The sequence below is a fragment of the Mustela nivalis genome, assembly GCF_964662115.1.
Source record: "Mustela nivalis genome assembly, chromosome: 14".
Lineage (NCBI taxonomy): Eukaryota > Metazoa > Chordata > Mammalia > Carnivora > Mustelidae > Mustela > Mustela nivalis.
Window position 1 is genome coordinate 69,109,515 of NC_139033.1, and position 72,089 is coordinate 69,181,603.

A 72,089-nucleotide genomic window follows, 5' to 3' on the forward strand; every position below is an offset into this window, starting at 1 on the left:
GCTCACTCTGTGTTAAGCCAAAGGGAAGAGTCTTTGGGAGAGCTTGGGTTCCCATATGGAACAAACTCTTTGTGTGATTCCAAGCATCTTGTGAATGCTGTGCCCCATCATCTCCTAGAGATAGGTGGTTTGGATGGCAGCTGTAACAGTTGGTGTACCAGAAACGTGTACAACCTCCTTCCAGGAAGAAGCTGGAGACTTGGTTTACTGTTTGAGTGAGCTGGTGGAGACAGGGAGGATTTGTCCTACCAGCTCTTTCAGGTTCCCAGAAGGATCATGGACAGTTTCTTTATGCAGGGTGATTTAACTTTGTAACCCTAGGCAGCAGTGGGAAAGTTGGCAGTCACATCTCTTCTGGGGAGAAACTGGGAGAGAGCATTTTTATCTGGATCCATTGGCACTGTGCTTACTGAGGACAGTTGTAGGAAGTGCCTCTGTGCCCATTGGAGAACTGCTTGCTTTATTTAATATGGTTCTGTGGGACTTATGAATGCTGAGCTTTTTCGGCTATCAGAGATAGGTTATTTTGAGGGCCCATCCCCTGAGTTGTAAAATTTAGGGGGCTAGATATCTGGAAGCTCCTTGCAGGGAGATATTGTGACTTGGGTTTTGTTTTTTTTATTTTTTTTTTTTTGGAGCAAGCCAGATGGAGAAGTCAGGAGAAGTGTCTGCTGGCTCTTTTGGGCTCTGCAAAGGATCATAGTCAGCACTTAGATACACCTAATTGGAAGCCAGACCCCCAATGGTAGCTGGTAAAAAATGTAGTTAAACCCCTTGGGAAAAACTAGAAGAAGAGCATATTTGTTGGTTCCTCTGCACTGAGCCTCGGTGTGATAGCCAAGGAACATGCCTGTGTGTCTTTTTAACAACTGCTAGTTTGTTGGCTATAGTCCTGTGAGACTCATGAATGCAAACTCTGTTGGTGTTCAGAGCTAGGTGATTTGGGGGCCTGTTTCTTGGGTGGCAGTCTTAAAAGTTGGGGTGCTATATGAGTCACCCAAACACTTCACTCCTCAGAACTGGGGAATTGGGAATTCTTTCCCAATTGTAATGTGCTGTGCCAAAGATGGAATTTATGGCAAGAGTTTGTCTCCACCTTTACTACCTATTTCTGTGTGAGTATTTTCTTGGTTGCCCATTGAGTATGAGTCAGTCAATTGTTTCTGAATTTCTCTCAGAAGGAATTGCTCCACATGTAGCTTTATATTCAGTGCATCTGTTGTAGGAGAGAAATTCTAGAGCCTCCTATGTTTCCATCTCAGTGATATCTTAGTCTAAAATACTTTCTTAATTTCTGGTTCCATAAGACTCTCCTAACCCTGGGAGAACACTGTGTGGTCATGAAGCCAGAGATTGGAGTGATGCTTCGACAAGCCAAGGAATGCCAGAGATACACTGTAAACCAGCAGAAGCTAAGTGACTGGAAAGTCATCAGATTTTTCCTTATAGCCCTGGGGAAAAAACCCAATCCTGGCGACCCCTTGATCTTGGTTTTCCAGCCTCCAGACCTGTGAGGCAGTAAACTCCTGTTGTTTAAGTGGTACTTTATTATGACAGTACTAATAAACTGATAAATAATCCAATATCAGGATAATAAGTGTGGTTGTTGCTACTGAGGTATCATTGCTCCTAAGCCCTAAGTGTACAGGTGAGAAAATGTATGCATGGATACTAACCCATGGGTACATGCACATCTGTGATTGTGTCGGTATCACTTTTGTTTTGTTTTTTAAATTTTTTCACTACCTTCTGATGTACCAATTTTTTTTAAAGATTTTTTATTTATTCATTTGACAGACAGAGATCACAAGTAGGCAGAGAGGCAGGCAGGGAGAGAGGAAGGGAAGCAGGCTCCCCGCCAAGCAGAGCCCGATGCAGGGCTTGATCCCAGAACCCTGGGATCCTGACCTGAGCCAAAGGCAGAGGCTTTAATCCACTGAGCCACCCAGGCGCCCCTCACCTTTGTTCTTGAAAGATATTTTCAGTGGGCAGGAACTGTATATTGACAGTTTTAGCACTTTCAAGATATGGCTTATTCTCTTCTGGCTTGTGTTGTTTTGGGGAAGAAATTGTTGTAATCTATATCTTTGTTTCTCTGTACATAATGTTTTTTCCCCCCACCGTGTTTAAGATTTTCTATTTATCACTGGTTTTAAGCAATTTGATCATGATGTGCCCTGGTATGCTTTTCTATTTTTTCTTTTGTAATTTTTGGTATTTGAGGTTTGTTGTGCTTTTATGGTTTTCATCAAATCTAGAAATGCCATTATTTAGCCATTATTCCTTCAAGTTTTTTCCCCTTTATACTTCTCTCCTTTTTCAGGGACTCCAGCTGTAAGTATATAAGACTACTTAAAGTTGTCTATTATTATATCTTCAAGTTGACTAATATTTTCTTTTGCAGTTTATTCTGCAGTTAATCCCATCCAAAATATTTTTTCATTTAATATACTTTAGTTTTCAGCTCTAGAAGCTTAATTTGGGTCTTTTAAGTATATTTATGTGTCTAATTCACACATGTGGTATTTCTTAGCTTTTTAGGCATAAAATAATTATCTTGATGTTCTTGTTTACTAATTCTATTACATTATTACTAATTATACTCTAGTGTAATATTATTCTATGTCATTTCTAGGTTGGTTTTAATGGTTAATTTAAAAAATTTCTCATTATAGATCATATTTGCTTTCTTCTTTGCATGCCCCATAGTTTTTGATTGGATACTACCTATTGTGAATTTGGATGTTGGATGTTTTTCTGTTCCTGTAAATACTTTTACACTTTGTTTTTGTATGCCATTAAATTCCTTCAAGGCAGTACCACAGTCATATTTCTGAATGTGGCTAGATGAAATCAGAGCAGTTAGTCTTGGTGTAAGTTTTCCCCACTATTTGAAGCAAAGTCCTTTGAAATTTTCTATCCAGTATCCTGTAAATGACTAGTTTTTTTTCTGACTTAGCTTATGGACAAGAGTTATTCCCAGTTCTGTGTGAGTTCTAGGTACTGTTACTTCTTATCCTTTCAGTTGGTTATTTCTCCTGCCTCAGATAGTTTCCATACATGCATGATCAGTACACAGCTGAAGGCTAGGAGAGGAACCTTCTTCAGAGAGGAGCCCTTGAAGATTTCTGGGGCTGCAATCCTGTTCAGTCTTCTCCTTCTCAATACTCTGACCTGCAAACTCTAGTCAATTTGTCCTCCCCAGACTTCCACCTCTATCCTCTTGGGTCTGAATGACTGCTGAGCTCTGCCTTGATTCCTCCTTTTGTGACATTCCTAGAAACTCTCCTCAGACAGTAATCTGGGGAATCTTAAAACTTCTCTCATTTCTTTCTTTCTTTCTTTTTTTTTTTTAAGATTTTATTTATTTATTTGACAGAGAGAGACACAGCTGGAGAAGGAGCACTGCAGATGGGGTGGGAGAGGGAGAAGCAGGCCCCCCGCAGAGCAAAGAGCCTGATGTGGGGCTCAATCCCAGGACTCTGGGATCATGACCTGAGCCGAAGGCAGACGCTTAACGACTGAGCCACCCAGGCATCCCCTCTCATTTGTTTCTTATCTCTCAAGAATCACTGTCTTTATCCTCATGTTTTGAAACCTTTGTTTCATATACTTTATCTATGCCCCCACATGGGAAGATAAATCTAGTCCTTCATCTTGCCCAGGAGTGAAAATTGATAGTCATTTTTGGTCTAATTTGCTACCCACAGAATCTCCTTTGCCCCTGTGGTCCAGAAGATTCTGTTGCTTTGGAACCATTTCTTCGCTGTGGTAACCAGACTCCAGGATAATCCTTAATGATTGCCACCTTCTGATATTCACACTTTTGTTAATTCACATTGTATTTCATTTGGTGATTTTGACCAGTAGCATATGATAGAGGGAGTAGTAAATGACTTCTAAGATCAAATTACAAAAGACTAAAGCTTCCATCCTGGGTGTTTTGTTGTTACCACTCTCCATTCCCAAAATCACTTAGCCATGTTGTGGGCAGTTCTGTGGTCATGCTGGCATGCAAAGAATTGTAGCCTCCTCCCAATAGCCACTTGAGTGAAAGTGAAAGGATAATCTCCAGCCACAGCTGAACCTTGAGATGAGTACAGTCCTAGCAGATAGCTGGGTTACAGCTACTTCAAAGATTTTGAGCGCTACCCACTTGGCTAAACTACTCCTGACTTCCTGATCCTAGGAAATTTTGTGAGATAATTGTTGTTTTAAGTATCAAAGGTTTGGGGCAATTAGTTACACAGCAATAGATAATTAATACATTGATTCAGCAAACACTTACTAATGATATGTACAGGTTGTTGGATGCTCACCATCCCTGTGGATAAAGTCTAATTTCTCAACCAAACCCCTAGAGTTCTTTATTATATGCCTCCTACCACTTTTCTTTCACTATGCTAGACCATCAGAGCTCTGGTTCACTCATCATAACTTGCTGTAATTCCTCAAATATTACGTAATTTTTGTGTTTGTATATGTTCTTTCCTTTATCTTTATTCATTTGTTTGCTAAACTCTTGTTCGTCCTTTAAGACTCAGATCAACATTACATCATTCTTGACCTTGCCCGGATGATTCACATCTTTTCCCACTGCTTAAGATTCCCATTTCAAGTCACTAAGCCTTAGTGTTCTTAACACTCTTAATATTTCAAGACATTATTTTTTAAAATTAATTAATCACTTAATTTTATTTAAAAAATTTTTAAAATTTTTAAATTAACATATAATGTATTATTAGACCCAGGGGTGCAGGTCTGTGAATTGCCAGGTTTATACACTTCACAGCCCTTACCATAGCACATACCTTCCCCAGTGTCCATAACCCAACCACCCTCTCCCTACCCCCGTTCCTCCAGAAACCCTTAGTTTGTTTTGTGAGATTAAGAGTCTCTTATGGTTTGTCTCCCTCCTGATCCCATCTTGTTTTATTTATTCCTTTCCTACCCCCCAAACACCCAACATTGCCTCTCAACTTCCTTATATCAGGGAGATCATATAATAATTGTCTTTCTCTGATTGACTTATTTTGCTCAGCACAATACCCTCTAGTTCCATCCATGTCATCACAAATGGCAAGATTTTATTTCTTTTTTTGGCTATATATAACACATTTTCTTTATCCATTCATCTGTTGATGGACATCTAGGTTCTTTCCATAGTTTGGCTATTGTGGACATTGCTTCTATAAACATTCGGGTGCATGTGCCCCTTCGGATCACTACATTTGTATCTTTAGGGTAAATACCCAGCACTGCGAAGCTGGGTCATAGGGTAGCTCTATTTTCAACTTTCTGAGGAAGCTCCATGCTGTTTTCCAGAATGGTTGCACCAGCTTGTATTCCCACCAACAGTGTAGGAGGGTTCCCCTTTCTCCACATCCTCACCAGCATCTGTCAAGACATTATTTTAAAGATGATTTATTTTATGAAACTTACTCCCTAGCCAAGGTACAGTTAGCCCCTCATTGCCCTGGATACTCACCATGCTTGACACATTCATTAAAGCATATATGACATATTTTATTTTTGTTTGTTTGCTACTTTTATGTCTCTCTCTCTTTTTTTTTTTTGTTTTTGTTTTTCAGAACCCTATATATTTTTTTTTTAAAATTTTAATTTTTTATTTTTTATAAACATATATTTTTATCCCCAGGGGTACAGGTCTGGGAATCACCAGGTTTACACACTTCACAGCACTCACCAAATCACATACCCTACCCATGTCCATAATCCCACCCCCTTCTCCCAAACCCCCTCCCCCCAGCAACCCTCAGTTTGTTTTGTGAGATTAAGAGTCACTTATGGTTTGTCTCCCTCCCAATCCCATCTTGTTTCATTGATTCTTCTCCTACCCACTTAAGCCCCCATGTTACATCACCACTTCCTCATATCAGGGAGATCATATGATAGTTGTCTTTCTCTGCTTGACTTATTTCGCTAAGCATGATACGCTCTAGTTCCATCCATGTTGTTGCAAATGGCAAGATTTGATTGCTTTTGATGGCTGCATAGTATTCCATTGTGTATATATACCACATCTTCTTGATCCATTCATCTGTTGATGGACATCTAGGTTCTTTCCATAGTTTGGCTATTGTGGACATTGCTGCTATAAACATTCGGGTGCATGTGCCCCTTTGGATCACTACATTTGTATCTTTAGGGTAAATACCCAATAGTGCAATTGCTGGGTCATAGGGCAGTTCTATTTTCAACATTTTGAGGAACCTCCATGCTGTTTTCCAGAGTGGCTGCACTAGCTTGCATTCCCACCAACAGTGTAGGAGGGTTCCCCTTTCTCCGCATCCTCGCCAGCATCTGTCATTTCCTGACTTGTTGATTTTAGCCATTCGGACTGGTGTGAGGTGATATCTCATTGTGGTTTTGATTTGTATTTCCCTGATGCCGAGTGATATGGAGCACTTTTTCATGTGTCTGTTGGCCATCTGGATGTCTTCTTTGCAGAAATGTCTGTTCATGTCCTCTGCCCATTTCTTGATTGGATTATTTGTTCTTTGGGTGTTGAGTTTGCTAAGTTCTTTATAGATTCTGGACACTAGTCCTTTATCTGATATGTCGTTTGCAAATATCTTCTCCCATTCTGTCAGTCGTCTTTTGACTTTGTTAACTGTTTCCTTTGCTGTGCAAAAGCTTTTGATCTTGATAAAATCCCAATAGTTCATTTTTTCCCTTGCTTCCCTTGCCTTTTGCGTTGTTCCTAGGAAGATTTTGCTGCGGCAGAGGTCGAAGAGGTTGCTGCCCGTGTTCTCCTCAAGGATTTTGATGGATACCTTTCGTACATTGAGGTCCTTCATCCATTTTGAGTCTGTTCTTGAGTGTGGTGTAAGGAAATGGTCCAATTTCATTTTTCTGCATGTGGCTGTCCAATTTTCCCAGCACCATTTATTGAAGAGGCTGTCTTTTTTCCATTGGACATTCTTTCCTACTTTGTCGAAGATTAGTTGACCATAGATTTGAGGGTCTATTTTTGGGCTCTCTATTCTGTTCCATTGATCTATGTGTCTGTTTTTGTGCCAGCACCATGCTGTCTTGATGATGACAGCTTTGTAATAGAGCTTGAAGTCCGGAATTGTGATGCCACCAACGTTGGCTTTCTTTTTCAATATCCCTTTGGCTATTCGAGGTCTTTTCTGGTTCCATATAAATTTTAGCATTATTTGTTCCATTTCTTTGAAAAAGATGGATGGTACTTTGATAGGAATTGCATTAAATGTGTAGATTGCTTTAGGTAGCATAGACATTTTCACAATATTTATTCTTCCAATCCAGGAGCATGGAACATTTTTCCATTTCTTTGTGTCTTCCTCAATTTCTTTCATGAGTACTTTATAGTTTTCTGAGTATAGATTCTGTGTCTCTTTGGTTAGGTTCATTCCTAGGTATCTTATGGTTTTGGATGCAATTGTAAATGGGATTGACTCCTTAATATCTCTTTCTTCTGTCTTGCTGTTGGTGTAGAGAAATGCAACTGATTTCTGTGCATTGATTTTATATCCTGACACTTTACTGAATTCCTGTATAAGTTCTAGCAGTTTTGGAGTGGAGTCTTTTGGGTTTTCCACATATAGTATCATATCATCTGCGAAGAGTGATAGTTTGACTTCTTCTTTGCCGATTTGGATGCCTTTAGTTTCCTTTTGTTGTCTGATTGCTGAGGCTAGGACCTCTAGTACTATGTTGAATAGCAGTGGTGATAATGGACATCCTTGCCGTGTTCCTGACCTTAGCGGAAAAGCTTTCAGTTTTTCTCCATTGAGAATGATATTTGCGGTGGGTTTTTCATAGATGGCTTTGATGATATTGAGGTATGTGCCCTCTATCCCTACACTTTGAAGAGTTTTGATCAGGAAGGGATGCTGTACTTTGTCAAATGCTTTTTCAGCATCTATTTAGAGTATCATATGGTTCTGGTTCTTTCTTTTATTGATGTGTTGTATCACATTGACTGATTTGCAGATGTTGAACCAACCTTGCAGCCCTGGAATAAATCCCACTTGGTCGTGGTGAATAATCTTTTTAATGTACTGTTGAATCCTATTGGCTAGTATTTTGTTGAGTATTTTCGCATCTGTGTTCATCAAGGATATCGGTCTATAGCTCTCTTTTTTGGTGGGATCCTTGTCTGGTTTTGGGATCAAGGTGATGCTGGCCTCATAAAATGAGTTTGGAAGTTTTCCTTCCATTTCTATTTTTTGGAACAGTTTCAGGAGAATAGGAATTAGTTCTTCTTTAAATGTTTGGTAGAATTCCCCCGGGAAGCCGTCTGGCCCTGGGCTTTTGTTTGTTTGGAGATTTTTAATGACTGTTTCAATCTCCTTAGTGGTTATGGGTCTGTTCAGGCTTTCTATTTCTTCCTGGTTCAGTTGTGGTAGTTTATATGTTTCTAGGAATGCATTCATTTCTTCCAGATTGTCAAATTTATTGCCGTAGAGTTGCTCATAGTATGTTCTTATAATAGTTTGTATTTCTTTGGTGTTAGTTGTGATCTCTCCTCTTTCATTCATGATTTTATTTATTTGGGTCCTTTCTCTTTTCTTTTTGATAAGTCGGGCCAGGGGTTTATCAATTTTATTAATTCTTTCAAAGAACCAGCTCCTAGTTTCGTTGATTTGTTCTATTGTTTTTTTGGTTTCTATTTCATTGATTTCTGCTCTGATCTTTATGATTTCTCTTCTCCTGCTGGGCTTAGGGTTTCTTTCTTGTTCTTTCTCCAGCTCCTTTAGATGTAGGGTTAGGTTGTGTACCTGAGACCTTTCTTGTTTCTTGAGAAAGGCTTGTACCGCTATATATTTTCCTCTCAGGACTGCCTTTGTTGTGTCCCACAGATTTTGAACCGTTGTATTTTCATTATCATTTGTTTCCATGATTTTTTTCAATTCTTCTTTAATTTCCCGGTTGACCCATTCATTCTTTAGAAGGATACTGTTTAGTCTCCATGTATTTGGGTTCTTTCCAAACTTCCTTTTGTGGTTGAGTTCTAGCTTTAGAGCATTGTGGTCTGAAAATATGCAGGGAATGATCCCAATCTTTTGATACCGGTTGAGTCCTGGTTTAGGACCGAGGATGTGATCTATTCTGGAGAATGTTCCATGTGCACTAGAGAAGAATGTGTATTCTGTTGCTTTGGGATGAAATTTTCTGAATATATCTGTGATGTCCATCTGGTCCAGTGTGTCATTTAAGGCCTTTATTTCCTTGCTGATCTTTTGCTTGGATGACCTGTTCATTTCAGTGAGGGGAGTGTTAAAGTCCCCTACTATTATTGTATTATTGTTGATGTGTTTCTTTGATTTTGTTATTAATTGGTTTATATAGTTGGCTGCTCCCACGTTGGGGGCATAGATATTTAAAATTGTTAAATCTTCTTGTTGGACAGACCCTTTGAGTATGATATAGTGTCCTTCCTCATCTCTTATTATAGTCTTTGGCTTAAAATCTAATTGATCTGATATAAGGATTGCCACTCCTGCTTTCTTCTGATGTCCATTAGCATGGTAAATTCTTTTCCACCCCCTCACTTTAAATCTGGAGGTGTCTTCGGGCTTAAAATGTGTTTCTTGGAGGCAACATATAGATGGGTTTTGTTTTTTTATCCATTCTGATACCCTGTGTCTTTTGACAGGGGCATTTAGCCCATTCACATTCAGGGTAACTATTGAGAGATATGAATTTAGTGCCATTGTATTGCCTGTAAGGTGACTGTTACTGTATATGGTCTCTGTTCCTTTCTGATCTACCACTTGTAGGCTCTCTCTTTGCTTAGATGACCCCTTTCAAGATTTCCTGTAGAGCTGGTTTGGTATTTGCAAATTCTTTCAGTTGTTGTTTGTCCTGGAAGCTTTTAATCTCTCCTTCTATTTTCAATGATAGCCTAGCTGGATATAGTATTCTTGGCTGCATGTTTTTCTCATTTAGTGCTCTGAAAATATCATGCCAGCTCTTTCTGGCCTGCCAGGTCTCTGTGGATAAGTCAGCTGCCAATCTAATATTTTTACCATTGTATGTTACAGACTTCTTTTCCCGGGCTGCTTTCAGGATTTTCTCTTTGTCACTGAGACTTGTAAATTTTACTATTAGGTGACGGGGTGTGGGCCTATTCTTATTGATTTTGAGGGGCGTTCTCTGAACCTCCTGAATTTTGATGCTCGTTCCCTTTGCCATATTGGGGAAATTCTCCCCAATAATTCTCTCCAGTATACCTTCTGCTCCCCTCTCTCTTTCTTCTTCTTCTGGAATCCCAATTATTCTAATGTTGTTTCGTCTTATGGTGTCACTTATCTCTCGAATTCTCCCCTCGTGGTCCAGTAGCTGTTTGTCCCTCTTTTGCTCAGCTTCTTTATTCTCTGTCATTTGGTCTTCTATATCACTAATTCTTTCTTCTGCCTCATTTATCCTAGCAGTTAGAGCCTCCATTTTTGATTGCACCTCATTAATAGCTTTTTTGATTTCAACTTGGTTAGATTTTAGTTCTTTTATTTCTCCAGAAAGGGCTTTTATATCTCTCGAGAGGGTTTCTCTAATATCTTCCATGCCTTTTTCGAGCCCGGCTAGAACCTTGAGAATTGTCATTCTGAACTCTAGATCTGACATATTACCGATGTCTGTATTGATTAGGTCCCTAGCCTTCGGTACTGCCTCTTGTTCTTTTTTTTGTGTTGAATTTTTACGTCTTGTCATTTTGTCCAGATAAGAGTAAATGAAGGGGCAAGTAAAATACTAAAAGGGTGGCAACAACCCCAAGAAAATATGCTTTAACCAAATTAGAAGAGATCCAAAATCGTGAGTGGGGAGAAAGGGGATAAAAAGAGGTTCAAAAAGGAAGAAAGAAAAAAAAAGCAAAAATAAAAGAAAAAAAAAAAAGAAAAAAAGAAAAGAAAAGAATTTTTAAAAAAAGAAAACACCTAAGAAAAATGTAAAAAGGAAAAAAAATATATATTAGATAAACTAGTAAAAAATCGTTAAAAAAGAAAAAGGTAACAGTTAAAAAAAAAATTTTACCCAAAGGCGAGAAAAAAAAAATGAAATAGAAAAAATTAAATTAACTGCAAGACTAAAAAAAAATCACAGGAAAAAAGCCATGAGTTCCGTGCTTGGCTTTCTCCTCCTCTGGAATTCTGCTGCTCTCCTTGGTATTGAAACCGCACTCCTTGGTATGTGAACTTGGTCTCGGCTGGATTTCTTGTTGATCTTCTGGGGGAGGGGCCTGTTGTAGTGATTCTCAAGTGTCTTTGCCCCAGGCGGAATTACACTGCCCTTACCCGGGCCCGGGGTGAGTAATCCGCTCGGGTTTGCTTTCAGGAGCTTTTGTTCCCTGAGCGCTTTCCGTAGAGTTCCGGAGGACGGGAATACAAATGGCGGCCTCCTGGTCTCCGGCCCGGAGGAGCCGAGAACCCAGGGCCCCACTCCTCAGTGCGCCCTCAGAGAACAGCGCCCAGTTACTCCTGTCTGCCTGACCTCCGGCCGCGCTCCGAGCTCACCGAGCCTGCGACCGGTTCAAGGTAACACCGAGCTGTGAGCTTCCTGTCGGTTCTGTCTCTGTAGCCGGCTTTCCCATTCCAATACCCGTAAGCTCTGCGACACTCAGACACCCCCGATCCTTCTGTGACCCTGCGGGACCTGAGGCCACGCTGACCCCGCGTGGGCTTCGCCCCGGTTTAGTCTCTGGAGCGATGTCCCTCAGCGAAACAGACTTTTAAAAGTCCTGATTTTGTGCGCCGTTGCTCCGCCGCTTGCCGGGAGCCGACCCCTCCCCCCGGGTCTATCTTCCTGTCGCTTTGGATTCACTTCTCTGCCGGTCCTACCTTTCAGAAAGTGGTTGTTTTTCTGTTTCCAGAATTGCTGTTCTTCTTCTCTTTGATCTGCCGATGGATTTTCAGGTGTTTGCTATCTTTAGATAAGCTATCTAGCTGATCTCCGGCTAGCTGAAGCAGTCTCAGCTTGCTACTTCTCCGCCATCTTGACTCCTCCCCTCTCTTTTTTATTAGACTTTAATTTTTATGAAAGTATTTCAGATATCTCATTCTTTGTGATTTCGAAGCATGGTGGGTGGTATATAGTAGTGGCCTAATGAATGTTGGTTGGATAAATTTAGTCTTCTTAGTTTTGTAATATTTCCTCTTGAATCAAATATTTATTTATTTTTTAATCAGATATTTATTAAATAAAATATAGTTTTGTTTTAAAAAAGTAATCAGTCTTTCACTTAAAACTTTCTTATTAATTTATAATTTAATTGCATTATTGTCAGAGTGTGTAGCCTATCTACTTTGCCCTCTTATAACTTTATTGAGTTTTTCTCTGAAGTTGACATGGGAATTTAAAACTTATAAATTTTCTGAAGTTTTCTACTACCATTTTTTAAAAACTAAACATTCTAGAGGACATTCAAAAGGATATTGTATTCTTTTTAGGAAATATAGCATGAATTTGTGTTTAAAACTTCATTAATTGTCCTCATATATACTCTTACTTATAATGCCATAGACTGAAAGGAGTGTCTCTCCCACTATACTTAAGGTTCTGTCAATATTTCCTTGTATTTATGTTAGGCTTTGTTTGATATATTTTAATGTGATGTTACTTAGTGCATGATGGTTCATGTTTTCTACTTTTTATCAATAGGAAATGACCTTTAGATCTTATTTATTTCTTAGTGTTTAGTTTTTTGGTTTTGGACTCATATTTTTATGTTAAAGTGATTGTTGAGTGCATTTAGGTAAAATTACTCCCTATACTTGGGTGGTAAGGAAAAGTTGCCTGAAGTTGGAAATAAAATTGGTTTATGAGTGTTACATTTTAAAAATACTCATAATAGTTCAAAGCAATGATACTGAATGTCAACTAAGAGAAAGACTTTTCTAACTAAAACATCCTTATTTTTGTATCTTTAATTCTGATTCATGTTTTTTTATTTTGAGTTATTAAACTCAAGTCAGAGTTTATTAAACAGTTACACGAGACAATAATTTGCACTGAAAAAATGTGTTTTAATTGTAGTAATGCCTTATGTATTTTTGCATTTTGTATACCATTTAGTTGCGTGTACACCAATTGCTTAGTAGAGAAACCTAGAGCAGAAATGTTAGAAGACAATTGATGATTCATTGGAAATGGAATTGAAGCATCTCTAAAATTATAACGAATATATTGGAAGAGATTTTGTGATGGCCACATAAATTACTTAATTACTTTTAGTATCTCATTGTCTTATATAGCAAGATACATTAGCATCTGATTTAATAAATGGGTTGATGTTTGCTTTGGTTGATTTTTTTTTTCACTTCCATGGTTCTGAACTAAAAATAAGTGCTCATAAAAATGTAGTAGTCTCCCCTTACATTACTTTGTAGTAATAGTTTAGAGTATTTTGAGTTGTAAAATGCTTTTGATTTAAGAGAATGGAATTATCTATTTCTTCTTATTGTCAGTAATCTAAGGCTGTAAAATGATGGAAATATCTTTATTTTCATTACCATTGGCCAGTAACTTTACTGAGCACTTTCAGGTAGGATAAATTTTAATATAGTAAATAGTTGTTTTGTGTTCACAGTGTTCTCCTGCTCCTTTAAAAATACTTCTGTGAAATCTTCCAATAATTTTTAGTTGTACTTTGAAGATCGATTGTTTTAAAAATATCAACACTTGCCAAGAATGGAAAAACCCTAAACTTGAGAAAGAATTTAACAGGTAGAAAACTATTATAAGGAACAAATAAATAAAAATAATAATAATGCAGTATAGTAATTAGGTTTAAACTACCTCAGGTCTGAAATAGAGTCACAATTCTCAGAAAGAATAAGGGCAAAACCCACAAGTAAGTAAATGCTTGACACAAAATTTATGCATCAAAGCCTATATATTTTACATTTGACTCTACAAAGTCTCTAGGCTTTTACTTAGAGTTTGTTTCTGCTTTAGACAAAGCATTAACATACATTTCAGAGGTTGAAGAGCCAATAAATAGTATAAAGACTTAAGAAAAGATAGTGGCTAGCTTGACTGTAAAAGAAGAGAGAGAAACCTATAAATCTAGATACATAAAGGCACATCTGTTGGGCCTATCTCTTACATTGTAGGGCAATGTCCTCTGAGAGCATCATTATATTATTTCATAATATATATTGTTTATATATCCACATATACTATTTTATTGTATAATCATTTATGAAGATTATTCTGAAACACACAGATGGAATGATAGGCAAAGGGTTAAATAAAGCTTTAGCACGATCTGGAAAATTTACCTTTGTGAGTTAGCTTATTCCACAAGTGAGTGTCTAGACAAGCAAGTTGTGGAACCTGAGCACTCAGATTGTACTTCTTTCTGTGCAGTGTGCTCTTGACCCAGATGTAATTCCTTTGCACTGTAGTATATAAACTTTCCTGCTGCTTTTGCCCTTTTGGAGCCTGGTCAGGTGGAAACAAACTGGGGTTTGATGACTTTATAAATAGAGATGGGTCGACATATTCTATTAATAGTGGGACTGTCCTAAATCTTTGGCTAGTACTCAGAAGAAATTATAGCTTACAGTTTGTAAATACAGACATATTTAAGGGCTGAAATAAAATAGCAAACACAGATATACTTTTATCCTTCCAGTTATAGGAGAAACAGGATTTTTAAAAAATATGTAATTTGATTTGAAAATATATATTTCATAGTATAACTCTTTCTCCTCTGTTGATGTGTCATTTTAAGCAATACAAATATTTTGGTATATTTTCTTCAACTACTGGATATGTAGCATCACAAACATTTAATTTTGTTCTTGAAAGCTGGAGTGACTGGTTTTTCAAAATTACAGGATAAAATTTCATTAAATTTTAAGAAACATTTTAAAAAACATAATGGGAAATGACAAAATTATTTTCATACTTTATGCAAACCAACATCATAGAATGCCATTTTACTGCATTTCTTTAATAAAATAAATAAGCTCTTTTATGTGAAGCCTCATTTCAGTTTATTACAAAATGCAAACAACTAAGAATTGTAGACCTTGTGCTTCCCTTTGCCCCCTTCCTACACTCACATACACTCTTAAAACTGAAACCTGGCATTCTTTCTGATTACATTTTAATTTGACTTGAATTAGAGTGTTTGATCTGGATTAGAGTGTTTCCCCCAAACATTAAAATAGTTAATACCTAGCTCTTACTAAAAGTTTAATAAATACTTGTTGATTGATTTACTTTTTGTTCTAGAAAGCATTTTTTAGTGGGATAGGTAAAATATTTGAGCAAGTTTAAGTATTATTATAAATCATCAAAGCTGAGGAGGGGGATGTTTTGAGGTCATCTAGGTCAACTGCCTTGTTTTATAAAAGAGAAAACAGAGACACTAAGAGGTGGAGTAGTTATCTTCATTATGAAGGCCAGCTAGTAGTTAGAGGCAAGACAACTAAAATACAGGGACCTTGCTGCTTAGTTTCATGTTTTTTTTTTTAACCCCATTGTACAGTTCTCTGGAGTTTCCACATTTGTCAGACTAAAATTTGAAAACCTACCCGTAACCATTTATATATTAGAACTAAGATGGGTTATAAGTCAAGATGGTGATGTGCCGGCCACTTTATGATGCTATTTAGCTAGCATATCTTTAATTCCATCAAACGAATGCATAACAATTAAGTTTTCTCATGAAAGTTTTGACAAACAACGGAAGGCTTTTATGGTTCCTTTCAGGCTATTTTGTTTTCCTAGTTAAGTCTTGCTTCAAAATTTCCCTATTGTATGGTAGCTTATTTTTATGTAGTCAGAAAAATGTAAGGGATTGAATACCCAGTGGAGAGTTGTGTTTTTTTCACTTTTACTGTCACAGATTTTGGGACTGGCTATATTTGAACCCTTGCTGGTAATTTTAGAGGAAGGATAATGCTGTGTATGTGAACATGTATATATCTTTAATGATATATCCCCTTTGAGGGGTTTGCCACTGATATGAGAAATTTTTGACTGCCTACGGCAATTTCCTTTACCTAGAAAATTAAATTTCCTTCAAATGCAATTATAATTACATTAAGTTATATAACTGAAATAAAGTATTAATTTATGTGGATGGATTCCATTCTAAACCATTCTAAAACATTTGGCTTTTTCTTTATACCATATGTTAGTATTATGTCCCCAGAAAAACTTTTTACAGATATTGTTGAAATCCAAGGAGTCATAAGAATTAATATTTAGTTTGAACATTTTCTTCAACCAATAAAATTCATTTTATTTTCCTGTGCATATCACAATTGCTTAGCCTTCCTACTAATTGAGTTACTTATTTAAATAGTGAAATAGCTTCTTAAGAGCTATTTAACAGAGTTCAGTCTTCCTTTTCTAGAAAATAATGACTTTAAGACTGTTAGTATATAGGGTGCCTGGGTGGCTCAGTCTGTTAAGCCTTGGAGTCTTTGATTTCAGCACAGGTTCTGATCTCAGAGCGGTGAGATAGAGCCCTGAGCCCCTGAGCCCCAAGGCATTGTGGGCTCAGCAGGGAGTCTTCTTCCGCACCTTCTCCCTCCCCCTCTACTCCTCCCCCTGCTCAAACAATCTCTCTCTCTCTCTTTCTCTCTCTCAAATAAATAAATAAATCTTAAAAAACAAAAGACTGTGGTCCTAAGTGCTGACATTATTTCTAGTTAGTGATAATAGCCTAGAATCTCTAGTAATGCTTTTATTTGTATTTAACTTGTTTTCTTGCCTTTATGTTACCACAGTTCAACATTCAGAGCCTTGACATGTTGAAATAGGCCATCTTTAACCACTAAAAGCATAGCTTAGCCCCAGACTCATTTATTTTGCATTAAGCAAGGTTGGCACCATCCTTGCACAGATGAATGGCTTTTGAATAAATTGTGTTGTGTTCTCTTTAATAGGAAACAGCTTTTTTTTTTTTCCTCTCCAACAACACTGTCACTTTTATTACGAATCATTAATGGTTAGACATGAAGCTGGCTGTCTCTTAATGTTACCCTAGTGATTACATATTCATTTACTACATGCGTATAACAAATCGGCTCCACGTCTGGTCTACTTGTGCTCATTTCCAGATAACAATGTATAGCCAGATTGTTCTTGAACTCTGACCCCATGATATTGCTTGTGTGGTGTCATCCTATTTGTTAATTCATTCCTTGATCGCATAGCTCTTATGCCTAATACATTTTCATCCCACTCTAGCATTTATTTTATCCTTACAGCCCAAAGCTCATGTATCTACCTTTGTCAGAGTCGGTTGGGTAGTGACTACATTAGTATATAGCAATACAGTAACAATATTCTTAAACAGGATGGGGGAAGGAAATGCTGGGCTATATTTTTAGTTCTTTATATTCCAGAGACTTGGCAAAGGGAGAAGCTATGCCCACTAAATCTGTTCACAGCCAAGTGTTTTTAGAATCTTGGAATTTTCTTTTTTGGAGTTCTTCTTACTGTGGATCCATTGGAAAGCTGATAAAACAGATTGCCTGTAAGAGAGTCAATATAAAAATAGTCTGCAAGAATGCATGCCACCATCTGTGTTGTCTTATCTAGAGATTGTATCCCTGTCTCAGATTGACTTCGAAATTATTATGCTTATAAATATTAATTGATGAAAAGAAATTAGAAAAAGTGTAAAAGTGTGTCTGTGAATATATATATATATATATATATATATATATATATATATATATAACACATACACACAGCTTTGGATTAGAATTTCTTCTGTCTTGGCAGATAAATTAAATTTGAAGTTTCCTTTGAAGAGTATAAATTAAAGTACACGTAAGAGTTTAAAAAATATTCCCTTTTGTGATAGAAGTTTTCTAAGTCAAAGGTTAATGATGGAGACACATTAATCACAGCATCCTTGGTAACTCATAGAAGCACTTAGAAATACGTTTGCTTCTGGATAATGTATGAATGTGTATATGATATACAACTACCAACTCTCATGACATGAGTATAGAGGGAGAAATTATTTATTAAGCATGAAGAAGTAGGGTTGATATGACATAAAGGAAAACATTTTTCTTGACCAAAATAAATTAATATTTGAAGGAGAATAAGCAAGTAAATATGATTACGTTTGGCCCAAATTGCTGTTCTAGTAAAAGTAGATGATGTTTCTCTTTTAAAAGGCCCCCTTTTTGGTGAGAAATCAGTAGCAGTACATCCCAGAAATTCTTTTCTGGCTTGATTTATTTACATAGAAGCTCCATGCCTGGAGAAAAATCTCTGCAAACCTAGTTACTTAGTGCTTATTATGAGTTTTCCCATGTGTTTTTCTAATTAAAATGGTTTTCTTTAGCATAAAGTTTGTAGGATGGAAATATTTGAAAATAAAGTTTGATAATCTCTTGATCTTTTCTTTACATGGTTCAATTTCCTACATTGTGCAAGGTAGTTTTAATTGGACAATTTAGGAAAGATGTTCTGGGAACAGTGGAACAGAGCAATCCACAGTTTTCTTCAATTGTTTGGATCAAAGCAATTGAACCAAATTAAAGGTCAATTTTTTTCTTTCTTTATATTTCCATCTAATATTATGATTTTAATAAACAGTTCGCCTACTGGTAATCTTAGCATGGAGTGTAGGAGTCAATAGCTCCCTCTTGGGTGTTGCTCAGTTCTGCCAGGAAAGATTACCTATCCGAAAGAAAATCCCTTATTTTCATAGAGTCCTTTTAAAAGGGGGTCAAAACCTTTAGTTCCACACTTAGAGTTGGAGACTAAAGAGAATACAGCAAATTGAACACACACTAGTGTTAAGGTGACTTGTTAAGTCACCTCTTAAGAACATGTTTAGAGGGAAAGGATATACAGAGAGCATTAAAACCTTAATACTTGAAGTGGTGCAACTAAGAGGCCATAGTGTGGAAAGTGTGCTAAAAGGGAGCCTGAGAAAACCTGAAAACATTTCCATAAACGTGTATGAATAGCAATTTCTAATATGCATTCTGTAGTCAGAAAAATAAATGAAAAAATTCTACCAAGAAGGTTGATGTGAAAGAGAGAGAGAGAGAGAGTATCTGGGTAGGATGTCTCTCAAATAAAGAAAATGCTTCTCTAGAACCAGGCATTCCTCCTGTGGTAAACACAGAACATGTGACACAACAGGTGGAACAGAATGTTGGAGAGACTCAAACACCACCTCTGAACCTTCATAAGCTGGATCTGTGCCTTATCTAATATACCTGGACACAGCAGTGTAACACCAGTGGTAGGAAGTGTTCTTCCTCTCCTGCGTGGGTGTGTCCAGGCCTGCGGAATAGTCAGAGAGTGCATCCCTGGCAGAAGTGGGATCATTAGGCAGAGCCTAGTCCTTGGCCAGCCTTAAGAAGTATCTTTTACCACCACTATGTACCTCTTGGATTATCTCACACCTAACTTTCATCCTGTGTCTATAGATACAAAATTGCAGGAGTCTTCAGCTTGCTTAGGCATTAGAATCACCTGGGGAGTTTTCAAGAATGGTGGTGCTTGGATCCCATCTCTGACCTCTTGGATCAGGGACTTGGTGGTGGGCCTGAAGTTTGGGCCTTTAAAAAGCTCCCCAGTAAAGTTTACTGTGTAGTAAGGTTGAAAGTCTTTAATTTTTTTTTTTTTTAATTCCTGAAGGCATTGGTGAAACTAGTTAATGATACTCAAAGATAATATTGTGGTGACTAAAAGGAGAAAAAGTATATTAACATCTTGAAGTAATGCCTTAAAATTTTATATTTAAGATTTGTTTCTAACCTGTTTAAAATTTGTTTTTAAATTGTGGCCAGTTTAAATAAAGAAAACTAATATATACCTGGTAGTTAATTGACTGTGGAAGAAAAAAAACTACACATACAGCTTTTAGGTAAACATTTTATAAAGAAATATATAGTAGTTGTAATGGGAGTAACACTTTTATGTTTTGATTAGCTAAGATGCCTTAGGTTGAACTCATGGAATGCTAGCAGTATTGAAAGTCACTAATGGCATTTCACTTTATGAATATAATATGTGCAGAAGCTAGTGTGTTTAAAAGTGATTATTATGTGAAAGAATATATGTCCAGAAAAAAAAAACTTGCTAACAAAGGTATTTAAACTTTCTTTTATTACTATTACTGGCCAATGTCTTCAGAAAATACATGGATTGAGGGGCGCCTGAGTGGCTTAGTTGGTTAACTGTCAGACTCTTGGTTTTGGCTCAGGTTGTGATCACAGTGTTGTAAGATTGAGCCCCATATTGGGGTCTGTGTTCAGCACAGAGTCTGCTTGAGATTCTCTCTCTCTCTCTCTCTGCACCCTCCCATCCCCTGCTGTGCCCTCTCCCTCTCTCTTTCTCAAATAAATAAATAAGTCTTAAAAAAAAAAAGGCAGGAATTGAGGAATTAAGGCAGAAAACCTAGTCTTGGAAAGTGCAGCATTTGAGGGGAAAGAGAAGTCTTCCTGTGGAAATGGTTGGAAGTGGGAGGTAAGAACAGCTCAGAGGTCCTTATGGGGCAAAGAATGGCCAAAAAAGGACACTGGCTGAGCAATTTCCTGTACTGCATCCAGATGAGCTGAGGCAATTAACATTGTGCCTGAAAGTGGGACGACTGCCTTAGAGGTGCACAGTGTGGATTCTTCATGACCAGAGAACAGATGCCTAGCTGTCAGGAGCTGGAGAGGCAGACAATGAATGGAGGCAGAGCTGACGTGTCTGGAACATCTGGCTTTAGGCTCATAGATGAAGCTGCTTTTTGCAGCCTGACATTATTGGCAGCTTTACCCAAGGCTGCTCAGTGCCTTCCCACAGGGCTAAACCATTTTTCTCATTGCAGGTTGCCAGATGAGTCTCTTGCATGTTGTATTTTCTGGATTTTCACAGGTATTCTTTGAAGAGAGGATGGAGGAATTTATTTTCTTTCTTTCTCTCTTTCTTTCTCTAACTTTCTTTCTTTCAACAGATATAAGGCTCATAAGGGGCTCATGAGAGACATGAAACTAAATAATGAGAACATTCTTTTATTCAACACTTGTATTGAGTAGTTGCTATGTGCTGCCTGTGAGGTTGTAATGGTGAGCAAAATAGATACAGTTTCTGTCTCCTACAGAGCTTGAAATCTGTTAGAGAGACAATTATCAAATAATCACTCAAGTATATAAGGTCCTTATTATCCCTGGTAATTGGTATCAGAAATGTGACATCTAATATGAATATATACTTTAAGATGGGGATTAAAATATCATGGTCAAAGGAGAGGTATTGCTTTTCTACTGCTGTGTAACAAATTATCACAAATTTAGTAACTTAAAACAGCACACACATTATTTCACAGTTTCCGTGGATCTAAAATCTGGGTCTTTTGCTCAGGGTTCCACAGGGTGGATGTCAAGGTGTCACATGGGGCTGCGATCTCGTATGGATCTTGGGGTCGTATGGATCTTGGGGTTGTATGGATCTTGGGGTCATATGGATCTTGGGGTCCTCTTCCCAGGTCACTGGTGATTGACAAAACTCAGTTCCTGTCAGATGTAGGACTAAGGTTCCTGCTTTCTTGATGGCTGCCAACTGGGGACCATTCTCCTCCTAGAGGCTGCCTTCTGTGCTGTGCCACATGGCCCTCTTCATATACAGCATTTTGTCTCTCCAGCACTAGCAAGAGAATGTCTCTTAAAATTCCAATCCCTCCAGTGTATGAAGTCAGGCCCACCAGGATAATTTCTTTTTTGGTGAGCTCAGTGTCCAGTAATTAGAGTTAATCTGCAAAATCCCTTCTGCTATATAGTATAACATAATCATGAGAAAACTATCCCATCATCTTTAGGTAGAGGTATAACAGTGGGCAGGAATCTTGGAGCCACCCTATAATTTTGTCAACCGAAGTGGGGAAAAGTTGGACTGAAACTTAATCTTGAAAAATAATGAAAATGAAAACAACTTATGAACACAATACTATTTGACAATTCATGTTAGTGCTACCTGTCAGTTCATTCTTAATGAAAAACAAGAAACCAGTCAGGTATTTTAGCCTAATTTTTCTGATAGAATTGTCTGCTGTCATGCATCCTTTATTTTTTATATATATTATGATTTATGTAAAAATTCTTGAGAGCTCTATCAATTTTTCTAAGCATGATTTTCCTAGGGAATATATACATCTGATAAATAGCTGTAATTGGCTAAATACACATACATATATAATAATAAATATGTATATATATTTAATTCCATAATGGCCTGCATAATTAAGTAGAAGGGCACATTTGGGGACATCTTCTCTAAGTTGTCTATTAATAAAGGAATACTTTTGTATTTCAGTAAATTTTCTTTCCTGCCTCAATAGTGAAGACTCAAATAATAATTATTTTGATAAAGAGCTTTCTTTTTATTGTTATGTCATTTTGGTTTTGCTCACTTAAGTCATGTTTTTTTCTTCTTTAAAGATTTTATTTATTTATTTGACAGACAGAGATCACAAGTAGGCAGAGAGGCAGGCAGAGAGAGAGGATGAAGCAGGCTCCCTGCTGAGCAGAGAGCCCGATGCGGGGCTCGATCCCAGGACCCTGAGATCATGACCTGAGCTGAAGGCAGAGGCTTTAACCCACTGAGCCACCCAGGCGCCCTTAAATCATGTTTTCTAAAGTTATTAAATATTTTTCAAAGTGATTTTAATACCTTTATAATATTGTATCATAGAAATATATCTGTCTTCTATGAGATCAGGTATTATTTTTACTTTTAGTTGTTTATGATTTTATCTTTAACTTGTATCTTTCTATAAATTAGTGGATGTGTCTTGAGACAATAATCTGCCTTTCCTCTTTCCAATGAGTACTCTTTGCTGGTTTCCTCTCCAATCTATGGCTATGTTTCCGTGTACAAAAGTTTTATGTATGCTATAAAAGAGACTAGATTTTTATATTTTCTTATGTGTGTATAGTCATCAATTTGATTGTAAGTTGTTATAGAACCATGCTTCAGACTGTTGAATTTATAGACTGTTTTGCCTTGCAATACATTTTAAGATCTGGTAGGACATCTCCATTCTCGATAGTGTTAGCTATTTTTTACTTATTCAGTCTCAAAGAATTTTAGAATTCACCTATCATGTTGTGAAATAGTTTCTGCTAATGTTTATACACAACTGAGATAGATCTGTAAACTAATTTTGGAAGAACTGGAAACTAATTTTGAAGAACTTACGTCTTTAGGTATTAAGTGTATCTATCCAGGAATATAGCCTCTCTGCATATAATAGTATTTTAATTTCTTTAGTGTAAATTCTAGTCATTGTCTTCATAGAGGTTTTAATTTTTTGTTAATTACATTGCCAATCATTATATATATTTGATTGTATTATTAATGCAATGTTTTCTCCATTGTATTTTGAAATGGTTACTATTGGTATTTAGGAAAACTCTCAGTCCTTTGTATATATATATTAGTTTTTCTTTTTTTGGTTAATTTTCGTGGATTTTACTAGATAGATAATAAAAACAGCAGTAAATTATGACCCCTTTCTTCCTCCTTTCCAAAAGACATACTTGCTAAAGTATTTTGCTTTATTCTCTTGGAACCTCTAGATGGGTCTGTGATAATTAGAGGTAAGAGAGGGGATCTTAAGTGTGTTCTTGATTTTAATAAGAATGTGTCTATAGCTTTTTCGTATTTGGTTTTGGCTGTTAAATTAGGATAGTCCTCAACTTGTTATCCACTCAGTTGCTAAAGTTAGAAATCCGAGAATCATTCCTGACTCTTCTCTTTCCCTCCCCTGCCCCCACTTCTGCCAACCAAATAAACTCTATAGTAAATCCTCTATCTTAGTTGAGGGAGGACAGATAGTATAACATGTAAAACTGATAAGTTTATGTACTAAAATGTGCTAAGAAGATACAATAAATACTGCAAAATTTGGGGGAGGGCAAGGAGTGCTTTTTCTAGGACCTTCCCTTTCGGAGGAGGTGGCATTTGGTATGAGGGATTTAGAGCCCCAACACCTGAATCTTCCTACTGGCTCTGCCATCTGTGAAATGGGCAGTCCCCATTTTCTCATTTATAAATGGAGAGAATAAATTCTTCTTCATAGGGTTTTGGGTAAGATTAAAGATGTGGTGCCCAGGAGAAGGGGCCTGTCAGATTTCTGACTAGAGGGAGTGCCATTGCACCATGAAGCCCATTACTGCATTTGTGCTGAGGGGACAGTTCCCACGGGGTCTGCTCTCAGCCAACAACTGAGCATGGGAGAGACACAAAGGCAGATCCATTCCTGGGAGACACTGGACTTTTCCTACGGGTGACTTTGATGTGAGGAGCCTTGGTGAACTTTTTAAAGAATTGTGTGACAAATTAAGATATGTCTATCTTTCTCCCCTTTCTTTCTTTTTCCCTCCTTCTTGCCTTCCTTCTATTCTTTACCTGGGATCAGATTGGGATCATGGTCTGGCAGTTCTCCTGGCTTCTTCCTGCTTCCTCCTCATTTTCTCTTGCAGATATTTCCCCTAATAAATTTCTTACATGGTTGGTTTTATTTTGGAATCTTCTCCTTGAAGGACTCGGACTAACACAAATTATATTATAAAGCTCTTAGGGTGGGGCTTGATACATATGAAGTCTCAGTAAACTTGAGATCTTATTGTAATTATTATTATTATTATTATTAATTTTGGGGAACAGAGCATTCCAAGCTGTAGGAACTACAAGTGCCATGGTCCTGACCTGGTAAGGAGGATGGCAGATTTGAGGAAAGTAAGAAAAAGTGTGTGTAAATCATAGTGAGAAAAGGAGAGAACAAAATATAATAAGGACAGAGGGAAGCAGAAGCCAGATCATATAGATTCTTGTAGTCCATGGTAAAGTGTATGGATTTTATTCTGCTTTAAATAACCTGAAGAGGATTTTAGGTAGGGGAGTCATATGACCATACAAATCCTTCTGGGACATTCTCTGGATGTTGATTGGAGAATGGACCACAGAGAAACCAGCTAGGAGACTGTTTCATCAGTTCAGGTGGAAACTTATGGTGACCCATCCTGGGGCAGAACAGAAAAGAAAACGAGAAATGGTTAGATTCTGCATACATTTTAGAGGTTCATATGATAGAACTTACTAATGAATTGCATCTAAAGTTGAGTGAAATAGGAGTCAAGATAATCTTTGGGTTTTGACGAGGCACCCAGATGGTTGTGATGCCAGATCCTGAGATGGAGAATGTCTGGGGGTGGGGGTGGGAAGTGTCTATAGTGTCTATAGAACAATAGTGTCTATTGTTCTGTTCTGACTAATTTTCACTTGAGATTCCTGCCAAGAATCTTGATGGAGATAGGATCGTAGTCTGAGATAGAGACACAAATTTTAAGAGTTGTCCTACCTGTAGATGAGGTATTTAAAGACATCAGATTAGATGGGTTCCTTCAGGCAGAGGCTGCAGGTACAGAAGTCTGTGTATGGGGGTCTTGGGCACTCTAAAAATTAGCAGTCTGGTGGAAGATGAGGTCCACTTAGGGAAATGGAAATAAGTGGCCAGTGAGGGATGTGAGAAGTTGGGCAAGTGTTATGTGCAGAAGCCTAGAGTAGAGATTATTTCAAGAATTAGGAAATGTTAATTGTGTCAAATGCTGCTGAGATGTTTTGGCAGGATAGAGGTCATTGCTGACTGGCGTACATCCTATTTCCATGGAGTGGTGAGGAGGAAGGCCTATTACAAATGGGTGGAGGAGAGAAAGGCTATGGAGACAGCGAATAATTCACAGACCTGTACCACTGGGGATAAAAATATGTGTTTATAAAAAATAAAAAATTAAAAAAAAGTAATTATATTCAGAAGTGTTGCAATGAAAGGGAGGAGGAAAATGAGGTCATAGTTGAAAGAGTCTTGGAGAAAGGATGTTTACTTTTTGTTTATTTACTTATTTATTGAAGATTTTGTTTGTTTATTTGAGAGAGAAAGAGAGGAGGGGGCAGAGGGAAAATCCCAAGCAGACTCTGCTGAGTAGGAGGCCGACATAGGGTTTGATTCCATAACCCTGAGATCATGATCTGAGCTGAAATCAGGAGTTGGATGCTTAAAGGACCAAGCCACCCAGGTGCCCCTCTTTTTATTTTAAGAAGTTTACTTTGAGAGGTTTAAGAAGGGGATATGAAGCCATTTTTTTTTTCCAATGATAATGATGCAATAGAGGGAGAAAGGAGAAACTGATGCAAAAGAAATTGGATGAACAAAATCCTTGAGAAGCCAGGATGGATTCTGAGTGCAAGTGGAGAGGTTGTTGACCCTACAGGGTCAAGAAGGTGGAATGTGTAGGAATATAGGTAAGTAGGTGGCATTGATGGTGGAAAAGTGTAGATTTCATCTAATTTTATCTATTTCAATACACACAATACACATATACTTCAATATGAAGTAGAAGGTAGTAATCTGTGGTGGTGATAATGGGGCAGTTTGTAGGAGAGAGGAGGTGTGACATGGATGGTAATGGGGAGCATGGAATTCTGTGGTACAAGTGGTAAAAGAAAAGAAACAGCCTCCAATGGAAAGAGTTTCCAGGAATAGTGTTTTCAGGGTGCAGGCTGGATGAAAGAAGGTGAAGGGAGGGGTTTGGACAGGAGGGGGCAGGAAGGAGTGGGACATGCGTTGGACTTAGGATCTGCAGAATCATATGGAAACAACTGGGTGGATAACAATGGTGGGGCTTGGAAGTTTGGTTTCTGAAGGGGGCAAAAAAGAATGGGGATGAGGGGCGCCTGGGTGGCTCAGTGGGTTAAAACCTCTGCCTTCAGCTCAGGTCATGATCCCAGGGTCTAGGGATCAAGCCTCCCTTCGGGCTTTCTGTTCAGCAGGGAGCCTGCTTCCTCCTCTCTTCTGCCTGCTTCTCTGTCTACCTGTGATCTCTGTCAAATAAATAAATAAAAATCTTAAAAAAAAAAGAATGGGGATGAGAAGTGTTATGGGATTAATTAACTTTATGGGTTTGATGAACTTATTAGGGTTTTAGCATGGCCACTCTGTCCCACAGCTAGAGAGCTAGAGATGTGAATAAGTTTTACGAATAATTTTGCCTCTTTATTACTTTACTTATCATAGAGCATAACATTTCTTATTTTATATATCTGTATCTATCTGCCTACATATGTATATTTACTTTAAGTGGACGCATGATATTTGACCAGGTAGATTTTATTTAACAGTGCATATTTAGGTAGTTTCCACTTTCTTGTTATATGAATTAGGCTTATTTCCCATCTTTAGGATTCCTTTCCTTAGAACAGATAACCAGCTTTGAATTTATTGAGTGAAAGGCCAAGAACATTTTTGGAGACTCTTAAAATATATTGCTAGATACATCTTCAAAAAGATTTTCTAATTTACACTTTTATCAACAATGTGCGAAAAGGTCTGTTTCACAGCAACTTCTCTGAGGGCTACTAACGCCAGAGATGAGGCAGCTTAAAGCAGATTCTGTTTTACAGGCTCCATTGAATGGGTCTGGTTGGTCTTTACTTTCTTGATAAGGGTTAATTCTGCCTGTTGGGGACATGAGGAGTGACGGGGTTTACCCTTACCCACCTTCCAGTTGTGGGGTTTTATTTTAGAATGCAGATTTGGTTAGATGCTAATGCTCTTCCTAAATCTTTTCTAATGAGTGGGAAAGCTTGCATGTGAATCTGGTGAATATTAAACTTTTAACATTAATTTTGAGAACCATTGTATGTGTAAGAGTATATATGTGCACAAGTATGCATACACATATATGTTGAATATGATTTTGTAAAACATTTCTTTAAAATTTGGAGAAAGGATCTTTGGCATTTATTCACTGTATTCCAGCTTTGTGGAAGTATTTATCCTTATGTTTTTAAGTATAATTGTTTTAAAAGGAAAATATATCTATATTATTACCATAATCATGGGGCTGCAAACTTTTTAAACAAAGTTTGCTGGTGTTTTAGGCATGTTGATAAGTAACTTTTTATTCTACTTTAAGACAAGCTCTTTAAAGGTGAAGTGGATCTTAAGGTCATATCAGACAGCTTATTTTATTTTTCTCAAGGAAAAAAAAAAACCAAGACACTTGTCAGAGAGCATCATGATGGTGCATAATTTTTCTGCTGCTTAATTTGCATCTTAGTGACTGAACTTTCATTGTTCTAACTTTAATCACATCAGTCTCTTGAAAAACATCTGATCTTTCTTTTGGCCTCATTGTAGTTTGTTCAGTTATTGGAAATTTAAATTGTCCTTTCCCCCATTACTTTGGTGACTGTTCTCTTGAGTGGATGTTTCTAATACCCAGCCCCCACAGTAGTGGGATTATTTTGAGCAAGGTCACTTAACTGAGCAGTTTTTTGCCTAGCCTCTGTACTGAAGATGATTGTGGCTTTTCTTAAAATATAACTTACTAATAGGTTCCTGGTTCCCAGATATCTTGTCTCCATCTAAACCCATACTGCATTTTTGTAGGCTTGCTCTATTGTTGTACATCTTACTGTTCTGTGGGACTTTTGGTTACTTCCTTTGTGTTTTTGGTCAATTCTGTTCTGCTTTATAAAGACAAGAAACATGAACTCTTCTTGATCAATAACCACTCACTTTCTCTCATTTTATCATTTTCCTTGCTAGTTCAGAGCTGTAACAGCAGCGGCAGCAGTAACAAATACTGTAGTAGTGCTTTCTATGTGTTGGGTACTCGTCCAATCTTCACAACAATGTTAGCGGATATCCTCAGTTTATAGCTAATGACCCTAATTTAGGCATAGAGAGATTAAGTCACTTGACTGAGGAGACACAGCTTAGCAAATTGCTTTGTCTCTTACATTGTTGTTGTTACCCCAATAGTCCAATAATCCAAAGGCACATTTTGGAACTTTTCTCTGTATAATTCTTCTTAGACTTGGTCTATATAAACAATAGAAGGGGAAGAGCTTTTCACTCATTTGCTAATTTGTTAAATATTTATTGAGCACATGTTCTTTGGCAGAACTTCAGCTAAGCACTAGAGGAAGAGAATGAATATGATAGCTCCCATTCTTAAGGCAAAGACAGAATATAAATCATTATATTAGAACATAGGTGTTTTTATAGATGTGTTCATTTATTCAAATATTTGAGAACTTGTGATGCACTAGGCACTGTGTTCTTGGTGTTTTTGGAAATCAGTGATTAAGAGGCAGCGCCTGCTCTCAAGGAGATTTTAGCAAATGGGGTCGCTGGCACACAAGCAGCTCAAATATAACATAATACATGTTATAATGCTGGTTTGCATAAAGTACATTGGGAACATCAGGATAGTGTACCCAAGTCTCCTGGGTATATTCGAAGCCAATTTATTTGTGTGGGGTGATTTTGAATTCTGTCCTGAAGGAAAGTTAAAATTTTGGTGTGAATAAATTAAGAAAGAGAATGCCAAGCAGAGGCACAGAACTGTGACAGTATGAGTATTTCTGAACTACAAGGATGAAGAGGCAAATGGGGACCAGGTTGGGAAGGGTCTGATCTATCATGAAAAGGACTTCTGCCTTGATCACTATTTTTTTATTTTTAAAGACTTTATTTATTTATTTGACAGAGAGAGAGAGAGAGATCACAAGGAGGCAGAGAGGCAGGCAGAGGGAGAGAGTGGGAAGCAGGCTCCCTGCTGAGCAGAGAGCACAATGCGGGCCTCAATCCCAGGACCCTGAGATCATGACCTGAGCCAGAGGCAGAGGCTTAACCCACTAAGCCACCCAGGTGCCCCTTGATAACTATTTTTTGCCTCCTTCTATCTTACTATCCTGGGATCTTGAATACCTTCCATTACCTTCTATGCTTCCATTTCCCTGGTCTTTGGGTTTCTTCTTACCTTGACTATAATATCTGCTTACTTTTCTTAGTCTTTGTTGATCTTCTTAGTCTTTGTTCTGAACCTGACTTTCGTACTTTCTCCTCTTCTGCTTGGAGATGCTGAGTCCAGGATAAGCATCTTGAAATCCTCCAAGAAGTAAGAGTCACATGCACATCAAATAGGGAAATTCTTTCCTTATGGAAATAGTTTATTACCTAGGACTCATGTAATTACTACAGAATGTATTGGCTAGATCCTGGTATCTTCTTGAGGGTACACCAACTCAATGTTCATTTTATTTTTCCTCATTTTCTGTTTTTATTTGGGTAATTTTCTTGCCTCAAATTAGGCAGTAGGGTTTTTTTTTTTTTCTGTAAGTTCATAGAGTAGTAATACATACACAATTTCTCTGGTAATAACTGAACAACAATGATGACCAAACATTCTTATGACCATCATATTATGACATCCAATTTCTTTTCCCCAATATTTGGTGATTAGAATATTCATAATCTTCTCTTTTTCTGGATTCCTTGCCACTCATTTTTGCTAATTTGTTACTTCTGCCTTCTAGAATTTCCTTTCTCAGTTCTGTATGTTATCATGTCCATGTTTTAAAAAGTATTATATGCGATTTTTAAATTTTATTTTATTTTTGTTTCAGTGTTCCAAAATTCATGGTTTATGCACCACACCCAGTGCTCCAAGCAATATGTGCCCTTCATAATACCCACCACCAGACTCACCCAAACCCCCACCCTCCTCCTCTCCAAAACCCTCAGTTTGTTTCTCAGAGTCCACAGTCTCTCATGATTTTTCTCCCCCTCTGATTTCCCCCAACTCACTTGAGAAATGTGTGCATTTCTAATTATTCTTTTCTGTTGCTTTGTATAAAAACTAGGGCATTATTTGCAATGACATGAATGGACCTTGAGGGCATTATGCTAAGTGAAACAAATCAGATATAGAAAAACAAATACCGTATGATCTCCTCTGCATGTGAGATCTAAAATAATCTAAAACAAACTAACAAAATCAACCCAACCTCCTAGATAATAGAGAATAGATTGATGGTTGTCAGGGGCTGGCAGTGAGAGTAGGTGAAATTGGGTGAAAGGGTTCAAAAGGTACAGACTTCAGTTATAAAATAAATAAGTCCTGGAGATGTCATGTACAGCATGGTGAGTATAATTAATAACGATATTGTATATTTGAAAGTTGCTAAGAGAATTAATCTTAAAAGTTCTTATCGCAAGAAAAAAGTCTTGTAACTATGTGTGGTGATAGGAATAGAACATACTTGAAAAATGATATGAATAGGAATAGAATTATAAAACTTTCTATTCTTTTTTAGTAGAAACCAAGAAAAAAAATAACCCAAACACCTTATTCCAAGTTCAGATGCACCAATTGTTTCTTACAGTTATTATACTTAACTTCTAGTTACAGTAGAATTCTTTCTGCCAGAATTTTGCCAATGCTTTGTGTACATAAAAATGGTCAGCCTTACCTAAAAGACAGCTGGTAACTCAAATTGTATATGAAACAGTACAGCATGGTGGAAAGAACATTTTATCTGTTGTCAGAAGTATTAGGTTCTAGCTTTGCCTATGTAGCTTTGGAAAAGTCCTTTGGGATGTCTGGGCTTTCCTTCTCATCTATGAAATGAAAAGTTATACTAAATGATCTTTATGGAACTTTCCTAGAAAAATTCCACAGATTTATCCTAGAAGGAAAGGGAAGTTTTGGTAGTGGGAGACACCACCCCTATAGCTTTGAACATCTGCAAGAAAACACAAAGAACATGAGGGAAATCTGTTCTCTAACTTGGGCTTGAGAATAACATAATACTAAATAACATAATATTAAATCTAAATAACATATTAAATATAATAAATTCTAAGAAACATAATATTTAAAAAAAGACCTTGCCTTTTATCCTTGAGGATCAGTCAGAAGATGAGATATTTTTCTTCCTAAATTCTCATCTTCTTCAAAGTTCTGTAAACTTCTTAGGTTTTATATTAAGAAGTTAAAATACCCCACACTAATTTTTATATTTATACCTTTGTTAACAAGGAGATGCAAGTTATTTATTCACTATTGTACCTAACTTTTATTAAAATGCTAGTTATTAGTGCTGAGCTGTGGTCATTAGGATAAACCCATCTACAACAAAATATCGAGCTTTGTGACAAGAATAAATTGCTATGTTGTGAGAAGAATAACCATGGGATGACTCCCACTGTGATTTTTTTAAAAAAGTAAACAATTTAAGGCTATAAATACCTGGCTATCAAGGGAGCAATTAGTTAAATAAATTTAAATGTATTTATGCATTTGCTAGGGTGGTAGCATGCTGGTACATCTTTTTTTTTTTTTTTAAACTGGCTTAATGTTTTCTAATTTAAGATGGAGACCAAGCAAGAATCCTCCCGCAATGTCACAGTGTATAATTATTGGACAGCCAGCAGCAATCTTTAAAGCAAATTTCACACTCTCTCTGAGACTAGTGTCATACATTGCTAGTTTGAATTAGTTTGTGAAAGTTATTTATATATCAGACACTTTTTAATGAGAGACAGCATTTCATTATTAGGCTTGGAAATTGATGTTTGCAAAAGTAATAGAGCTACATATAGGTATGTTAAACAAAGATAAAATATTTAGATTTTATTTTCTTTTGTGATAAATTGTTTATAAATTATTTCCTCCCTTTAATGTGTTGTTGTTGTTAGGACCTGAAGTTTAGCTTCCAGGATCTACCAGAAAATAAGCTTCCAGGATCTACCAGAAAATAAGTGGCATGATTTGGGCTTACCCTCTGCATAGGACCTTCCTCCTATCTTTTACTTCCCACTGCAACCCAAGTCACTTCCATCAGAGTCTCCAGTGCCATTTCTTCTCTTCTCACCCATGACTCCATTTTCCATAACAACTCTCAAGTAACACTTGGCTGAGAGCTTTGCAATTTGTGATTACCAGAGGGGACCTACTTTTCCATCTATCTTAAGCAAAAAGAAGGGATAACTACTCTTTGCTGTGTAATATTACTTATATTTCCCTTTCTTAAAGAGTGCCTTTGACAAGATAGTTGTAGGCTGATTTGTCAAGACTCCAAACAGGAAATGAAGCTCTGGTGGGATCATGGTCATACAGGCAGGGCTTAGAAAAGATGCATGGTCAGGAGGTGGAAATCTGGACAAGGCACAATTGTAATAGGACTGAAGATATGCAAAAGGTTGTTTAGAAGCAGAAAGGAAGACAAGGAAGAAAGGAAGGAAAGAAGGGAGGTAGGAAGGAAGGAAGACAAGGAAGACTGGGGTTTGGTTAGCAGGCAGAATCTGAGTGGAAATATGGGAGAGCCGACTGGAGCCAGGACTTTTCAGTCAGCACCATGGATGCTATGGACAGCTCCCAGTGTTGCCTCTGATCACAGACGTTTGCATTGATTGATGTTTCTGGCAGCATAGGTATGGACTGTGGTAGTACTTGGCCCAGTGATAACAGACTTGTTAACACATGTTAGTAATAGGACCTCACTCTGAAGTGGATTTGAAGTTCATCATAATTAGTGAATGCTTCATTATGTGCACTTTAGTAGTACAATAGTCAGTATACTATAACTCATGCATAGCTTGCAGGTTTGAGGTTGAACAATTTAAGCTTGGCCTCCAGGATACTGGAAAGATATAATAATATCTTGTAGACCTCTACAGAAATTGGGAAGCAGTAAGTCATGATGTTAAGAGTGCAGGCCATTCTGGCTTTAAATACCAGCTGATTATCTGGGTTACTTAATCTTTCCAAGGCATAGGGTACATATTATGAGCATACCACATTTATAACACATGGATGATAATAATGCTGACACTAGAGGTTTGTTGAGAGGATTAATTGTTAGTATTTATTACTAGAACAACAATAATATTTATCGCAGTATATGGTATTTTCTATATATACTATAATCCTATATATTCCATCAAACTTTTAAAAATTGGCCACATTGTCACATGGGCCTGGGGATCTCCATAAATGCCTTAAGTATACCAGGATTATTTGTATGAAAGGCTTTACAAAAGATAGTAGATACTACTTCTTACATTAGAGAAGTGAGGTAAAGTCTCCATGGTTTGGCTTGTATGAAAACAACTATTAAAATAATTGACTCTAAAAAAAAAAAAAAAAAATGTATACTCTTTACTTCGAAGTCTTTTGGAAATCTAAAATATGACTTTCTATGGTTTGTGTCTCCATATTGCTTTATTGCCAGTTAAACAAATCCACATGCTTTGATTCAAAGGTAATAAATTCCTCTTATTTGGAAAAAAAAAAATAACAAACTGAGGGTTGCTGGGGGGAGGGGGTTTGGGAGAAGGGGGTGGGATTATGGACATTGGGGAGGGTATGTGCTTTGGTGAGTGCTGTGAAGTGTGTAAACCTGGTGATTCACAGACCTGTACCCCTGGGGATAAAAATATATGTTTATAAAAAATAAAAAGTTAAAAAAAAATATTTCATAATACAAATTAAAGATCAGAGCTGCAAATCTAGAGGTATAAATGTTCCTGGATACATGAACAACCAAAACTAAGATTGGGAGCTCTAACATAGGGCTGTGTATATTGATCTCAGATTTACTTCTTTTAGGGTTCTTCTTAATCAGGTAAGAAAACCCTGAAACAATTCTCTTTGAGTCTACTGTGGAGTAATACAATTAAAATAATTGAGTGATTTTGTTGGGAATAGTAACAAATTTGCTATAAAAAATCATAATTCTAATAACTGGTTGTTATGAGTGGTGTGTGTGTGGGTGTGTGTGTATGTGTGTGTATGTGCGTGATGTGGTGGGGGCAAGGAAGGGATCTAATAAAGAACATACAATTCACTGATGTGATTTTGAGTAACTACATTATACTTCCTCTTCTTTAAGGTGCAGGTAGGTTTCAGATACCTCAGGGATAGAGTATGGAATAGTGAATTGTCAGGATTATTTTGGAACCAGAATAGTTGAAGTTTGAATATCAGAACAGAAATTTACTTCACCTTGGACAAATCATTGAGCTTCCTTGAACCTTAAATTAATATGCAGATAATATTTGTTTTGAGAGTTGTTAAGAAAATTTGAGATGGCACATAGTAGGCATTTGATAAATGGCAGCCGTTATTATTTTTGTTAAATTATGTACTAATTCAGGCAGTCATTCATGCCAATTGTCTGTAATAAAAAATCTCTTCTTTTGTGATTTTGCTAAAGGTGATTCTTTAAACTCTTGAGCCAAAGGACTCTTTGATCAGAGTCCTTTTTAGTGTGTTTAAACTTTTTTTAGAGTTAAAATGTTTTTTAGAGTTTAGTTTATCTTATTTATATATGTTAAGGTGCACATTTCCCTGCTTTTTTGATGACATTTTAATTGAAATCTTAATAGTTGGCTTTCAGACATTTCCATGATCAATGATCACACTTTATTACTTTTTCAGATCATGTGACAGTAAATATTTATATGTTTCAGTGAAAAGCCTACTGTCTGTTGAATTTAAACAGACCGTACTTTTCATTAACTTTTATATTTTCTATGTTATTATGTTTAGAACGAACTTCTCCATCACAGGGAAAAACATTTTCCTTGGTGGGATGAATCACTGTTGACTGATTCATCTCTTTCTTAGGGCGGAAGCTCGGTCTGGTGGTTCAAGCTGGGATGTGTGAGTCAGCTGTTCAGCCTCCATTCCCCTCTGGTTCTCCAATAGTTGGTTAAATCCCTTGCCCAAAGGAGATAGCACTCCCCTCACACGGGGACTGTCAGAAGTGATGGATTTGCTCAAGGGAAAGTGGGAAATGGGATGATGGAGAAAAGTGAGAAAACATCAGTTCTCATTTAAAGCAACACATTTGGTATTCACCTTTTCCCCGGGATCAGCATGGACTTCAGGGACTCAGTTGCAAATCAGAAGTGGCTGGATATTGAGACTTCAACTGCAGACCAGAAGAGATAATTACCTATATAGCCCTTCCCCAATAGTGACATCCAAGCGACTTAACAGGCAATGAGGATTGATTGTTAATCTGAAAATAGGAGGCCTGGTAAAGCTTTCATTACAGTGGTGTTTTCCTTTTAAGCAGCACTGAACTGAAGATTTTCTCAGTATGGTTTTGTCCTCTAACAGAAGGGATACACAGGGCTAATAGCAAACATATTGTTAGCACTTTATATTACTCAGGAAGCTTTTCGTTCTAAACAGGCTGGAGATTTTTTACCTTTAGCATATAAAGTAAGGAGAGCTTTAAAGCAAGCTGCAGTGGTGTTATGTCATTATGCCCCTATTTGCGAAAGAACGCATAAAAGGAGAGATTTTTTTTTAAAACATACATCAATAGAATTATAAAGCCAGCATTACAATAAGCCCATCACATATTTATTAAATAAAGATATGCCAAAGCATACTTCTATGTCTTATGACTTGATATATTGTTTATTTAAATGTATAGGCACAGTATTGGGATCCAGTTTGTGTACATTCACTTTTGTGTCATATTATTATTTAATTTTTCTCCCAACTCTGGGCCACTTGGATATTCAAATGAACATTTTTTTTTTCTTATGGTATTTTCCCTTTCTGTGCTGTTTGTGGGGGCACTTTCATCAGGGTCTTGCAGTTTTCTGCCTCAGTTTGGATTCACCCAGGACTTGAATGCAAGCAGTTTATGTGGGAGATGATTCCAGATAGGAGAATGAAGAAGGGAGGCAGCCAAGAGAGTTACTGTGGAGTGCAGCTGTGGCCCAGTGTTACTGGAGACTTTTGGGATACATGTGAACACACCTCTGAGTTATCCTCATGGAAGGGCAAGGAAGCTGAGATATTTGTCCCCATCCCGCGGTGGTTGAGGGCTCCTTCCTGGGGCATTAACTCTCTTACAGCTTTCCCATGCACAGGTGAAGCTTGCTTCCATAGCTAGAAAAAACTTGCAGGCAAGGAGACACAAGGGTTCCTAGTAAGCATTCTTCAACATGCCAAGAGTTATGAGCAGGCATCGACCTCGCTGGCCACATACTCTTTCTTTATGGTTATTTTTTCTGGCAGAAAAAATTTTTCTCCCAGGTCTCTAAGAATACATCTGTTTTGCTTCTTCCTCTGGAAGTATTGCCATATTATTCTGTTTCTTTTAAACAATTATGACAAAAGATAGGTAACATAAAATTTACCATCGTAACCATGTGTACAGTTCATAGGCATTAAGCACATTCACAGTGTTGTGTAGCTATCAGCACTGTCCATCTCCAGAACTTTTTTAACATCCCAAACTGAAACTCTGTCCCCATTAAACAATAACTCCCAATTCCCCCGTCCTTAGGCTCTGGGAACTACTATTCAACCTTCTGTCTCTGTGAATTTGACTATTGTAGGTACTTTGTATATGTGGAATCATATAATTTTTGTCCTTTTGTGTCTGGCTTAGTGAAATAAGTGAGTCGGAGAAAGACAACTATCATATGATCTCCTGATATGAGGAAGTGGTGATGCAACATGGGGGCTTAAGTGGGTAGGAGAAGAATAAATGAAACAAGATGGGATTGGGAGGGAGACAAACCATAAATGACTCTTAACCTCACAGAACAAACTGAAGGTTGCTGGGGGGAGGGGGGGTTGGGAGAAGGGGGGTGGGGTTATGGACATTAGGGAGGGTATGTGCTTTGGTGAGTGCTGTGAAGTGTGTAAACCTGGCGATTCCCAGACCTGTACCCCTGGGGATAAAAATATATGTTTATATAAAAAATAAAAAATTAAAAAATTAAAAAAAAATAATGGTCTCCTAATGGGTGTGAAATGTATTCTGTTTCTTATGACTTACTTTAATCTTATTTTTCTGTATTCTTTGAACATCTTTGGTGTACAGCAAAGCACACTTTAAAATATTTATATGACCTTTCAATACCTCAATTTCTTTTTGTATAAAGATGGGGATAATAACAACAACTTAAGGTTATCATGGGGATTAAATGTTCGTCATGAAATGGTGTTATCAAACAAATTGCTGAAAAAATAGACCAGAGGTCTGCCACATAAATCATCTAATGGGGAAAGAGGCCTAAATAAAGAAATCATTATAATGAATATATAATTGCAAACTAAGAAAAGTTCTGGGAAAACAAATAAAAAGAGAGTTTTAGGATAGCTTCCAAAAAAAAAAAAGTCTGACTTAATTACGGGTTCCTGAAGTCTTCCCTAGGAAGTGATGTTTGGATCTAAAGATCGAAGAGACATTAACTGTATGGATATTGGGTAAGAGTTGTCATGGGGGAGTATAGGGAGAGGAAAAGGTTGTTTTATGAGGGGGGGGAAAGGAAAAGATATGGGAATATACAGGAAATAGCACTACATTCAAGACTGGAGAGTCAGAAATTTATTTATAGCCTCTGCCTTCGGCTCAGGTCATGATCCCAGGACCCTGGGATGGAGCCCCACATCTGCTCAGCAGGGAGCCTGCTTCCCGCCACCCCCCCGGTCCCCCGCCACCTCTCTGCATACTGTGATCTTTGTCTGTCAAATAAATTAAAAAAAGAATATTATTTATAGAAGGGGAGATATTGAGTTCATTTTTGGAGAAGGAATATTTTGCAAGGTAGAAATTGGAGGAGGGCAGACAATACACTATTCCAGGCAGTATTTTGGAAAGAGTATTTTGGAAGCTTTCATTCAGACTTTTGAGGAGTCTGTCATTTGGTATACTGGGAGCCTAAAGTAGGAAGAAGTAGTGGTGTTACATTAAAACAAAGAAGTTGGCAGAGGCCAGATGAGGAAGGATAACAAAGCCTTCCAGAGTTTAGACTTTTATCTGTGAGCAATTGGGGAACTATTGAAGGAATCATTGAGGAGTCTGATGAGATTTGCATTTTTGAAATAACGCTGCAAGAAATATAAGAAGTGGATTGAGAGTTGAGGTGAGTTTGGAAGCAGGGAAACAAATTAGGGGTTAGGGTAATTATTTGGATAGTCCTTTCAGGAGATGATGAGGACCTGGATTGGAGTTGTGATTGTGGGGATAAACAGAATGGAGAGTTTTGAGAGATTGTTAGAATAGCATTTAGTGACCAATGGGATATGGAAACTGAGGGAGAGAAATACAGAATAGAGTAAGCTTTCTGGTTTGGGTTGAAAGGATTGGAAGGACTGGAAATATGCATTAAACATGCCTCCTTTCCCCATCCTTTTGATTGTAGAGGAGGAAATGGAGACAAAGGATTTCACTTTGGAACAAATATAAAATTTTTATGGAATCATAAAAGATCCTGAATAGCCAAAGGAATCTTTAAACATACACACAGACACACACAGACACACACAGACACACACACACACACACACACACACACACACTCCAAAGCTAGAGGTATCAGAATTCTGGACTTCAAGTTATATTACAAAATTATAGTAATCAAAACAGTTATGGCACTGGCACAAAAATAGAAAAATAGATCAATAGAACAGAATAGAACTGAGAAATAAACCCACAACTACATGGCCATTTAATTTTTTTTTAATTAAATTAAATTAATTTTTTTTTTCTTTTTAGAGTTCCAAAATTCATTGTTTATGCACCACACTCAGTGCTCTATGCAATACATACCCTCCATAATACCCACTACCAGGCTCACTCCCCTCCCATCCCCGCCCACTCCAAAACCCTTAGTTTGTTTCTCAGAGTCCACCATCTCCCCCTCCGATGTCCCCCAACTCACTTCTCTTCTCTGTCTCCCAAGATCTTCCATGTTATTCCTTATGCTCCACAAGTGAGTGAAACTATATGATAATTGGCTCTCTCGGCTTGACTTATTTCACTCAGTATAATCTCTTCCAGTCACGTCCATGTTCATTCAAAAGTTGGGTGTTCTTCCTTTCTGATGGAGGCATAATACTCCATTGTATATCTAGACCATACCTTCTTTATCCATTTGTCTATTGAAGGGCATCTTGGTTCTTTCAACAGTTTGGTGACCGTGGCCATGGCTGCTATGAACATCGGGGTACAGGTGGCACTTCTTTTCACCACATCTGTATCTTTGGGGTAAATACCCAGTACTGCAATTGCAGGGTCATAGCGTAGCTCTGTTTTCAATTTCTTAAGGAATCTCCACACTGTTTTCCAAAGTGGCTGCACCAACTTGCATTCCCACCAACAGTGTATGAGGCTTCCCCTTTCTCTACATCCTCTCCAAAACTTGTTGTTTCCTGTCTTGTTGATTTTGGCCAATCTAACTGGTGTAAAGTGGTATCTCAGTGTGGGTTTTGATTTGAATCTCCCTGATGGCTAATGATGATGAACATTTTTTCATGTATCTGTTAGGCATTTGTATGTCTTCTTTGGAGAAATGTCTGTTCATGTCTTCTGCCCATGTTTTGACATGGTTATCTCTTTTGTGCATGTTGAGTTTGAGGAGTTCTTTATAGATCTTGTATATCAGCCCTTTGTCTGTAGTGTCATTTGCAAATATCTTATCCCACTCAGGGTTGCCTCTTTGTTTTGTTGACTGTTTCCTTTGCTGTATAGAAGCTTTTGATCTTGATGAAGTCCCAAAAGTTTATTTTTCACTTTTTTCCCCTTTGCCTTTGGAGACATATCTTGAAAGAAGTTGCTGTGGCTGATGTCGAAGAAGTTACTACCTATGTTCTCCTCTAGGATTTTGATAGATTCCTGCCTCACATTGAGGTCTTTTATCCATTTCGAATTTATCTTTGGATATGGTGTAAGAGAATGATCAAGTTTCATTCTTCTACACATAGCTGTCCAATTTTCCCAGCACCATTTATTGAAGAGACTGTCTTTTTTCCACTGTATATTTCTTCCTGCTTTGTTGAAGATTAGTTGACCATAGAGTTGTGGGTCCATATCTGGGCCCTCTCTACTCTGTTTCACTGGTCTATATGTCTGTTTTTGTGCCAGTACCATGCCATCTTGGTGATCACAGCTTTGTAGTAAAGCTTGAAATCAGGCAAGGTGGTGTCCCCAGTTTTGTTTTTCTTCTTCAACATTTCCTTAGAAGTTTGGGGTCTCTTTTGGTTCCATGCAAATTTTAGGATTGTTTGTTCCTAAAATTGTTTGTTCAGCTCTTTGAAAAATACCAGTGGAATTTTGATCAGGATATGGCCAGTTAATTTTTGACAAAGCTGGAAAGAATGTCCAATGGGAAAAAGATAATCTCTTCAAAAATCATGTTGGGGGGCACCTGGGTAGCTCAGTGGGTTAAAACCTCTACCTTTGGCTCAGGTCACAATCCCAGGGTTATGGGATTGAGCCCAAATCAGGTTCTCTCTGCTCAGCAGGGAGCCTGCTTCCTCCTCTCTCTCTCTGCCTGGCTCTCTGCCTACTTGTGATCTCTGTCAAATAAATAAAATAAAATAAATCATGTTGGGAAAATTAAACAACTACATGCAAAATAAAGAAACTGGACCACTTTCTTATATCATGCACAAAAATAAAATAAAAATGGATGAAAGACTGAAATATGAGACCTGAAATCATAAAAATCCTAGAAGAGAGCATAGGCAGTAGTTACCTCTTTGACATCAGTCAGAACACCTTTTTTTCTAGATATGTCTCCACAGGCAAGGGAATCAAAAGCAAAAATAAACTATTGGGACTGCATTAAAATAAAAAAGATTCTGTACAGTGAAGGAAACAATCAACAAAACTAAAGGGCAGTTTATAGAATGGGAGAAGATATTTGCAAATGATGTATTTGAAAGAGGGTTAGTATCCAAAATATATAAATTATTTATACAACTCAATACCCAAAAAACAAATAATCCAATTAAAAAATGGACATAGGACACGGACAATTTTCCAAAGAAGACATACAGATGGCCAACAGACAACATGGAAAGATACTTATCATCGCTTACCATCAGGGAAGGTGCAAATCAAAACCACAATGAGATATCACCTCACATCTGTCAGAATGGTTAAAATCAACAACACAAGAAACAACTGGTGTTGGCGAAGATGTTGAGAAAAAGGAACACTTGTGCACTGTTGTCAGGAATGCAAACTGGTGCAGCCACTGTGGAAAACAATATGGCAGTTCCTCAGAAAGTTAAAAATAGGACCACCCTACAGTCCAGCAGTTGCACTACTGGGTATTTACCAAAAAATTACAAAAACACTAATTCAAAGGGTTTCATGCACTCCTACATTTACAGCAACATTATTTTCAATAGCCAAGGTATGGAAGCAGCCTGTTATTGAATGGATCAATTGATAAATGGATAAAGAAGAGGTAAATATATATTACATATACATGTGAGTGTATGTGTGTGTGTAATTTTTATAAATTAGGAGCTATTATTTTTCCCAATACATAAAATTATTATTATTCAGCCAAAAAATTATTATTATTATTATTATTCAGCCCCCAAATAATTATTCAGCTAAAAAAATGAATGAAATCTTGCCATTTGCAAAGACATGAATGGAAATAGAATGCTGAGTGAAATAAGTCAGTGAGAGAAAGAAGAATACCATATGATTTCATTCATACGTGGAAGTTAAACAAAAGAAATGAGCAAAGGTAAAAAGAAAGAAGAGAAATAGACTCTTCTTTTTTTTTTTTTTGAAACAGACTTTTAATTATAGAGAACAAACTGATAGCTACTGGAGGGAAGGGGAATTGGGGGCCGGATTAAATAGGTGATGGGGATTAAAGAGTGCTTTTGCCATGATGAGCACCAGGCGATGTATGGAATTGTTAACTGTGTTATACACCTGAAACTAGTATAACACTATGTTAATTAACTGGGATAAAAACTTAAAAAGAAAGGATTTCAGTTTGGGCATACTGGCTAGAAGGTAGCTAAAGGCTATATATGAGCTTGGAGATAATCATGATTTTCTGGGCTGGAAATACAAATCTTGGAGCCATTAATATAGAGATGGCAGTAGAAGCCAGTGAAATGCTGTTCCACCTGCCCCTCCCCCCATCATTTCCCCTCATCTCCTCTTCCCAAGGCTAACTCCTCCTTTTACTTTGTGTTTCATCTTAAAAATTAATTGCCTCTAAGAGGCCTTCCCACCTCCCCAAGTAATTAGGTGCCTTCCTCGGCATTCTCCTTAGATGTTTGTTTTGCTGGCATGACATTCTGTGCATCCAGTGTGTAGCAGGATGCTTGGTACATGGGAAGTATGTAAGTAATATATGTTGATTGATTTAACAAATGAATAAAGAAGATTGTTCAGGAAAAATGAGTAGAGTGGAAAGAAAGCAGCAGGGTCAAATGGAGACAGAAAAAATATAATAAGCATTAAAGTCCTTTAAGAGCCAATTATTGATCATGACCATTAGTATTTGTGGCTTCCTCTATCTTTTTTGGGTCGATAGTTAAAACAAGTTCAACAGTTATCATTCCAGACATACAAAATTTAATTTTTCCCACTTAGTATTTTAACACAAGCATATTTGTCATTATTGAAATATATTTAATTTTACTTAGACTTTATTTCATTTTTATAGGTTGGGTAGTAAGTTTGTAGGAGCTCATTTGCTATATAGTGGTGTGTTTTATTCACATTGAGATAATTTCATTATTTCTGTCACCCAGTCCTTATGTGCTTGCTCGTTCACACATTCATACAGTCTTTTAACAATGTGAGGTTATAGATAAGATTTAGATGTCAACCTCAGAGAGCTCACTGTAGGTTGGAAGAGACTGACATGCACACAATTAATTACAAAAAGAGAATTTAATTACCCTAAGAGAGGTCTGTGATAAGTACCATGAATGCTCAGTGAGGTAGCACCCTGCACATGTTTACTTAAGCCTGCTTTGGGATGATAGCTTAAATCAAGTGCACTTGTATTCTCTTCTTAATATAGAACAACATAAAAATTCTGTTTCTAGATATTTATCTTCTAAAGCTTTAGATCATATGTTTGCTTACTGCTCTGCTTAGAGAGAAGGGAAAATGACATTTATTAATTACTTGTTATGTACCTGGTACTGTACTAGGTGAACTGATTCATATCATTTACTTTAATCTTTATTATTTCCTTCGAAAGAGTTGTAGTTATCCTTATTTGACAGAAGAAGAAATTGAGGCTCAGAAATGTAACTTATTCCCCCTTAATCACATGAGTCATAAGTAGAATTCAGAGAATTAGTGTTCAATACAGAGTCTGCCTAATACAAAAGACCTCATGCCTTTACTATATTCTAAATACATAACTCAGTGTGAGTCTTAACAAAAACTAAAACCTTGAAAAGAGACTTTTGTATATATAGAACATCCATATATCTGTATCACATTTTGCATGTAATGTCATAATGTTATAGTGCCCAATGAATTAATTATTTGATTTTCCATGCTAATACGCAAATAAGATAACCTCATCCTTTCTTTTTACTAATGGTTTTACCTTCTTTCCTTCCTCTCCTGTTGGGACTGTTCAGAGCTATTAAATAGAAGGAAAACAACTGAACTACTTGATTTCCAGCTCTCTTAAATGCGTTGTGGTAGCAGTAACAATAGACAATGAGCCCCCTAAAAAATTACTGGTCAAAAGAAGGAAGAACACAGGGAACTCGAGCAATGATCTTCAGTTGTTTTCCGTATGTGCACCACACCCAGAGCAGGATCCCTCGGCCATCATCTCTCTGCCTTCCTCTCTCTCTCTCCCTCTATTACTCCTCTTCCCCCTGCAGCTTCTCACCACAGTGCTAAGTGTAGAGTAAGGCCTTGATAAATACAGGTTCAGTTGACCGGAGCAGGAGCCAGGGGCTGAGCTGATCTCACACTAATGTCTGCTGCTGAGTAATAGAGCGTGCTTTGGGTGATTAATGTATTTATGTATTCAACTTGGATTAGCAATATCCTCCCAGTCATCTTTCCACCCCTTGTCCCTCATCTCTCAGCCCTGTATTTGTAGAAAGGTATTTTATAAAGTGTGCTCGTTAATCAAACAAGCAAGAGGAGGAATGTGCTATAGGTGATAGGGAGTTATTTATTGGAAAAAAATAATTCTTCTAAGTGTTCTGCTTCATTCATACACACACACACACAAATTGTAGATGTGGTCAATCCACATTTTCTTAGTAGCAATAGCTGAGGTTGAAAAATGATACATCGTGAAATGATGACTTTACTATGTCGGTTAGGACTAGGATTTTTTTTTTAATGTTTCTTAGGAATGTAATATAATGTAGTTAAAAACAATGTCTCTCTTAATTTCACAAAACAAACTGAGGGTTGCAGGGGGTTGGGAGTTATGGAGAGGGTGGTTAGGTTATGGACATTGGGGAGGGTATGTGCTATGGTGAGTGCTGGGAAGTGTGTAAGCCTGATGATTCACAGACCTGTACCCCTGGGGCAAACAATACATTATATATTAATAAACAACAACAACAACAACAACAAAGCAGTGTCTCAAGGTCATAAGTGATGTTTTATTTTGTAGAAATGCATTGTCTAAAGCAAGAAGCAGTAAACAGTGACTCCTGTTGCCTAAAATAATCCAAGCTGGAAAACAGCACTTAAAGAAATTATAAGTAATTGCTGTTTAATTAGCAGGAAGACAGATGAGAATGTTTTCCTGATGATTCTTCTTCTCCCCCTACCCCTTTTCTCCCACCTCCTTCTTCCTACTTTATTGATACATGGTTGACATGCAAAAAGCTGTACATATTTAATGTATACAACTTGATGAGTTTAGGGATAAGTATATACCTGTGAAACCATCACCACTATCAAGGCCATAAACATATCCATCACCTCCCAGTTTTCTCCTAGCCCCTTTATTACTATTATTCTTTTTTGATGTGTGTGGTAGAAACAACTAGGTAAGATCCATTCTCTTAGGAAGTTTTCATCTTTTACCTTTTCAAACCTGGAGGTGGAACAGTGATAGAACAGATTAGAATCATAGTTTTACATGCACATCCTTACAGAAAGGGTATTATTGTTGGTCAGTTCTACTTGGATTTAGCTACTTCAGCTGTAACAATTCCCAGCAAAAGACTTAAGGAGTAAGTACCTTGTAGCAAAAGGGTTTGTGTAAGAAATACTTGATTCATACAATTTATGGGGATTATAACTAATGTTTATAGAATAGATATAGTTATCTACATGTTTTTTTGCTTATATTGTGAGCTTTTTAGATCACTGAAACCTTTTTTCTTGTGGAAAGTTGGCATGTGTCCACTGGCCAGAAGTAGCCAGTCATCCTTAATGAAGCACATGTTGTTTTGTTGGCTCAGTACTCTGGGGTCCTCCTTTATCCTGATTTCTGGGTCTGTTCCACAATGTCTTGATCTATTTCTTCAGAAACTCTGGTTGTTCGCCTCTAGAGAATTATAGGTCTTGTTGCTAGGCAAATTGTAGAGACTTTAGTGTTCTCACTATAGTACCTTTTGGGTCAAAGCCAGGGTTTGCTAATTATTAAAGACCTCATCCTTCTGGGTTTATTGTGGGGGCTGTCCTTGTCCTTACTGGTGGCTTTCTTTACTTTAAGCTTTGTGATGTGTCCCCTGTCTCTGTACTTGGTAGAATGGGAGAGGTAGTATTTAGTTCTCTTGGAAAACCAATCATTTTTGGCAGAGAAAGTTTTGCTGGAAGTATCACGTGGCAGATTAACTCATTCAGGAAACACTTCTGGTATAACCCAATACCTGGGAACAGAGACTCATAGGTTTCTGTACTTTCAAGTCACTCATAGTCATAGCTATGCTATACTAGTAACATCCAAGGACTTTTAATCATCCTTTTATTTTAAACAATATTGGTTGTTAGTTACCATATGTGAGTTATACTTTCCATTCAGATATGTTTTATTTACTCTTGTTTGTTCATTCAGTTTTAGGATTATAGTTCTAAAGGATTCCTTTTTTTGGTGACTTCTACCTCTTTTTGCAAATTTACCATTCAACCCAATATTGGTCAGAGATGGACATCTGACCCAAAGTCACTGAATGCATTGACATGCTAATGAACAGCAGATTCTCTTTCTGAGAATTTGAATGATGAGGGAACCAGAGCAGTAATTTGCCAGTGATGTATGATTTTATATATGGCCATGAAAATTTCAGGCTTGTGGCCATATTAGAGCTTTGACTGATTTCACTTTGGTCAAATTCCAACTCGAAACAATCATGACAAAAAGGGTCCAGCAGTACATTTGGTATATTAAGGGAGTAATTTTTACACCAGAATGTGGGGGAACAGAAAACACTAATAAATATCTCTTCATATTTGCTAATAATATTGAGTGCTGTATTCTGTAACCATCTCTCTGTGTCACTGACTTTTCTTCCTTCTGCTAAGAGCTGTGATTCTAAAAGGCTAAGATTATTTGAGTGAATAATGTTAGTTAACTAGATGCAAGAATCATGTACTTATTCCTAAAAAAAATTGTAAAGATATCTCAAGGTAGGCTTTGGAACATGCTTGGAATGAAACTAGGCTTGGGGTGGTGGCAATAAATGGCATTGTGAAGTACTTTGTTAGGCTCATCTTCTGCTCAAGAGAAATGAGCTGCAAGGCAATGAATAAGCAGCTAGAGTTCTTGAAAGAGTAAGGATTAGTTCTGTGGAAAAGAAACACCAGGCCTGTTTGGAAGGGGAAAATCAACATTTTCTGTTTTTTATCTAGATAGTTGGCATCCTGTTTCTCATAGTAGCCTATAGAGTAGGAATGAGAGGTCTCTACTCTCCTAAAAACATGAAGACTTTATTTCTAGAGGCTCTGAACTTAAGTATGGTTAAATAGAGGAAATAGAATTGAAGCCAAATGGGACAACCTCAAAGGGTAGAATTATCTATTGTATTGGGGAAAATAATGACTACTACTTATTTTATGCTAAAATGTGCTGAAAATGGTATTAGGTAATGTAAGATTATCCCTATCCTTATAGTAAACATGCAAAATTGATACTATTTGTAGAACAGGAAATTAATGCTTAGAGACATTATTTCATTATTTGTTAGTAAATAAAATGAAAACTCTGGCCTTTTGGTTCCACTGAAAGTCCTGAAAGAACCCTGCTTTTTTAGACTGGAGGATTTCTTACATTTTTTTTGGTAAAACCCAGAATGGAGAATAGATCTTCACTCCATTTTTGAACAAATGGAGAACTGGTTGCATCCTTAAATATATTCCCAAACAAAAAAACCCACTCACCTCAAAATACCATATTCTGACCAACTTTCATAACAGCTGATGCCACACTTCAATCAAAAACATTCATTGAGTCTCCTGTAGAAAGAAAACTATGGATTTAGATTGGCAATTGAAGCTCTTGGCTCTAGTGGTCCCTGAAATTCTCAGTAGACTCAATCCTGTCTTTCTAGACTCCTCCCACTATAAAACTAAACTTGGGCTGTAGTCAAACCTGTCATTCTGTTATTCTCTTTCCTTCTGTTTACCAGCACCAGCCATCACCATAGCCTCTATCACCATCTGTGTGAAACATTTCTCATTTGCTTCATTTTTTGAATTTAGTTATGTTTTTAGTTTGTATTTCTGATAGCTAAACATATTCTAGCCTACTATAATTAAGAGCCTTACTAGGGTTTGTACATCTAGAAGAAGGACATGTATCTTAAATATCTTTTTTTCACATGTGAGCAAAAATTTATTCAATGACTATTATAATAAAGTTTATAGATTTTCCCTTGATATGATGATTGATAATAGTAATGATAATAGCTACTACTATAATAGATAATGATAATAGCTACTTACTAAGTATGGATTGTGCAGGACACTGTGTTAGGCATTTTATATAAATCATTTGTTTCTCAATCTTTAATAGCCTTCCTGGGGAGGAAGAAGTTGAGGTATCTGCCCTGTAATTATCTTCCCTGACTACTAGCAGAACCCTCCTGGGAAGAAAGAGAGAAGGAAGGTGGTCCAGTTTAATCTCCTTTTAAACATAAAAACAAATGAACCTTCAGGGAGATAGTCTAGTGATATGTTCTTGGAGGATATTCCTAAACTATGGATACCTTGAGCAAGATATCCCTGGTTTAGGATTGTTTATGGTAAACGAACCAAGAACCTATGGATTTGTAAGGGATGGATCCCTGCAAATGTCATGTATGTCATATAGCTATTTGATGGCGTAAAATGGAGATGTTTCATAATCTGAATGCTCCTCACTATGTCAGGTGTCCTTAGAGATCTCTTCTATTATTCTGAGCCAGAGAGCACATCTCCAAAGCAGGAAGGGAGAACCCAGGGAGCCAGACAGTGTCTTGGACCTTTTCCTGCTTTAACTCTGTATTTTAGTTGTTTGTATCTAATCTTCTGAGCTTAACATAGGGAGATCATCCTGGATTATCCAGGTGGGTTCAGGATAATCACAAGGATCTTTGAATGTGGAAGAGAGAAGTTGCAGAGTTGGTGTTAAAGTTGCAGTGTTGAGAGGCTTCATCAGTCATTGCTGGCTTTGAAGACAGAAGCAGCCATGAGCCAAGGAATGGAAGCAGTCTCTAAAAGACAAAAAAAAAAAAAAAAAAAAAAAAGGCAAGGAAAGGGATTTTTCCTAGAGCTTTGGGAAGGAATATAGCCTTGACAACATCCTAATTTTAGTCCAGGGAGAGCTGCTTCAGACTTCTGACTTCCAGAACTACAAGATAAATTTGCATTGTTTTAAGCCACTAAGTTTGTGGTAATTTCTTATAGCAGCAATAGAAAACAAATGTAACAGGCTATCACCCATGTATCTCCATTTGTAAAATCACCTGTCCAATCTGACATGACTGTTAGTACAACATTGTGCTTTTATTTTATTTTATGGTTTTATTTTTATTTTCTTAAAAATTTTATTAATTCATTTAAGAGACAACAGAGAGAGAGGGAGAGAGAGAGAGAGAGACTGTAAGTTTGAGCAGGGGAGAGAGGCAGAGGCAGAGGGAGAAGCAGACTCCCTGCTGAGCTGAGATCACAGGACCCACAGGATCATAACCCTGAGCTGAAGGCGGATGCTCAACTATCTGAACCACCCAGGCCCCCCTACATTCTGCATTTAAAGCCAGATTAATCTTACTTCAAAGTCTGTGCTCTTCTACTCTGTTTCATGGGCTCTGCTCTTATTACAAGATGCCCCTATGAACTTTTCTCTTGGATGATAGTTACAGTTTTTGGTTCTCTGTTTTTTGTTTATAACACTTTCTTCTGTTGCATTCAGGTTTGTTTGCTTCCTAGTGGGAGAAATCATTTCCACCTACTGTTATGCCTAGCAATGTGTTTTCCCCAGGTTTTTGGATGGTGCTTAAAAAATAGACTCAAGATCACTCTGAGTATTAATTTGAGCTGGTGAGGTAAGAGAGATTCTGACTCAACAGTCATATTAATTAAAAATATTTGCAAGTCTTTGAGAAAGCAATATTTCTTACCAGCCTGAATTAAATAAATTTATGTTATCCAAACATTACAAGTTTAATATGGCATACTTTTACATGGTGTCTTATGTCAAGGACAGATTTTACTGTTTATGAGATTAGATAAGAAGCATTTGGAATCAGAAAAATGTTTGTTTAAATTTAAGTATCTGCTTATTTGTGTGGTACTGGAATAATTATCTCTGAGGTTCAATTTCCTCATTTTTAAAATGGAATAACCCTACTAAATAAGGTTCAAGTGAGAATTCACATAAAGTGCATTGCAATCTATAAAACACTATACACATACAAGGTTTAATAATTATTATTGTTATGAGATTTGAGAGAGAATATATGAGTCTATTTGAATGTAGTTCATTTGCTGTATGAAAAGTTTGGCTGATTATCATACCCCTAAGGAATTACTACTGTCAGTTTTGTTTGAACAATTACTGGCTGATCAAGAAAAAAATATGAATCAATTTCAATAATACACATTATTATTAGTTTTCCCAAACTAATTTAGAGCACAGAGGTCCCTTAGTGTTCAAAACTCATAACATTTATTGTTTATAATAGTGGTTCACAAACTTGACTACACATGAGAAACCCATGAGGAAATTAAAAAAAAAAAAAATTCTTGGGCCCCATGCAGAGATACTCTGCTTCCGTGTGTGTGTGTGTGTGTGTGTGTGTGTGTGTGTTTAAATTTCTGATGATTTTCATTACTATCCAGATTTGGGTGCAATTAATACATTCCAGCCTTTTGATAGTCAGAAGCCTTATTTAATTTTTTCCAATAGGTTATTTTTCATGTTTCCAAAAATTATTTTATTGTGAGCTTTGTATCTTCATGAAAGTGGCTTGCACTGAATATCATTGCTGATGATGTTTACATGGGGAAAAGTACTGCAGTGCGTACAGGCCACCAGTAGTGGTTTTAGTTCAATTATTTGGAGAGATAATAGCAAGTTTTTAATTATTCATAATAGATGCTTAGAAAACTTGGAACTTGAAGAAACCATAGAAATTATCTTCTTCAATCTCTTATTTTTTTTTTTTTTTCAATTTCCAGATAATGAAACTTGGGCCAAGAAGTTAAAAGGCCCATCTAAGGTGTCTATACTAGCCACTCAGTATGAGAATTTCCAGACCTTGTGTTTTTCCTCTATTTGTGGTAATTATAGAAGACATAATTGACATTCACAATAGTCAAATCTCTAATCTTAGCAGGAACTCAATCTTCTCTCTTTTACTAGAATTCCTAATAAATGACAGAACCTACAAACTGGACTTAAAGTTTTTTCCCCCTTGAATAATCTCTGGTGGGTATCCTAAGCAAACATGCACAAAATTGGAGAAGTGAAGGAGAAACCATTGGAATTAACAAGGGTTGTACCCTCAACTGTTTTTATGTTGTTTTATCTGTCCTTCCTTGTGGGGGAAATTAAATGACTGCAGTATGAACTCTGGAGATTATTGCTGTATTAACCTCTTCCAGCTTCATTAATGGGACTGATTCAAACTAACATGAACAAATTGGACATTAAAATGCATAATAAATACCACATACAGAAAGAAAAGAAAATTTAACCTTACTAAATAATGAAACACTTTTCTATTTGAGGTTTCATACATCCAGATGTAGGAAGAGATTTTTCTCCTATAAATTTTTGACAAGTAGACTGGTTATGTTTCAGAAACTATATACCTCAGGAAGAATGTTCCATTTATTATAAATTCCTCTTTTGTCTTCTCCTAAAGTAGCCAAAATGGTCTGTGTCTTTGTTATTTCTACCAGACACTATGTTTTTTAAGGCATAGATTGTATCTTACTCATCTTTGACATAGTAGCACCTCATGGTTGACTGTCCAGAAATATTTATTCAACTATACTGATAAAGAAAAAAACAAAAAACCTTGAGAACCAGAGTTAAACAATATTTTTCCTACTTCAAAGCTATTTTTATTTTCAGCAATATTCCAATGAAAACTTTTTGTACTAAAATTTGCATAGAAATTGGTTTCTTTGCTTTTTTATCAGATTAATTTTGATTTGACTTTTGACAATGAGATATGTAATATCAAGGGATGATAATGTTTTGAGTTTTAAGGATTAGAGATTAGATCGTTATTTGAAAGAGGTATATTAAAAACCAGACTGCTAAAATAAAAGTAATAATAGGGAAGAATAAAAGTCACATTTTCAGCCAATACCAGGCACTGTCTCAGGTAATGGGGATACAAGAGTAAACAAAAGACTGCTAAGTCCTTACCCTCCCCAAAGGAAGATGTAATATGGACACACATGTGCTACTAGGTGGTCAGTGTTAGGAGAAAATCAGTGGACTAAAGGGATAATGGATGACTGGGGAAGGTTGCTCTTTTTAATAGAGTGGTCACAAAGATTTCTCTGAGGAAGTGATATTAAATCTGCTAAAAATGTGGTCACTTAGCGTAAGTAATTTTAGGGGTAGTGTATAGTTATGTTGTTGGCCCCTTATATTTTCAAGTCTAGGATAACTGAATATTTTTAAGAGTGGAGAATACTTGAAAGCATATCTCAATTCTTTTTTTTTTTTTTTTTTTTAGGATTTTACTTATGTATTTGACAGAGAGAAAGACAGTGAGAGAGGGAACACAGAGGAGTGAGAGGTGGAGAAGTAGGCTTCCCGCTAAGCAGGGAGTCTGCTGCAGTACTCAATCCCAGAACCCTGGGATCATGACCTGAGCTGAAGGCAGCCACTTAACCGTTGAGCCACCCAGGCACCCTGCATGTCTCTATTCTATTACAAGTCTTCCTATTTTTATAGATGAGGAAACTGAGGCCCCATTTGAACAAAGACTGCTCAGATGAGGTAGCTTTTTGGTGACTTGCAACTAGAACCTGGTTTCTCAGGTGCCAGGTCAGTGATCTTTCCATAATACAAAGCTCTTTTCCATCAGCTTTTGATGGGAAACCCTCGAAGGGCATAGAGTTATACAATTTCTATATCTACATCTCAGGATGTATAGAATACAGGAGGGACAGTGCCGTTCCTTTGTAGAGACAATGAGGAAATTTTATGTCATTGACCAATTCTGTGTATTTGAGCCTCAGGTGTGTTTTCTTAGCAGATATGTTTTTAAACTGGTAGAGCAAGTTCTTTCTTAGTGGGGTTACTTGAGTTGTTGCCTAGTCACTGGCACCATGGAGCCCCTAAATGTTGAAGCCCTGAAAAATTCTCATTTACTCTATCTTTACCAAATGGATGGCTCTCCGTCTCAGGCCATTTCTGTTTTTTTTTTTTTCCTTTTTTAAAAGGTTTTATTTATTTATTTATTTGACAAACAGAGATCACAAATAGGCAGAAAGGTGGGCAGAGAGAGAGGAGCAAGCAGGCTCCCTGCTGAGCAGAGAGCCTAATGTGGGACTGGATCCCAGGACCCTGAGATCATGACCTGAGCTGAAGGCAGAGGCTTTAACCCAGTGAGCCACCCAGGCACCCCAATTTCTGTTTGTTTTTAAGAGATATCCTCTTGCTGATTAAAAAAGCAAACAAACCAAAATACAACAAAACAGGATCATGTGTGGAGAAAGGGGAACGCTCCTACACTGTTGGTGGGAATGCAAGCTGGTGTAACCACTCTGGAAAACAGCATGGAGCTTCCTCAAAAAGTTGAAAATAGAGCTACCTTATGACCCAGCAACTGCACTACTGGGTATTTACCCTAAAGATACAAATGTAGTGATCCGAAGGGGCACGTGCACCTGAATGTTTATGGCAGCAATGTCCACAATAGCCAAACTATGGAAAGAACCTAGATGTCCATCAACAGATGAATGGATAAAGAAAAGGTGATATATATATATATATATATATATATATATATGAATACTATGTAGCCATCAAAAGAAATGAAATCTTGCCATTTGCGAGGATGTGGATGGAACTAGAGGGTATTATGCTTAGCGAAATAAGTCAATCAGAGAAAGACAACTATCATATGATATCCCTGATATGAGGAAGTGGAGATGCAACATGGGGGATTTGGGGGATAGGGAAAGAATAAATGAAGCAAGATGGGCTTAGGAGGGAGACAAATCATAAGAGACTCTTAATGTCACAAAACAAACTGAGGGTGGTTGGGGGGAGGGGGTTAGGGAGAGGGTGGTGGGGTTATGGACATTGGGAGGGTATGTACTATGGTGAGTGCTGTGAAATGTGTAAACCTGGCAATTCACACACCTGTACCCCTGGGGCTAATAATACATTATATGTTTATAAAAAAATAAAAAAAATAATAAAAAAAACCCCAAACAACAACAACAACAGGATCATGAAACCCAGTAAATGCAGTCAGTCAACCAGAGGCTCAGCTGGTTCATATTTTCTCCCTTGTACAACTGCTCTGACTTCAAGATTTTAGCATATGTCAGACATAGGAATCCAAGAAAATTGAGAGGATAAATTGGACATTTTCTTTTTTAAAGTGTTACTAGTTTACTTAAATTTCTTTGAATGTCATCTATACCAACATATCATTAAAGTAAAAAAAATTAATGTATTCTGTGTTAGTCTGTTCAGGCTGCTATAACAAAAATACCACAGGCTGGGTGGTTTACATAACAAACATTCATTTCTCATAGTTCTGGGGGCTAGGAAGTCCAAGATAAGGTGCTGGCAGATTCATTGTCTGCTGGGGATGACCTGGTTCCTGGTTCATAGTCCAGTACATTCTTTCTGTGTTCTCACAAGGCAGAAGGACAAAGGAGATCTCTGTGGTCTCTTTAATAGGGCAGTAGTTTAATTCATGAGGGCCCACCTTCATGACCTGATTACTTCAGAGGCCCGGCATCCTAATACCATCACAGTGGGGAGTAGATTTCAACATGTGAATTTGGGTTGGGTGAGGGGGACATAAACATTCAGTCTCTAACACACTTGAATAATTTTAGGATCTCCTTTGAAAGGTTTATTAAGTCAGTACTAGTGAGATCTTGATGTTGTAGTACTTGTCCATAAAGTGTCCATAAAGGAGAATTTTAATAACTTCATCTACCAGCTATTTGGTATCTGAGAATCATCTGCTAGGAAACCAAAGACAAGAAATTGTCTTAAGGTTGTTTTTTGCACAATTAGCATATTGCCTTACTTTACTTTGCACATTCATTTCACATGGCTCCACACTTTGTTGGCATAACAAAACATTGATCTTTAAAAAAAAAAATACCCAAGAGTTGATATAACATAGTTATTAATAACATGGCTTCTGGTGTCAGATTATGCCTGGGTTCAAATGTCAGTTCTATTATATTATATCCTAGCTGTTTGACCTTTGGGTAAGTTTCTTAAGTTCTCTGTGTTTCAGTTTTATCATCTATAAAATGGAGGGAGAAGTAGTGTTTATTTTGTGCATATGTTGTAGAAATACAAGAAGTAAATACATGGGGGTGCCTGGGTGGCTCAGTGGGTTAAGGCCTCTGCCTTCGGCTCAGGTCATGATCTCAGGGTTCTGGGATCGAGCCCCGCATCGGGCTCTCTGCTCAGCGGGGAGCCTGCTTCCTCCTCTCTCCCTGCCTGCCTCGCTGCCTATTTGTAATCTCTATCAAATAACTAAATAAATAATCAAAAAAAAAAAAGTAAATACATGGGGAGCATTTAGAGTAGGGCCAATGGAAATATGCTCACTAAATTTTGGCTATTTTTGTTATGTTTACTTGGGGTTATTAGAGGGCTGGACTAAAGTTGCCAATGGGGCCTTTTTTTTTCCTGGCTATTATCTGTGGCAAAATGGAGAACAAAATCTGTAGGGTGGCCCATGATTCACAATTTAGGGCTGATTATGGAAAATAAAACTGAGTATTTTGAGCTAGGTAAAAGTAGGATTGGAGAGGGAGGAAAAAGTGGGAAGAAGATGAGTATAGTCTCATTTGGGTTAAAGACATTACTTGGAGATGAGTTTTCTAGATAGATTATTTAATATTAATTGATATCAAATTACTCTGTGAATATAATTTTAAACTTTCTTATTTGGAGGGCTCTGCCCTCTGATGTATGATGCATTGCATATGCCATGGCAAAGAAAGTGACAATTTTTTTTGAAAGAAAGAATTTGGGGTTTTGCACACTGCTAAACCATAGGGATTTATATGTTTAATTGAGATATGGTTATATTAAGGAAAAGAGCCATGATGGGCTTTCAGTAAAGTGATTCTAATTGTAAAATCTCCTCTTTCTCCTCCTCTTCCTCCTCTCCCTCCTCCTCCCCCTCTTCCTCCGCCTCCCCCCCCCCTCCTTCTTCTTCTTTTTAAGATTTATTTCTTTATTTTAGAAAGAGAGAGTGTAGGAGAAAGGGACAGAGGGAGAGGGAGAGACAGAGTCCTAAAAGGACTGTGAGCTGAGCACAGAGCCTCACTCTAGGGGGCTTAATCTCACAACCCCAAGACCATGACCTGAGCTAAAACCAAGAGTCTAGCTTCAACCAACTGTACCACCCAATCACCCCTATAAAATGTTCTTTTAATAAGGCAGAGAGATGGTTTTAGAGCAGCATTAGCTGAATATGGAATATAAAGAGATTCATGGATATAATAATTTTCAGAAATGCTACAAGTTTTGGAAAAACATTTGTTAAGTAGAATATCTTTTTTCTACTCCTAAAGCATAATTCAACTGTTGTTTCCTTTATCTGCTGCTGACTCTCATGGTTCTTTTCTAGTTAGGCAAATTAAAAATGTGTCTGTATACTTAAAAATTATGTACCTGCCACTGAACTCTACTTCTGAACCAATATTGAACTGTATGTCAACTAACTAGGATTTAAATTAAAAAAAGAAGCAAAGTTTAATAGAAAGGATTTTTAGATTAAAAAAAATTGTTAATGGCATAAGAAAGTGATTATAATATTGTGTTAGTCCCTTTGGTTTGTTATAATGAATCACTATAAACAGATAGTTTATAAATAATGGAAATTTCTCACAAAAAATGTTTTCAAAGAACGAAAAAAAATTATGTACCTGGCTATTTTGATTATGTATCTTCAGAAAGGTATTTAGCTTCTATGTGGACCCCTGAAACTCAGCATTTTGTAGGTCACAAGCTATTGTAATTTTCACAAATATCACCTATGTTTATGTGACCGTAATTCTCTGACAATTCAGGTTTTTTTTAGCCTCAAACCAAATTTTAAAAAACCCCATAAGATATAAATATAACATGAACAGAGGCTGAATGAGAGACAGAAATCTGTTTAAAGTAGATAAAGGAATTTGAGAGCTCTTTTATTTGCATATGTATTAAAAATGACATATTACCTTGATGTCACCAAAGTCTTGAGACTTCAGAAACAAGAGATAGCCTGTGATTTCCTTTTTCTCTTGACGTTAGTTGCATAGAGTTGTAGATCACAAAGAGACCTGGAAAGTATCTTATTCAGAAGACAGGGTCTTTGTTATGCTAAAGGTGGAGTTTTCCAAATGTGGCTTTTAGTAGCTTTTTCTTCTGTGTTGTGACTCAGAATCTGGGCAACCTTCTTTGTGTCTAACTTTCTGTTATTCAAGTCTTCTTTTCTATTCCAGTCTTCAGGGGAAACAAAGTTTGATATCTTTTTGTTTTTTAATTCACAGTTACCACTGACCTTCTGTCTTCTAAGAATCTCCAGATTCTATAGTTCGCTGACCCTTTATGAATACTCATGCCTCTCAGGACTTTGGGATTTGGAGGAGGCAGCTGTGCCAGGCCATCTGATTAGAAGTAAACGCATGCACATGGTAATCGGGTATTCAGTGGAGTTCAGAAATGTTTATAAAAGCTCTGTTGACACAGATTGTGTCATTTACACCCAGATTACAGCCCTGAAGGCGAATTTCCTGAAAATACAAACTACATGTAATGATCTAAGGAATTTAAAAATCTGTCTTTTTTTTTTTTTTAATTTCTTTTCAATGTAACAGAATTCATTGTTTACGTACCACACCCAGTGCTCCATGCATTATGTGCCCTCTATAATACCCACCACCTGGCTCTCCCAACCTCCCACCACTCGCCCCTTCATGTCTAATGGCATGTGGCTAGAGATAGAAGTGTTATATCTTCAGGAATAGAATTTAACTATTGTTAAAGTCAATACAACTAAGATGTGTAAAACTTGTCTGCACAGTAGCTAAGGAGTGAGATATATAAATATGTATATATATATATATATATTTTTTTTTTTTTTTTTTAAGATTTTATTTATTTATTGGACAGAGAGAGAGATCACAAGTAGGCAGAGGAGCAGGTAGAGAGAGAGGAGGAAGCAGGCTCTTCCCGCTGAGCAAAGAGCCTGATGTGGGGCTGGACCCCAGGACCCTGAGATCATGACCTGAGCCAAAGGCAGAGGTTTAACCCACTGAGCCACCCAGGCGCTCCAGGAGTGATATTTTTGTAGTAATTTTTTCTTTCTTTTTTTTTTTTTTAAGTATATAGGCCATGATGGGTTGAGAGTTATCTCCAGTAATAGCTTAGTTTAGATGGAGCAGAGATTTCATATTTCAGCTGATCCTTGTGGAAAAGAGAATCCAACCATTCTCACACTTTTTTGTTTGCTTCCTTCAGGCTCTTTTCTTTGTAAAAGAATGCACTGAAAGGAAAATTGACCAGGGCTGTTGAACTCTTTCTAATGGAGTAGTATAATGGCTTACTTGCTTTCCCTTTCCTCTTAATTCAGAAATCCCTTCATGCAACATTTGTGAAGAGAAATACACACATGTGCGTGCGCACACACACACACACACACACACACCCCTTTTGGTAAATAAGTTTTTCAGAATATAAAAGTAAATTAAAAAATTGAAAAAATTAAAATATTTTAAAAGTTAATTAAAGAAATTTTAAAAATTTAATGGAATGTTACACTGTGGGATTAACTAGGATCAGAAGAAACCTGGACTTAAAATCAAGAAACAGGGATGCCTGGATGGCTCAGTCAGTTAAGTCTCCCAATCTTGATTTCAGCTCAGGTTATGATCTCAGGCTCCCCTCTCAGCATCACCCACTTTCTCCTCAGCCCCAGCTCAGTGGGGTGTCCGCTTAATTTCCTTCTCCCTTGGCCCCTTCCCCTGCTCTCTCCTGCAGAGGCGCCTGCACGTGTGCTCTCTCTCAAATAAATAGATAAATAAATCTTAAAAAACAAAAATGAAAAACCAGACTCAAATCTTGTTCTTGATACTTGCTAGATTTTGATCTTGTGGAAATCGCTTCAACCTTTTATACTTATGTTTTTCATTGGTAAGAGAGGGGCGTGTGTGTGTGTGTGTGTGTGTGTGTATGTGTGTATGTGTATGCATGACAGAGAGAGAGGGAAAGAAAAAGAGAGAAAAATCAGTGGGTTCTTAAGGTGATACCTACCTCCAGGGAGCATTTTTATTTTTCACAATGACGGGCTTGACTAGCATTTGCTAGTTGTCAGTCTGGGTTGGAAAACAAGCTGCAGCGTCTGGGGCCATCTTACACAAACAGTGGCCTGCCTGAAATGTCAGTAATCAGGACCCCACTTTGATGAAGCTATAGATAATTCTCTAGAATCTCTTCCAGTTTGTATCCAAATTACACAGTTGGTAAAAACAATAGTAAATTAAATAAAAAAGCAAGTTGCATGAATTCAGAACCATAAACACAAAGAAACATTCGAATTCTTACAGAAAGCTTGAGGCAAATGTAATCTCTGTGCTTCTTTACCAGGAAGGGAAATTGTTGTTTATTGATGTTTCTGCACCAGCCATTTTCCCAATTGTAGTCACATACATTTTAATGAGGACTGCCCACGTTAGATGTTGCTATTACTGTTTCGCCAATAATAAGCCTGAAGCTTAGGGAGGCTGAGCAACTTGTCTAAGATCAGAAGTGACAGAACCAAATGTTAATTTGACCCCATTTTGGTCTGTCAAACCTGGGGTTCTTTCCCTGCCTTATGCTTCCTTGAAAATAAATGGTGAAGATGGTGGTAGAAAAGTAGTGACACCACATTTGTCAGTGAGCAGTCGTTACGAACTTGTTTCCCATTCCTTGAGCATATGTATGACCCTCTTTTGCTTCTAAGCCTGTGCACAGGCTGCATTCTTGTTTAACTCCTCCTCCTCACCTGGCCAACTCATCTTTGTCCTCAGGTCTCATTTGTACTTTGTGTCCTCTGGGAAGTTTCCCTGACCATATGGAACCTATTTCCGGTGCCCTGAATTATGCGTCAGGTGGCTTCCTACACTTGCTCATTCATAGGCACTCATCCCTCCCTGCCATTGCTCGATTGCCTTCCCTGCTTGGATGAGGACGGCCCCATTTCCCTAATCCCTAGCATTACATTTTGTACCTTGCCAAATATTTGTTGAACAAAGGGATAAAAGAAAGTTGATGTAATAATTTATTTTAAGAAACGAAGTGAAATTAACTAATGGTGAACATTTTATATATTTGTTCTTTGATTATTTGTTTTGTGATATTAGGACATAATTCATTTTACATATATATATATATATATTTTAAAGATTTTATCCATTTATTTGACAGACAGAGATTACAAGTAGGCAGAGAGGCAGGCAGAGAGGGAGAGGAGGAAGCAGGCTTCTCGCTGAGCAGAGAGCCCGATGTGTGCCTCCATCCCAAGATCCTGAGATCATGACCTGAGCCGAAAGCAGAGGCTTAACCCACTGAGCCACCCAGGCGCCCTACATATATAATTTTTATATCACATTTATTATTGCAATTCTTTATGTGTATGTTTCTAAAATCCAACTCCCCTACTTATATTTTCTTTCTCTTATACTCTTACTGTTTGATAGCTTTCATTTTATGTGTCTTTGTTGTGTTTGTTCTTTCGTCATGATGTGTATAAGAGTAAAATGCATGATGCTAATATATCCTGTGGGGCAGAATAAAAGAAATGTGAGTGCAGACTATGGAGGCAGGCAGCCCGAGCTTGAGAAACATGGTTCCACCATTTATTAACTGCGTGACTTTTGGCAGGTCACTTGGCCTTTCTTCATATGTTAAAAAATAAGGAAATAGGACCACTTATCCTTTATGATTGTTCTGGACTATTAAGTGAGGTGATACATGTAACATTAACTATATAGCTAAAAACACATAAGGGGCTTGAGGAAAAGTGCCATGTAATATAAGTGTGGTTGTTATTACTGTCTTTTTCTTTAATTAGGACTTTTTAGTTTTTTTCTTTTTAAAATGAACATTATGAGAAAGAGGGGAATGATTAAACTTGGTTATTTCCTTTCAAGGGAAGTTTAAATAGAGAAAATTTTGATCCACAAAATCTAAGGCAATTTAAACCAATCAGTACCACTGCAGAGAAACAAGAAATGGGCTGGTTGTCCTAGGATGAACTTAGGAGTGGAACATCCCAGAAGATGACATAAGCCATTGGGTGCCATTTCCTTACTCAGGAATACAAAGGATACAGCTTTGTTCTTACCTTGTTTGTGTTGTCACTGTCAAATTTAGGCTCATCCATTTCTTCTTATTGAAATGGTAAGATTGAAGGTTGGTAGGTCTAACAGAACAGGTCCCTGGGGGTAATTTTGGTGATGGATTTTTGTAATATGGCTGTATGCAATTATAATACTCTGTTTGAGGAAGTTTCTGAACATTCTTAATGATAATTTAGCAATTGCCTTATGTACACCTCAGGACTTAACACATCACCAAAGTCATTCTCTCGTCTATCTACTGGACCTAGATTAAGCCTCACAAAAACTAACTTGATGCATATCCCGAATTAAGACTTTAAGGATCCTAACTGTTGTTTTAGTATATGGATCACTGTGAATCTCTAGATTCTAACAACTAATAGATGACAGTTATACTGCTTTGCTCAATACCATTTCCTATTAGCGTTTTCTTGTGGTGCAACTCCATGGAGACCCATTTTAAATCCTGCCAGTAAATCCTTCTTAGTCAAGTGTGTATAAAGATTTCCTAAGTGTCAGATGCTGAATTAACAATCATATATATGTTTTGTATAGTCCCTATCAGATTATAGTTAGTTTTAGAGGTGAAGAATTCTAGATTAAGTAGCATTTTTTTTTTCCTTTTGGAAATCTTGAGGATTTATATTTTAGTTGATTACTAAACTATAAATAGTTTAAATTGTTACCCAATAATGTTAAAGCTAAGAAAGCCAAAATTATTCAGGATACCATGTGACAGATTTTGATTACAGGGAACAAGTAGTGACTGTGACAAAAATCAGATCTTAGAAAAAACCCACGCGGTGGGACTAATGATATTCTCTCCATTTTCAATTGAGAAAGCTTATTTGCTGGTCCAAAGAGCTTTTATGATATACATGTATAGAAATAAATCAGAGGAAATATTCTTTGAAAAAATGAGTCCTATTGGAGCAAATAGTGGTTGGGTTTTGCTTTAATGTTTACCAAATAAATGTCCTTCTAAGACATAATTATGTTTCTGAGTGCCCTTGCTAATTTGGAATTGAGTGAATAAAGTGAGGGAAGATATATCTATGTTCTACATACATCAGTGAATAAATTTTTGTGACATCATACAAATGTTAAAGTTTCTCAGATGTAGCAAGTACTGTGGCTGCACTATAATTTCAGGAATGTATTGGAATGTCTCTTTGCTCCTCAGTGGTTAAGAAGAACTACAACTGAAATTAAGCTGAAACAAGAAAAAATGACATGTATGTATCTATAGAGTTTGTTATATTAGCCTTTTTATTACCATTTATGGTTCTCTCCATTTCTTCTCATGCTTTTGAGTTGCCATCTGGTGTTATTTTCTTATTGCTGTAATACAGCTTTGTTTTTGGCCACTTCTTTTGTGCTGTAATTGTCAAATACATTTACATTTCTACCAGTTAAAGCCCAACAATACAATTATATAGTTACATGAAGAAATATGCAGCTAAATTGTCTTTTATAATTGCCTACAGAACTACCTTTACTGGCCTTTTTGTTTTTCTCATGTGGATTCAAATTGCCGATATCCTTGATGTAGTCTAAAGAATGTTCTTCAGTATTTTTTGTAAGTTCACTTCACATCACTAGCAACAGATTCAGGTTTTGTTGATCTGGGAATGGTTTTCTCCTTTTCCTATGGCACTCCCATTATTTGGTGTGCTTAGTAGTGTTCTACCATTCTGAGACTTCATTTTGCTTCATTCTTTCTTCTCTGTTTTACAGATTGCTTAATTTCTATTAACCTTTATTCAAGTTTGCTGATTCATTCTTCTGCTGTCTAAAGTTTGCTGTTCAGTACCTCTAAAATTTTCATTTTTGGTTATTACATTTTTCAACTCCATTTTTTTTTTGTCTTTATGAGTTCTGTTTCTTTGTTGATATTCTCTATTTGGTTAGACATTGTCATTGTATTTTTTTACAAATTTCTTAAGCATGGTTTCCTTTAGATCTTTGTATATATTTATAATAGTGGCTTTGAAATCTTTGTCTGCTAACTCCCGCATCTGGGGTCCCCGCAAATATAATTTCCATTGTCCTTGTATATGGGTTCTTGTTTCTTTAAATGTCTATATATCTCACATGTACACTAAGTCAATTTTGGATACTGATCCCTTGCACTTTCAGGATCCTTATTGTTGTTTGTTTCCATATTGTTTAGTGTCTTGGTCTATAAGAGGTCTATAACCTCTATTGGTAGAGGTTGTTACTAGTCTTTGAGGCTTGTTGTGACCTTCTTCTGGGAAAAACCTCTGTCCTACAAAGCAGGACCCAGTTGAGGGAAAAAGAACTTTTCACTTACTGTCCTTTCCAGATCCTTCCCATGGAGATGGGCCTTTATTTGTGTATTGGTGGAAAGAGGCAGGAACTGGTGTTACTGCCTGGCTGCGGCTACCATCCCATAGAGATCCTATTATTCAGTGCTAGAGAAGAAGGAAAACTGGTGATATTCATCAGCTGCCACATGGTTTCTGTACTGGGAAGCTGGAGGAAATGGGAGCTTCCATATGGCTGAAAAGCCCACTTGGGCAGCTCAGAGCTATGCAGGAAAGGGGGGGAATGAACTCTCCTGCCTGGTGGCATCTTAAATAGTGGGAGATGACACGGCAGAACAGCTGATACCCAGCTGACACCAACAACTTTACGTAGGCCCTCTGCATCATAGAGCTGTGGAAAATGGGATTAGCTCATTCACACTGGCTGCTGAGAGTGCCAGCATGCTCTTCCATCTCAAGGAGCTGGGGGATGGGAACTGCTCCTTGGCTACTAAACTCACTGGGGCTGCTGAAATAGTTCTCAAGGCAGAGTTGTTGGTGGATAGGTATAGTTGCTAGTTCAGATGCCACAGCATCCCATTGTTCTTATTAAGTTTCCATCAATTTTGTTGAATAAATTCTTGCCAATTTGTTGTGAGCTGGGTATAGTCCCTAGCTCAGTTGCTACTGTCTCCAACTACTTTTTATTAAGTTGCCATCAATTTTGTAGAATAAATGTTTGCCAATTTGTTGTAAGCCCATTGATCAATCTCCAGAGACTCTGAATAATTGTTTTTGTTAATTTTGACCTGCTTACCTTTCCAGGAGAGAGGTTTCACTGAGTTACTCACAACATCATTCCAGAATTGCCTCCCACAATTAAATTATATAACCAAGTAGCAGAGTTACAACCAGGAAAAGACCAAATGCTCATACAACAAGATGTTATATTTTCAATAATTTAGAAGAACCTGCCCTGTTTTAAAAAAGAATTTCTTATATATTGAATAATTTTCCAATAAATTAGCCCATTTCACCTCTACTGAGGGGCAGAGACTTAGGTTGGGCAGTTGTTATCTTTCCTGTCTTACAAATGGCAGAAGTGAAGTACAGGAACTATGTGACTTGCCCAAAGATACATAGCTAATAACTAGCCTAAAGGAAACTCTAACAGAATGTTATTATTTGGAACCAGTTTTTTAATGTGCTTAGATTATACTTCTCATATGAGATCATGGCTGGTTATATTTGATTTTGTTTCAAGAAACATACACTCTCCACTGGCCAATCTACTTGCACTTTAAATCTTGACTATGAACTCTGTTTTTAATGTCCTCATTCACTTGGATAGTCTATCTTTTCCATTTTGAGAAAGATATCTAGAAAAAAAAATCTCTTCTTCATACTATTTTCTTTCTTACTTTGGGAAGTGGTGGCTGGCCTGTCTTATCCTGTGAATATTGCCTTGTTAACTAGGAGCTGAGTGTTCAAGGTGCTCTTGAATCTGCACCTGCAGCAGCAATGTTTTCAGTATATGCTGCAGCATCGGCCTTTACTACAGAGTGTGCTGGACCTAAGAGTATTTTCAATAGGCTACTGTGATTAAAGAAGAAAAAAAGCCATTTCCCATCACTGTAACAATTATTTCCACTTTTGTATATTATTGTCTTATTCTCATTCATGTGCAAATTATTTTTACATTATTTAAACCTTAATTTTTGACATTTGAGAAGTGACATCACCAAGGTGGTGGCATAGGTTGTTTCCAGCTTCAGTCCCCCTCATTAGAAGCACAACTAACAACTATTCAAGAGTAAGACACCACTGAGAGGATCCTAGAACATGGGTGTGAGGTTGAAGCACCCCTGCTCCACAGCGACCAAGACAAGTCTGCATTAGAAGGGTGAGAGAAGTGGCTACATGCCAATTTCATTGTCCCTCTCCCAGCAACGTGCAGAGAGATCCTCCTGAGCCTTCAGTTCCTCAGTGGGAAAATAGAACCCAGGGAGGACAACCAGCAATCTTTCCCACCAGAATTGTGAGTTGTGTATGGGAGCCCCTGCTCTGATCTTGCATCACAGGGTTTGCAGGGCAACATGTGGGTTTCAACCATTGGGAAAGCATTTGATAAAATTCAACAACTACTCATGATAAAAACTCAACCAATTAGGCATAGAAGGAACATATCTCAACATAGTGAAGGGCATATACAACAAGCCCAGAGCTAACATCATAATGGTGAAAGGTTGAAGGCTTCTCCACTAAGGTCAGGAACAAGGTAGGGGTGCTCACTCTCATCACTCCTATTTCACATAGTACTACAAGTCCTAGCTAGAGCAATCAGCAAGAAAAAGAAAAAAAAAAGGTATCAGAATTGAAAAGGAAGAAATAAAATTGTCTCTGTTTGCAGATAAAAATATTTTACATGGTGAAAATCCTAAAGACTCCACCACAAAATTATGAGATTTCATCGATGAATTCACTAAAGTTGCAAGATACAAAATTAACTTAAAATATCTGTAGTGGTTGTATATACTAACCATGAATTTTCTGAAAAGGAAATTAATTCCATTTATAATAGCATCAAAAAAGCATATACTAACCTTGAATTTTCTGAAAAAAGAAATTAATTCCATTTATAGTATCATCAAAAAGTACTTAAGAATGAATTTAACTAAGGAGGTGAAAGATCTCTACTTTGAGAACTATAAGACATTGATGAAAGAAATTGAAGAAGACACAAATAAATGGAAAGACATCCTATGTTCATGGAGTAGATGAATTGATGTTCTTTAAGAGTTAATATGACCAAAAGTGATCTGTACATTCAGTGCAATTCCTGTCAGATTTCCAATGGCATTTTTACAGAAGCAGAAAAAACACTGCTAAAATTTACCTGGAACTACAAAAGATCCCGAATAGCCAGAGAAATGCCAAGAAAGAACAAAGGAGGAGGCATCACATTTACTGATTTCAAGCTATATTATAAAGCTATAGTCATCAAAATAGTATGGTCCTTGCATAAAAACAGACAAATAGACCAATGGAACAGAATCAAGAGTCCAGAAATAAACCCAAGCATATATGGATATATGGTCAACTAATATTTGCTAAGGGAGCCAAGAATACTCAATGGAAAAGACTGTCTCTCCAATAAGTGGTGCTGGAATAATTGCATATTCACATGTAGATGAATGAAACTGAACCCATATCTTGTACCACTCACAAAAGTTAACTTGAAATGGATTAAATACTTAACTATAAGATCCAAAAGTATGAAACTCTTAGAAGAAAGCATAGGAATATAGCTCCTTGACATCTTGGTAATGATTTTTTTTGATATCATACCCAAAGCACAAACAATAAAATAAAAACTAAGTGGGACTATATCAAACTAAAAAAGTTTTGCGCAGCTAAAGAAATCATCGACAAATGGAAGAGACAGCCTAGAGAATGGGAAAAGATATTTGCAAACTATACATCTGAAAGTGGGTTAATATTCAATATTCAAAATACATAAAGAACTCATATAACCTAGTAGCAAAAACTCCCTAAATAATCCATCTAATAAAAAAATGGGCAAAAGACCTACATAGCCATTTTCCTAAAGAAGATATACAAATGGCCAACAGGAACATGAAACAATGCTACACATTTCTAGTTATTAGCAAAATGAAAGTCAAAACCCTGATGAGATATTACCTTATATCTTTTAGAATGACCATCATCAAAAAGATAAGAGATAAGAAATGTGATATGGGTGTGGGGAAAAGGGAACCTTCATGCAGGTTTTTTGGGAATGTAAATTGATACAGGTACCATGAAAACTAGTATGAAGGTTCCTCAAAAGTTAAAAATAACATTACCTTATGATCCGGCATTTCCAATTCTGGGAATATATCCAAAGAGACAAAAACCCTAATTTGAAAACAAATCTGCACCCCCATGTTCATAGCAGCATTATTTATAATTGCCAAGACATGGAAATAACCTGAGTGTCTAGGAAAGGATGAATGGGTAAAGAAGTTGTGATACACCATACACAAATATTATTTAGTCATAAAAAATGAGGAAATGCTACCATTTGTGACAACACAAAGCAACCTTAGGCATTGTGCTAAGTGAATCAGAGAGAGAAAGGCAAATCTTCTATAATCTCACATACATGTGGAATCTAAAAAAGGAAAACAAAAAACCCTCAAACTCATAGAAAAAGAGATCAGACTTGTAGTTACCAGGGCATGAGAGGAGGAGGAAATTGGAAGAAGATGGTCAGGAAGTACAAACTTCCAGTTGTAAGTATTATATAAGATACAACAGAACATTACTGTATGATATATAAGAAAGTTGTTAAGGGGTAAATTCTGAGTTCTCATCACAAGGAGAACATTTTTTTCTTTTTATATCTATATGAGAAGATGAATGTTAGCTGAACATATTATAGTAATCTTTTCACAATAGTAAAAAACCATCATGCCGTATATTTTAAACTTATATAGTGATGTATGTCAATTATTTCTCAAGAAAACTGGAAAAATATTAATTTCAAAAAACTGTGTCATAACCATTTCTTTTATATCCAGAGGATTTCAGGCTTAGGTTAGGGATGTAAAAAACCCATTGCTCAGGATGCCTGGTTGGCTCAGTTGGTTAAGAATCTGCCTTTGGTTCAGTTCATGATCCCTGGGTCTTGGGATCAAGTCCCTCATTGTGCTCCTTGCTCAGCAGGGAGCCTGCTTCTCCCTCAGCCTGCCACTCGCCCTGCTTGTGCTCTCTCGTGCTCTCTAACTCTCTCTCTGGCAAAGAAATAAATAAGAATCAATGAAACAAGATGGGATTAGGAGGGAGACAAACCCTAAGTGACTCTTAATCTTACAAAACAAACTGAGGGTTGCTGGGGGGAGGGGGGTTGGGAGGAGGGGGGGTGGGGTTATGGACATTGGGGAGGGTATGTGCTTTGGTGAGTGCTGTGAAGTGTGTAAACCTGGCGATTCACAGACCTGTACCCCTGGGGATAAAAATACATGTTTATAAAAAAATAAAAAATTAAAAAAAATCATTTAAAAAATCCCCATTGCTCACCTTCTTAAAGAAGGAAACAATTTCCTTTATAAAATATAGATAACATTTTAAGAAATTCCTTAGTTGGTGAAATTTGGGGGCTGGTAGGAAAAGATCTTTAATTCAATTATTTCTTTTTTTTTATTGAAAAGGAAACAGAGTCTCAGAGAGGTTTTATGACTTGTGTCTAGTGTGGTGCATAAACAATGAATTCTGTTATGCTGAAAAGAAATAATAAAGAAGAGGGACAAGGGGCGAGTTGTGGCATTAGATCTCAATTTTTCTGACTCCTAGGTACTTCCTTACTTTTTTAACAACACACTGTGTACTAACAAGCATCATTAAGAAATAGCCAAACAAGTCTTTAATTGAATCTTATCTCCCCAACCCTCAGCTGGTGTGGAGCTCAAATAATGACTTTCGGGTTTTAAACACGTGCTCTTTGAGAGCCAAACTTTGCACACTGCGAGGATATGAAGATGCCTTCTCTTTTCTGGAAATATTAGCTTGTCTGAGATATAAACAAAAGGGCTGCCAGGTCGCCCAAAGCACATGCTAAAGCATGCCAAGGCTGGATTCTGATTGGCCCCAGCCTTCTGAGTCTCTGTGGGCCTCATTAATTTGATGTGCTTTGCTTCTATGACAATAGAACACTCGCCTAGTCAATTACTTGCACCTGCATTTCTCAGCTTGTCATACTTCCCTTTTCCTTTAGGGTCTGGAAATAAGTGGGAAAGAAAGCCTTGTTGAAAGGAGACACCTCCAGATTTGCTTTCCTCTTGCACCCAGTAAAATGATATAGATTTCCCTCAAATCTCAAATAATTATAGGTGAATTTGTTTATTTAAAATTTAAAGATTGTTCTTATTGCAATATATGGGAATATCCAAATTTTAAGAAGAGGCATCCTCTTTGATACAATTTTCATTTATTTCTTTCCATGCTTTTATTGGATGTTTTGTTTCCACATGCCAAGGTAAGCAATGTAGCTTTTTTATTATTATTAACATATAATGTATTATTTGCCCCAGGGGTATAGGTCAGTGAATCATCAGGCTTACACATTTTACAGCACTCACCATAGCACATATCCTCCCCAATGTCCATAACCCAGCCACCCTATCCCTACCTCCCCACCTCCCAGAATCCCTCAGTTTGTCTCATGAGATTAAGAGTCTCTTATGGTTTGTCTCCGTCTGGATTCCATCTTGTTTTATTTTTTCCTTCCCTATTCCCCACAACCCCCCGCCCTGCCTCTCAAATTCCTCAGATCAGAGAGATCATATGATAATTATCTTTCTCTGATTGACTTATTTCGCTTAGCAGCAATGTAGTTTTATTATGCTTAAAAGCATTATACCAATAAATATCACCAATTCCAATATTTTTAAAATAGCTATTGTTTGAAATAGTTTTATTCCTGATAGACTTTAATATTCATCTATTTCTTCTTTCTTTCTTCCTTTCTTTCTCTCTCTCTCTCCTTTCCCTTTCCCCTCCTTCCCTCCCTCCCTTCCTTCCTTCCATCCATCCATCCTTCCTTCCTTCCAGAATGCAAATTGTTACCACTTCACTTTCCATGTGAGAAAAAGGTTATAGTGAAAGGAAGGGACTAGTGAAAACTGGACTTCCTATTCTAATACTGTGTTACTCGAAAGTCAGAATCTCAATATTCAGTGTTTCATAAAAGGCTTGAGGATTTCTTATATTAAAATGGAATTTGGCTCTATTTAGTAAAAGATAATTTCACCGTGAAAAAGTAAAGAAGCTGTTGTTAACTGAGTTTTTCTGCTCATGTGCTATTTAAAACTTTGTTTCTTTTTTCTATTATTTCTGTCTTTCTTTTTTTTCCCTGATATTTCAAAAGTTCATTTTCTCTGTGTTCTTCACTATGTTCTCCCTAATCACTTTGAATAGGTATAATAGCTATTTATTGAGCTCCCAGCAACACTTTAAAAATTTAAGATTATTTCTCTCTATTTTATAGACGAGAAACTGATCTTGAACTGATTTAGTACTATATGCCTTATAAGGAGTAAGTGATTGTGGTGAGACTGGGACCCAAGACTGACAGAAAGTCCAAGCTTCTGTCCATCGTGCTTAACTATCAATTCTAGGTGTTTAATCATCTCTCTCCATTATGTTTTTTTTTTTTAAAGATTTTTATTTATTTATTTGACAGAGAGAGATCACAAGTAGGCAGAGAGGCAGGCAGAGAGAGAGGAGGAAGCAGGCTCCCCGATGAGCAGAGAGCCCGACGCGGGACTCGATCCCAGGACCCTGAGATCATGACCCGAGCCGAAGACTCTACTTCTTCACCTCTATATTCATCCCTCAGTTCAGTACCACTTGGCTTTTGCCTCACCATTGTGGAAGCCTCCTTTGATGAGAATTAAAAGTTATCTAATCCTAAGCCATATAACTTTAAAATCTTTTAAATGAAGTACAAGTGCATAGATCATAAATGCACAGTTTGATAAAGTTACATAATTATATGATACTTAAGATATAAAGTATTTGCTGCACTCTAGAAGGTTGCTTCACATTTCCTGACAGGCTTAATCTTAACTTTTCTCAGAGATAACCCTTCTTCTGATTTTCTTTCATTACAAATTAAGTTTAGTTTAAACTTAAATTTCTTATAAATAGAATCATACAATGGTGCCCATTTGTATCTGGTTTTCTTTACTCAGTATTATGTCTACCAGGTTCTACAATGTGTTACATCTAGATGTAGTACATTCTTTTAAGTTGCTAAGTAATGTTCAAGTTATAAATAAGTCACAAATTACTTATTAATTCTACTCTTTTTAAAAAAAGATTTTGTTTATTTATTTGACAGATAGAGATCACAAGCAGGCAGAGAGGCAGGCAGAGAGAGAGACAGAGAGAGAGGAGGAAGAAGCAGGCTCCCTGCTGAGCAGAGAGCCTGATGGAGGGCTCAATCCCAGGACCCTGGGATCATGACCCAAGCCAACGTTAGAGACTTTAACCCATTGAACCACCCAGGCGCCCCTATTCATTCTGCTCTTGATGGGCATATGGGTTATTTCCTTTTCTTACTGCTATGGGTAAAGCCTCTATGAGCAGTCTTATACATAACTTTTGGTGAAGATAAAGCAATCATCTCCCTTGGATATATACAAAGGAGTAGAATTGTTGTCTCATAGA